This window comes from Peromyscus leucopus, chromosome 23 (assembly GCF_004664715.2).
Source record: "Peromyscus leucopus breed LL Stock chromosome 23, UCI_PerLeu_2.1, whole genome shotgun sequence".
Classification (NCBI taxonomy): domain Eukaryota; kingdom Metazoa; phylum Chordata; class Mammalia; order Rodentia; family Cricetidae; genus Peromyscus; species Peromyscus leucopus.
The window spans coordinates 17,062,387-17,134,194 of NC_051082.1; the positions used below are offsets into that span (position 1 = coordinate 17,062,387).

The window sequence follows — 71,808 nt, forward strand, 5'->3', positions numbered from 1 at the left end:
GTTATCTTCTTATTCAGAGAATGGTATGTGGAGCTTAAACTCTGGGCACTTGGTATGTTGATTGCTGAATGAGGAGTCTGATGTTTGCAACTAAGGCCTCTCAGAGAACTGAAGTGAGAAAAAGCCTCATGTCTACATACACTTACACACTCCCTCCTGTATACACATAAACACATACAGCCCAGCACATGAGTTCTCTCATTGGCTCTCCCCAATCTACTTTGTGCTCAGTGTTCCCATTGCATCTTCTTTCCATTTTAAGACTCGCTTTTCTAGTGGTCAGAACCGTGGCTTTCATTATGCAGCACACTGAAGTGGTTTCAGTGGCTAAACCACCTGTTTGACTATGGAAGACGAAACGTAACCAGGGCTCAGTGTGTGTGATTGCAGCAATTTTGAATCTTTACTTGGAGAGGTTGTAGTCAATGTGTCAGGAAGTTACTTGCAGCTACTGTTAATAGCTTTGTGCATTGGAGGTGCATCGCTCATGTCCAGAACAGAGCAGCTGTGGGACTCTTCTCTGTCCTTGCCCTAGGGAAAGTTCCTTTTCAATCATTTATTAATCATCTTTCTGTTTATCTATCAATGTCATCTATCTATCTATCTATCTACCTATCTATCTATCTATCTATCATCTATCTATCTATCTATCTATCTATCATCTATCTATCCATTCATCTATCCATCTATCTGTCTGTCTATCATCTATCACCTATCTATCTATATATCTTGTCTTAGGGTTTCTGTTGCTTTAAAGGAAAGCATTTAATTGGGGCTGGCTTACAGTTCAGAGGTTTAGTCCATTATCATCATGGCAGAATCATGGCGGAGTGCAGGCAGACATGGTCCTGGAGAGGAGCTGAGAGTTCGATGTCTAGATCCTCAGGCAGCAGGAAGGAAGAATGAGCCACTGGGCCTATGTTGAGCTTCTCAAAGCTCAAAGCCCACCCCTGGTGACACTTTCTCCAGCAGGACCACACCTCCCAATAGTGCCACTCCCCATGAGCTGATGGGGGGCCATTTTCATTCAAACCACCATATATCTGTTAATCATCTAATATATGAATTATCAATCATCTGTCTATCACCACTTTATCATTTGTCTGTCTTCTATTTATTCATTTATCACTGTCATCTATCTATCTATCTATCTATCTATCTATCTATCTATCTATCTATTAACTACCTATGTATCTCTCTGTCAATCTATCATGTTTATGTATGTATCTATTGGTCTATGTGTTTATCTCTGTGTCTGTGATATATCTATATTTCTATCACTCTACATGTTTATCATCTATTTATGTTTCTATTTATTATTCTATTGATGTATCAATCTACGTATCTGTCTGTGTGTATATCTATATGTCTATCATTCAGCTAATAAACTGTTGTCTATGTTTCTATTACTCTATCTATCTATCTATCTATCTATCTATCTATCATCAACTATTTATAGTCTCTCTATTTGCCTGTCACTTTTTCTGTCTGTCACTTCCCAGGAGTCAGTCATGGCCTTTCAAAAATTCTACAGTCATCTCATTCCCCATAAGATTTTTGATCAAAGTGTTGTCCATGGCCTCTAACAGCTCTGAAATTAAACAGTTGCCCATAGTTCTGTTTGACAAACATCTCTGAGTAGAAGGTTTTTCCCATTGGGTGAGCCCAGATTCAGGTCACACACAACTCAGTAACAATGACTTGAGGTTTGGGAAGGTCTCCAGCTCTGCCCTTCCCGTGGTGTCTACACTGATGGCTTTTTTTTATGTGTGTGAAGGCGAGATGTTTGTTTTCAGAACTGCAGCAGCTCCAGAGAGGAGGAGAGAAACTCAGGGTAAAATACCATTAAGTTCTCTAGTGAAGGCAGAAGTTTCTCTCTTGCCTGCCTGTTCCCAAATACCCAGCAGCTGCTTCTTAAATAATTGACTCCAAAGCTTAATATTACTACTCATAAATGCTCAGCTGGTAGCTCAGGCTTATTACTAACTTGCTCTTATACTTAAATTAATCTATAATTCTTATCTATGTTTAGCCATGTGGCTTGGTACCTTTTCTCAATACAACATTTTTATCACTTCCCCTGCATCTGGTTGGTGATTTCCTGACTCTACCTTTCTTCTTCCCAGCATTCTCAGTTTGGCTTTCCTGCCTAACTTCCTGCCCAGCTACTTGCTAATCAGTGTTCTATTAAACCAACTCAAGTGACAAATCTCGAGTACCATGTACAAGAGGATTATTCCACAGCATTCTGTTTTTTTCCTCTTTCTTAAAAGGCCAAGATTTTGTATTTCCTGAATAAATGCTGTCCCAGCCCCACATACATTTGAAATAGTTGTTTCTTGTTGCTTCACAGGGCAAAGAATCTTCTTCTCATCTTACCCTGCCATCTTCTGTGATACCACTCTGTTGAACACTAATGGAAATGCATTTCCGAAAGTCCATCCATCCACTTTAGTGTGGGGTCTAACCCTCCTGAAATAAGGAGCCAAGTCTCTGGACAGATGCTGACGTGCCTTTGGCAGTAGATGATGTTTCTGTGATGCTTAACACAGCAATTTCTTTTTCAGTGTTCTGAGGGCTGGGAGGGATCGCCTTTGGAAGTATTGGGAGGCTGTCCATGGATAATGGGGAGAGGGTGCAAAAATCTAAGCCACTCATGGAAGAGTTGAAATGCGGAAACACAGGCATCTAAACTGCTTATAACAGAGTTGTAACAGGTCAGGGTCAGCCATGATTCTCTGTAAGAAATCTGTGCCTGCCCTTGAAACTCAGTCTGGGAGACACAGCAGTGTCTCCTCTGAGGGCTTTCCCAGGGTGCAGACCAATGCATTAGCTGGCTTCTTTCTCTAGAGCCTACCCTGTTACCTGGTCTCATACAAGACTTTTCAGTTACAAGTGACAAAACACAGTTCATACTGGCTTTAGGGGCAGTTGAAATTTAGTAAAAGCACAGATTTATCTAAATTTCTGAAGACAGTGAGTGACCTTCAGGTAGGGCTGGATTGGGGAATCCAGAAATCTTGACGAGGAACCTGGTTTTGTGTTGTGAAATAATGATTTTGTACATTGGTTTAATAAAACACTGATTGGCCAGTAGCCAGGCATAAAATATAGGTGGAATAAGCAGACAAGAAAATTGTGGGAAGGCTGGAAGGCTGAGTGAGGACATCAGCCCACTGTCCAGTGAGCAGCATGTAATGGCACACAGGTAAAGCCATGGAACACATGGCAACATATAGATAAACAGAAATGGACTGAGTTTAAGTGTAAGAGCTAGTTAATAGTTAGCTGAGCAGTTTTAATTAATATAAGCCTATGTGTGTTTACTTGGGTCTGAGTGGCTGCGGGACTGGTAGGTGAGAGAGATTTGTCTTGACTGAGAGCCAGGTAGGACCAGGAAAACTTTTAGCTACAGTCTTGCTTCTGATTTTTTTCTGGCTTCACTGTGGACACAATGTTAGGATATTTTCACTGGCTGTTTTAAAGTCATGTGCCTTTTCACGAAGCCTAATGAAGTCAGGTGGGATCAACTCTAGCCAAACCAGTATGTCATGAGATTGACAGATTTAGCTAAATAAGGAAGACAGAACTTAGAGTCCCAACAGTTTTCCAGAGGGAGAGAGGAAAGCCCCACATACCTGGATTTGGAAGGAAGTCTCTGGGAGAACTGGAAAGTGAAGGGCAGGAAGGCCCTGGCGGCAGCTGGGGTGTGCAGGAGTTTTATGTGTGGCCGGTTCTCTCTGGTCCTTTGTGCCATTGTGTTCTTAATTTGCACCCTGTAGGAAATCTATGATCACTGTGTTGTGATGACCTCCAAAATGAGCAATTGCTTTCCAAATGAATCTCAAGCTAAGACTAAGATACTGAAGAGATAGGTTTGCTCAGTTGATAATGTGCCTGTAGGTGTGAGGTCCTGAGTTCCGTCTCCAGAGATCCTATTAAAAGCTCGCCAAGGTAGTGGTGTGTACTTGTAATATCAGTGCTGGGGAAGCAGAGACAGGAGTCTGTGGGATTCACTGGCCAGATAGCCTTGTCTATTCAGAGAGCCCTAGGTCCCAGTGAGTAATGCTGTCTAAATAAGCTTGGTGGGTGGGTGGTTTCTGAGGAATGATCATTGAAGTTGTCTTCTGGTCTCTACACACATACACACAATACGCTCCCTCCAAAAACTTTCCCAAAAATCCTCCAAAACCACATGACTGCAGATGTGCATGTACAAATTAATTAATTAATATTGAAGATAATTCTTGTGCCCAGTAACAGTCATGTCTGCAAGATGAGAAGGGAGGTAGAGCTCACTGTGTTGGACAGTATCCCTGCCCCTGGGGACTAAAGAGGGTCTAGTTGTTGCGCTTAATTATCTTCAGCTGTGAGGTGGAAACCTTCCAACTGTCTGAAACCTTCCATCCTCCAGGGACCCATCTCTTCTGGGTAACTCCACCTACAAAAGGCTCCACAATGTCCCATACAGTGCCAACTGCTGCCGCCTGTTAAATATAATAGAGTAGCTGTGGAGGGTTTAGGATAGGAGGGCCTCGAGACCATGATCAGACTGGAAGTAGGAGGGAGAGCAGACTGAACTAGTACAATATATGCGACAGACAAACCTGACAGGGGCCTTAGAGGGAAGGAGATGCTTCCCTTTAAAACCTGGAGAGGAAATTCAGAGAGACAGAGACGAGACAGAGACAGAGACAGACAGATGGAGACAGAGACAGAGAGACATCCAGAGAGATAGAGAGATATAGATACAGAGAGACAGAGAGACACAGAGACAGATGGAGACAGAGAGACACACAGAGAGACAGAGGCAGTGTCTTATTCTGTCCCTGAGAAGCACTCCAAGTAGGGATGTGGCTTCATCTTCATTGTAGGATTTGGCCTCTTAAGAGTGACTACTAGTTTTAATATAAATTAAAAATTACTTTATTTATATGTGCGTGAGTGTCTTATCTGTGTGTTTGTGTGTGCACCATGTGCATGCAGTGCCTTTGAAGGCCAGGGTGTCCGATCCTCTATAACTGGAGTTACAGCTGATTGTGAGACGCTATGTGGATGCTAGGAATCAAACCCCAGTCCTTTGGAAGATCAGCCAGTGACGTTAACTGCTGAGCCATCTCTCCAGCCCAAGAATGACCAAATGTTCAAGCATTTGAACCTGTCGGGGGATATTTCACATTTCTAACAGGAGTCCAGGTAGCGAGTAGCTCATTCAGTCGCCCCTCCCTCTTGGCTCACTCTTGGCCTGTTCGCTCACCTGTGCCCTCTTCTCTCTTGTTCAGGACACAGAAGTTTTGAACACCGCCATTCTCACAGGAAAGCCTGTCTCGGTTCCCGTCAAGGTCGTGGGGGTTCAAGAAGACGGATCCGTAGTGGACGTGTTGGAGGCTGTAGAATGCAGGTCGGCTGATGAAGATGTCGTGAAGGTACTGGAGACACATCCTCGTGTGTTTCATTCTCTCTCTCTCTCTTTCTCTCTCTCTCTCTCTCTCTCTTCCTCTCTTTTCATCTCCAGCATGTTCTGTCTGAATGACCTTCATTGTGAAGGAGGGCGAATGACCTCACTGAGGAAGAGATCAATGTCAGTAGAGAAGCTGCCGTTTCCATCTCTGGTTCTAGGTCTCAAGTGACGATCTGTTCCTCTTTCGCCCTCTTCTTCTTCTCCTTTCTCCTCTGTCTTTCCCATATGCATGCTGCTTCCTTTACTCCAGCAATCCATACATCATTTCATTTTACCAACTGTCTAATGCCCAATCGGGTTATTTACTGAGTATATTTTCTTCACATGCCCTGCTTTCCTGGAGCAGCTGTCTGCCTCAGCTGGCTGAGTCTGGTGTTGATAAGAGTCTCCTTTTCTCACGCTTAAAAACTAATTTAGGGCCATTATAAGATAATAAAACCCACGAGCTTGATGTGTTAAATTTTGTTAATATACATTAAAGTAAATGACTATTAAAATAATAATAAAAAACCTCATCATGCACCTCCTGACTTAATTTGAATACTACCAAAGGGACACGAAGCTTGCATTTGAGAAATCTGGACACGGGGTACTTCTGCTGGATTCTTTTCATTACTGAGCAGTGAATATTTTGGCTCCACATTCTTCCGGAGTCTGCTGGGAGTTTAATTGTCCTTGCTGTTTGTGAGGGAAACTTTAAGATTTAGTGTTTCTGTTGTTTTTTTTTTCCCCTCCCTCCTCAGCACACATTAGTTGCTTATTGCTTTTGCGGCAGAGATCACAGAGAGGCAGGATTCCATCTCTGAGTCTCCAAGAGAGCTCCAGTCCCAATCTGCTCAGATATTTTAGGCAAATCCAACATGCCCACAGAGTCCTGCCCTTCACATCCTGTCTGCTTCTGTTCAGAGGTGAAATGGGACCTGGCCTTAGTCTTTTCACACTTATATTAATTAATTTAATTTCTTCATGTGCACATGTGCAAGCAGATGCATACATGCATGCAGACGCTAGGGGATAGCTTTCTGGAGTCATTTCTCTCCATCTACCATGTGGGTCCCGGAACTTGAACTCAGGTCCTGAAGCTTAGAGGCAGGCAGGTACCTTTACCTGCTGAGTCACCTCACCAGCTCTCAGTGTCAGTCTTAGACACTTCCTGGTGGCTAGCGAAGAGAATGTCTACAAAAGGTTGATGCCTTCTCTGTGTGGCCTGCACGAGACTGTGTTTTGGTCCAGAGTATGTCTGATAAAGAAGGATGTTGAATCCATGAAGTCTCATCGAACAGTTGTGAATCTGCAGGAGCCTCCAGTGTGGCCTAGCTTGTTTCCTGGGCATGGGCCGTGAATTCACCCCAAAGACAAAAGCAGACTAGTTAAAAACCCACAACATGGCCTCATCCTAGGACTCCTGGCAATCCTGTGTTCTATGGCCAAGCCAGACTAAATAAACCCAAGGCCTTCCATATTAAGAGTCCAGAAAGACCTGAGTCTGGTTACAGGAGGTAAGTACACATGAGACATACTGACAATGCAAATGTACACACACACACACACACACACACACACACACACGCACGCACGCACGCACGCACGCACGCACGCACGCAGGAGTGCATGTGGAACTCCATCTTATTTTTGAGACAGGGTCTCTCATTGAACCAGATGCTGACTTGCTGACTGACTTGGCTAGACCAGTTGGCCAGTGAGCCTTAGGGAATCCTCCTGTCTCTATTTCCCGGAGTTTGAATCATAAGCACACACTACACGCTTGGTTATTCACATTGGTGTTGGGGGTCTGAACTCAAGTCCTCATACCTTGTAAGTACCTTACCAACTTAGCCATGTCCCCAGCCAGCACATCTATTTTTCTGTCTCCACATCACTCAAGAAAAAGGAGACATTGACAGCAGCTTAGAGAGGTGGTGTCTGAATGTTCATGCTGACATGGGCTCAAACAAATGACTTGCTCTGTTTCTCCTGAGCCTTTGGGTCTCTCCCAGGAGCCTTGTGGAGCCCTGTAGGATGGAATCCTTGTTCTCTTGCTCGGGAGAATTCTACAGCAGAGAAGTGTGTCCAAATTTGTGATTTCCATTGCTGTCTTGTTCCCATGCACGAAAGTGAGCTAAAGCCACTCTCTGCCCTTCTTGAAGGATGTGATATTTTGGAAGATGAAGTTCTTTCTTTTTTTCTTTCTTTTTTTTTTTTTTTTTTTTTTTTTTTTTTTTTTTTTTTTTTTTTTTTTTTTTTTTTTTTTTTTTTTTTTTTTTTTTTTTTTTTTTTTTTTTTTCTTTCTTTTCTTCTCTTTTCTTCTCTCTTCCTTCTCTTCTTTCTTGTTTCATAGCGTCTGCATCATAAAGAAGGGTCCACTCTTTAGTGGAGCCAAATAGAGTGAGTTGTCCAATCACCAAGCCCAGGGCTACATTCAGACAGGCTTTGCTGGTGACCCTGGGATTTAATTAAGTGACTCTGCTGTATCTGCTGGGGTTTCTCTGTCTGTATTTGTAATACATTCTGCTGCAGCTTGAGGATGGATGGGATTTTCTCTAGGGCTGTGCACCGGCCTCAGTGTCACCCAGGGGTTGCTGGGACACTGGCAAAGTCATTAGTGCCAGCACAGAGACCCATGAGTCTGTTACCTAGCCATTTCTACGCAGCGGGCCTGGGACTTCGAGGAGTGAGTCAAGTATTGAGTTTGGGAAGGTGGGAGTTGTGGAGACAAACAGGCTCACTCCCGTGACCTGGGGATCTTGTGACTTTCAGAGAATGGGTATCAACAGCTGAAAAAGGTCCAGATGCCCTCTGTATCTGGTGAGAGTGGAGAATCTAAAATAAACAGAAAACAGGTGACAAGCTTTATAATTGTGACTCTGTGTGTGTGTGTCCATATGTGTCTCTGTGTGTCTATATGTGTTTGTGTGACTATATAAATGTGTCTGTCTATGTCTGTCTATATGTGTCTTTGTGTGTGTGTGTGTGTGTGTGTCTGTCTATATGTGTCTCTGTGTATCTGTGAGTGTGTCTCTGTCTGTCTGTCTGTCTGTCTGTATCTGTAAGAAGCCTTGACCTTTATTATTAGTGGTGAGATCTAACATGTCTGCCAGCTGCCAGGGCTGCTGTCTATGGGTGGTTTCACTGGCATTCAAGAATGCAGCTATAGTTCACTGTAGAACAACAGAGAGGCAACCATAGGGCCAGATTTGGCCCAGAGTGATGTGTGTGTGTGTGTGTGTGTGTGTGTGTGTGTGTGTGTGTGCGCTCACGTACATGGAAGTTGTTTCTTTTCTTTCTTGTGTGTATACATTCATGCGTGTGAATGCAGGTGAGCGTGTGCCACAGTGGAGGTCATGCATGTGGAGGTCAGAGGGCAACCTTGGGGGGTCAGCCCTTACCTTCCTTTTTGTTTGAGACAGGGACTCTGTTGTTTTGCATTGCTTATTCCAGGCTAGCTGGCTGGCTAGCTTCTGAGGAGTCTCCTGTCTCCACCTCCCACCTCCTGGCAAGAACACTGGGGTTGCAGACACTCCTACCCATCCAGATTTTAGGTGGGTTCTGAAGATTGGACCTCAGGTCCTTACGCTTTTGTGGCAAACGGTGTTACTCACAGAGCCATCTCCCCAGCCCATGAGTTACTTATTGTTATTATTATTTAATTTATTGCCGTTTCTATTAGTCAGAGTTCTCTAGAGTAACAGAACTTATAGAATGAATCTCTGTATGTAGAAAGGGGATTTAACAGAAGGATTTATAGGCTGTGGTCTAGCTAATCCAACAATGGCTGCCTATGAATGGATAGTCCAAGAATCCAGTAGTTTAGTTCAGGAGGCTGGATGTCTCAGCTGGTCTTTAGCGTACACTGGAATCCCAAAGAAGCAGGCACTGATGCCAGTGAAGGAATGGACTTGCCAGTGAGGAGAGGGCAAACAGGCAGAGAAAGAACTTTTCCCCCACCCTGTCCTTTATGTAGGTTGCCAGCAGAAGGTGTGGCCCAGATTAAAGGTGGCTCTTCCTACCTCAAAAGGTTTGGATTAAAGATTTAATCTTCAAAGATCCAGATTTGGGGTAGGTCTTCCCATTTCAAATGATTTAATTAAGAAAAAAAAAACCCTCACATGTGTGCCCAATCATTTGAGTTTTAGGTAATTCTAGATGTAGTCAACTTGACAACTAAGAATAGCCATCACATCATTATGAAAAATTTGGCAAATTCATGTAGAAATGAATATTTTGAGCCTATGAAAACCCCCAAGGTTGAGTGGCCCCAGGCCCACATCACTTTCTGTGAGACCTTTCTGAAGTTGAGCAGAGGCTGTCCTTTCTGTGGAAGGTCCAGTCTGCTCACTGCAAGCTCTGCCACCCCCTTTCAGCTCCCTGTGAAGGCTGAGGGGATGTACCAGTTGGGTGCTGATTTTCTGCTTTTAGATTTTGGAGAAAAGTTGAGGGTTTTTTTTTTTGTACTCTGGTCCTTCTCTTAAAAAAATAATGTAACATATACTATAGTTCACTCCATCGCTCTGATGGCAAATTCTGTCTTTATAGAACCTGAAAGGGGGACATTGGGAAATCTGTGATCTGAGCAACAATGTGAGGGCATAGAGGGTTCTGGCAATCAAACCACAGCAGAAAAGGTTGGAGGAGGTGGTGGGAGGCCCTCTGGGCAGTGAGGTGGACAGGAGGAGGGTACTGTTGCATCCGTGGAGAGAGGGACAGTCATGGTGCTCTGTACCTCTGCCAAGGGCCACTGTGGGAAAGACGCAATGTGCCTTTTGCCTTTCAGGCCCTCAGAGTGGAAGTTAATGAGGCCATTCCTAGTGGAGAGGAAAAGATGGTGGTACAGCAAGTTCCTTGGTTAAGATTTTAGACGTTGGTTGTGAGTTCCCAGTCTGGCTCCACCCTTCCCTACGGTTTGACCTTGGATAGACTATGTAACCACCCTGAGCCGAGCTTCCTTACCTCTTAGGAGGGGAGGGACAGGATACAAGGGGACAATGAGGTAGTGGACAGGCTTCTTACAGAGAGCTTTCTTCTAATGCCATCCCGTGAGGCACACCGAAGATCGGTCAAAATAAAACTCAAAGCTCCTCCAGAGCAATGGGTACATTTAGAAGTTCAAAAGACAATTGTTTTAAAAAAAATGAGTGTGACTCTGTGTGTATCTGTGTGTGTCTCTTACTCCAGGCACAAGGCGGGGGGGGGGGTCTATCAGCTGCTTCTCAAGGGGCCAGGTGGGCTTCTCCTTATAGTTTAGGGTACCAATGCTTGAAGAGTGCTAATAGGAAATTAACATTCTCAGCAGTTTAGCAACACTAAACCCACAGCCACACCTGAAGGAGAGTTGGGATCCTCATATCTGTCTCTATGGTAACTGTAACAATTAGTGGCTTAAAAGACAAATTTGTTATCTTATCCTATAGGCACAAATCTAAAGGATGTTGGCAGGGCTGTGTTCCTTCTTGAAGATGTTGGTAGAATCCATCCCTGGCTCTCTTAGACTTAGAGGCCACCTATCTTCTTAGCTCAGGTCCCCTCTTCCATTTTGAAAGCCTACAGGTTAGCACCCTTCTCTCTCTCTCTCTCTCTCTCTCTCTCTCTCTCTCTCTCTCTCTCTCTCTCTCTCTCTCTACCCTCCCTCTCCTTTTGATTCCATCATTGCACCTGCTTCTCTGACTCTGACCCTTCCACCTCCCTTATAAAGGTCTTTAATACTGGCATGGGAAAACTCCTTAAGACAGGAAGTAAACAATTCAAAACAGCTTCAGGAAGTCCCTGAAACTGAGCAGATTCACTAGGCTCAGTAAAGATGGCCAGAGATCATCACAGACGAGTAGAGATGCTTAGAAGAGGCTCAGATCAACTGAGCCACCAGGAAAGGCACTCTTCAATCTACCAAGCTGCTTGCAGGCTATGCAGTGGGCTCCAGGTTCCCAGCTTTTGTGAGCTGTCACTTATGCTGGGGTGGGCTTTGGTGATTCAGCCATCTCTGAGTCATTTCTGCTACTGTTAAGTACCCTCTCACCCATATTCCTGTAAGTAACCTCAATGAAATTCATTGGTTCACCTAGTCGGGTTTTGGTCCATTGTTAGTTCCATATCTGGGGTGAGTAGACATTTGTTCTCACAGACACCCAGATAGGCCATCTTCAGGTTTCTCAGTGGATCTTCAATACCCTTGTCCAGTGCATTAATTTCAAGAGCTTATGTAGAAAGTTGTCATTAAACCAGGTAGCTGGAAGAAGTTGACGTTTCTTTTGGCCAAGTTATTGAGAACAGGATCTGCAATAATCATGTTGGGGTGGGCTCCTGCTTCCTCCAGAAGCACTGGGAGAGTTGGCTCCTGGCATTCCTTGGCCTATGAAGTTTCACTCACTGTTTTCATTGTTGTATGAGCTCACCACTGTTTTGCTGTATAACTCTTCTTATGCAGGGGTTTGTCATTGAACTTAAGGGCCATCCTAACTGGAGATGACCTTTGCTTGAGATTTTAAGCTTTTATCTGCAAAAAAATCTTTCTCTTCTAAACAAGCTCTGACTCATTGGCGGCTAAGATTTGGATATCTTTCTTGGGTGCCCTGGTTCCCTGCTGTACTGTGTTAATATAGTCACAGGTTCTGGAGATTAGGACTGGGTTACTTGAGAAGAGACCCTGCTTTTCAGGCTACCCTGTGTGCTTTGTTTTGCCTTTGTTAAAGAGATCTTTTAAAGGTCTTCGGAGCATGGACATAAAATGCAACTTCTGTATCTTAATTATGTTTTAATCATTGGGCATCTGTCTTTCTGAGTGATGGTTTTATATTTATTACCTGTCTGTAGTTGTAGAGTGTCATAGTTTCTTCCCTGTTGCTGTGATAAAACACCATGACCAACAAGCAAGCAAACAAAACACACCATGACAAAAGCAACCCAAGGGAGAAGGGGTTTTATTGGCTCACGGTTTCAATAATGGCGGGGAAGGCAGAGCAGCAGGAGCATGTGACTGGCTGGTCACATTGCATCAACCATCAGAAAGCAGAGAGAGACCAGGAAGTCGGGTGAGTCTATAAATTCTTAAAGCCCACCACCAGTGACATACTTCCTCCAGCAAGTCTCCACCTCCTAAAGGTTTCACAACCTCTTCAAACAGCGCCACCTGCTGGGGATAAACTGTTCAACTATGGGAACCCGTGGGGGACATTTCTCACTCAAACCACAATGTGTTCTATGCCAGTAGCTTCCAGAACCAACCAGAGAAACCATCACCATCCATGGTAGACAGATCCTCACACTCATGGAGAGATAAATATAAACTCATGCAGATCTTGAAGATGGCTCCTGTAACTTTTGGCTGCCATAATTATATTCACAGCCTTACAGGTACCAGGCAGATTCACAATAATGAGACCTTAAAAGGCCAATCAAAAGGCATTGACATTTTAAAGACCTCTCTACCCCAGGGAAGGATTCTGCTTCTGAAGAAGTTGGTCTGTGGGAGAGGAAGAGTCACGGAGGTGAATGGCAGGGAAAAGGATAAAATGTTCTGTGGCTTGCTGAGCTGCATGGGGAGCTGGCCACTGAAGCCCCATGGGAAATGACAGCGTGCCCTGCGGTAGCAGCTTTACCTGGGTCAGTGTGTGCCACCTACAGCAGGCTGTGTGTGATCAAAATCCCCCTAAGTAGCTGGGCTTACAGAGCGGTTTAATGGAAGGCAGGTGTGTTCTGAGCGGGCTCCTCAGGGAGACACACTTGAGTAGACATCACCCTTCAGGCAGTGGGAGCTGGCCAGGTGTGACAGACAGGAGAGTGGGGGGGGGATCTGACAGACCGAGGATGAATTCCGGCGCAAGCGACTATTATTTTCATTGTTATTTCAAGTGGTAGAAACCCAAATCCACCTGCCTCAGACTGATGTGAGTTTTACTTGAAAGGACATGGGGAGAGGAAAAAAAATCAAAAGAGATTTAAAGCCATTTTCTTTCCCTCTTGCAATGCACAATGCTTCACACACAAAAAAAAATTCCATATAAAAAATCCCCGCTGTTAGTCTATTTCTGGGCATGAATTTCCTTCCTTCCCCCCATTGCCAGGAGCCATGCAGCTAAGAATAAGTTGTCAGGCAGTTTGGCTGTGATTGCCTAATTCTGTCCTTCTTTATGCTAGTAATTTGGACTTTTATTGTTGCATTTCTGGTTGGAGATGTGTCATGTATTTCTTGTTGGCCGGGGATCCACACTGCTGCAGTCTCAACCTTTTGTTCCGTCAACTTCATTAAGCTTCCAATATCAATTAGAGCATTTGTTCCTTTCCATCTTTGGCATCTCTAATTAAGAACTAAGCATCCTGGAACCACTTCTGCATAATTCTGGGAGATCTTGGAGTGAGCCAGCTCGAACCTGCGTACCTTTCCGCTTCTCCCAGGAGCTGTGCACCTGCACTTCCTTCCCGCCTGTTCTAACGCACAAATACCTGCTGCTCTCCTTCCAGAGACAGAGACCTGGGCAGATATGGTTGTTGGTACCTGTGACCTCCGTGGATACATTTATTGTCTCCTAGATATGTGTTTTCTGGGCATTCGGTGGGAAGGAAGGAAACCGAATGCCTTTTGGTACTTGTCCTGAGTGTCATTAGATGGTAGGCAGAGCTGTCGGCTTTACCCTGGCATCCACTGGCATCCTCAAGACACTCAGATGATTGAAACAAACCTCTGAGTTCAACCAGGTCACACACATGGAAGATCCAGTCCCAGGTAGGGGTGGATTTAGGTATAAGGGTTATATGGCAAAGCTCACGTCAGCCTTTGCCATTTTTTTTTTTCCTAACGACGTTTCAGAGTCAATCACTGATTGACTTACATGAAAGGTACACCTTTAAATGAAAATCTGATAGGTTTTATGTTATGTCATAGGTCTCATATTATACCAGTGTATCGATGTTATCTAAGTTAGTAGCCATCACTGTCACGGTTAGCTTTCACTGCCAACCCGACACAGCTTAGAGGCAACTGATAAAAGCGCCCCATCAGGCTGGTCTGTAAGCATGTCTGTGAGGGATTGTCTAGACTGTTAGTCAAGCTCAGTCCACTGTGGGTGGCATCACTCCTTTGGCTAGTGGTCCTGGGCTGTGTATGAAAGCCGTCTGAGGGCCAGGCTGCAAGAAAGTCAGCAAGTGGTATCCACTGTGCTTCCTGCTGCAGGGCTGCTGATATCTTAAAGAAATGACTTAAACGGTGCATGCAGATTGGTTTTGTATTGCCGTCAACAGTCAAGGGAGTGTCCAATGTAAAAGTATGCGCTTTGGTATAGCAGGGAGGCAGGTGTGTGGCTCTTCACCATGGGGCTGTCCTGCTGTCAGTACAAAGTCTGTTGGGGACGTTACAGTGGAAAGAGCCAAGGCATTTTTCCTCGGTCATGTCTCTTTGCTGACTGAATTTTGTTCAATCCACGCGAGTTTTTGATCTGGTCTTGGAGTGTGCACGTCTCATCCTTCATCTGTCCTAATGTCACAGACAGTCACTAAGTTCAAACAGGGAAGAGTCAGAATTTGGACACTGGTGTCAGTGGCCAGCCTGTTTGTAAATCTGCTGCAGTGGCCCCTGTGGCAGGGTAGGATATCGATTTCACTCAGCGATGGTTTTTCTCCCACTTAAGCAGACCTGGTGGATGGTAGACTCTTCTTAGTATTTTTTTTTTGAAGGCTCAAACTTCAAAAACATCTAGGAGCAATACCCTCAAGAGACAGAGGCAGGTTGCTGCTCTCCTCAATCTTCTTGTTCTTCTCAGGGGAGAACTCTCTAGAATGTAGGTGGTGTCTAGAATAGCATGGCCAAGCACACTTCATCAAAGGATTTCAAACTTTGAAGTGCTAGTAGATGTTGTGTGCAGGACACTGTAGGGTTAGCTCCAGTACTCAAGGGAATTCTTAGGGAGCCAGGGGTTACCGGCCATCTCAGATGTCAGATTCTCACCAGCACCATCAATGAGGCAGGTGGTTTTTGTGCATCAGCTGCAGCCGAGATCTGTTCTGACTCGGATGATTTCACAGTATCTAGGACAAAATGTTCCATCTGACATCTCCTTTGGAATGATGGATGAGTTCCCTGAGGACCACAGACACGTCTCAATTGTCGCCTCCCAGCCCCAGCACCTCCCATGGTGCCTGGCAAACTCAGGGCTCTCGGTAAATGCTAGGGGGAAGAATGAGGTTTTGACATCACCACAGACAGCAGAGAGACCCTGAGGGACTGCAGCACGGCTGGGCCTTTCCTTAGATCTGCTGTCTTCCTCTCTGCTTCTCTCCCACAAGTGGCAGACAAGCAAATGTGACCACAGGTCTGTTATTGCTTATTGCTTATTGCTCTCGTGAGCACTTTCCCCTTAGATGGAAGGCTCTGTGATGAGGCGTGGACCTCTCTAACCTTTCTTCTCAATGTATCTGGGTCACCCGTCACCCCGGCTGACACTGTGCAAGTGTTCTGTGGACAGATCCCTAGTGGTCTGGGGGAAGGGGAAGCTACAGGCGCTGGAGGATGATATCATGCTTTGGGGAACACAGAGACTCTTTGGAGTCCATTGAGTGAGGGTTCTGAGATGACCCCAGCCATCATTCTCTGGGGGATTGTGGTGCATCTGCTTTTTGAACTGATCCTGAGGCCCTGTTTTTTTTTTTTTCTTTTTCATTTTGTGTGTGGTGTGTATGTGTGTACGCATGTTTTTGCCTGTGTGTGGGTTCACGAGGATGTGTGTGCACTCGCACTTAGAGGCAGAGAGACCGATGTTGGGAATCCAGCTTGGTCATTCTCCCACCTCATTCATTGAAGCAGAGTTCCTCAGTCAAACACATCCCGAGACAGCGTGGTTAGCCTCTCTAGCCAGCACACCCAAGTTGATGTGGGTTTCTGGGGGGATCAGACCTGCAGTGCTCACACCTGCAGAGCAAGCACTTTTACCCAGTCAGTCGTCTCCCCAGCCTCTTAGGCACCAACTTGGCATGAGAGAAGACATAGCATTTATTGTGCGCCCCCGGGCTCTTTATGCCTATCAATCCCCACAGTATTTCAAATCCCCGTGGGGCTTGTCTGTTAAATTCCACTCCCTACTGATGAGAAGCCATGCAGGGCAGCTGTGAGGTAGGTTCGGGTCTGGGATTTGAGCCTCGGAGCTCTGACCACTGTATTAAGAAGAGTGCCCCAGTTTCTCAGGGAATGCAGCCCCTTGCAAAGGCTTGTGACACTGATTCCAGGCCTTTAATCCCCTTCTCGCTCTTAGACTGTCCTCAAACTGACTCCTGCCAAGCTTACCCTGAGAGGTTACACTGTCTTTTACAGATGGAAATGTGTCCCTTTTCCTTAAGTATCTCGGGTGTCTACAGGGAAACCAAAGACATTAGGAACCAATGCCTGACAAGCTCTCTTCCCGCATGGGAGAGGTGATGACTTAAACAGGAGTCAGCGAGACTCTCACGTCTCCCCCAGACACTCAGGGGATTCACTGCCAGCAACTCAGTGCCTTGGTTGATGCATATCAGCAGCCTGATATGGATTTTAGAAATGAATGCTGCCTTGTGCAGCGGGTGGGAAATATAAATTCTGTCTCAGCTGAGAGCGTCGGGATGAGGGTCTTCGGGGAGCGGAGGGGTGGGTTCCACAGCCTCCCTTTGGACAGGCGATGCTTCTTATTCCGATCACACGGTCAAGATGATAAGGGTCCAGCAGGGAAAGCTCCAGCTTATATGTCCTGGTGTGTGTGTGTGTGTGTGTGTGTGTGTGTGTGTGTGTGTGTGTGTGTGCAGGAGATAGGTGTATGTACGTGTAGGATTGTACTTGCAGATGCCTGCATGTGTGATATGGTGGCCAGAGGTCAACTTCAGGGGTCATTTCTCAGATGTCATCCACCTTTGGCTCTCTCTCTCTCTCTCTCTCTCTCTCTCTCTCTCTCTCTCTCTCTCTCTCTCTCTCTCTCTCACACACACACACACACACACAAATATCTTTGAAAATAAAGCGACCAAGCCCAGTTGATAAATGTTGGTACCGTTACGGTTTCTCTTTAACCATGAACTGTCTTCTGAACATTCATCACGTTTCCAACAGAAGGTCAAAAAGAAAAAGTGAAGCAGAGCCCAAACCTGTGCATTTCTCCCGAAGGCTGCTCCAGGCCCTGCCTCGCTCTTTCATGTTGTTCAAAAGGTGTCGAGAATATTGCAAGTCTGGCTTGGGGCCGTTTGTCTCTCAGAGACGTGTGAGGGATGGGGGCGGGCCGGCCTTCTGTTATTCATGATTTCTGGCTGTCTTAGGAGAACAAGGAGGTGTCCTCTCCAAGCCTGTGAATCATGTAACAACCCCTCAGTGTCACCAAGCAGGCACTGGGCACACCCTCCTGTTTCAGAAATAAATTAAATCCATGAATACTTTCCTTATTTTTTTTTAAAACAGTCTTATCTAGTTCTACAGATAGTTAATTTTTTTTATCCTTTCAATAACTTCATAAAAGGCAGGAATGGAGAATTCACATCTGTCTATCACTCTCCATCTGGGTCCTTTGCACTGACTACTTCACCTAAGGTTCCCACTGTCCCTTTAGACAGCAGCAGGGTCACCCCACTGCAGAGAGGAAGAGACTGAGGTTCAGAGAGCTGCTGTGCTCACTGTCCTGGAGGGGTCAAATGACCCAGGAAGCTTGAGCTACAGGTTTACCACGGTGTGCTGCCCCTGTAAATGTGACCTGTGTCGCAGTTTAGGGGATGTTGATAGGTCCTGAGGATTTATAATTGGGCTTGGGTATTTGTGGTATGCAGGGCATGAGAGGGTGGTAGGAACCGAGGGTACCATCACACGTGAGGCCAGATGACCGTTGTGATGAGGAATGCTGGGGTTAATTTGAGCCGTAGAAGGAAACTCTGGCCTTCTAGAAACATCTCTGGCAATGAGCATACTGAACAGATGTGAGCAGAGTGAGCAGAATGGCGTCACCATCGGGCTGTCGTCACATGCTCTTCTTCTGTGGAAGATGAGGCGAGCACACAGAACAATATGGTTGAAGGACTAGAGATGTAGATCAGTTGGTAGTCTGCTTCCTGTGTGTGCATGGGGCCCTGGATTCCATTCTAAGCACCACATAGATCAGGCATGGCAGTGCACACCTGGAATCCCAGAACTCAGGAGGTAGAGGCAGGAGGACCAGAAATTTAAGGTCTTCCTCAGCTACATAGCGAGTTTGAGGCCAGCCTGGAGTCTGTGAGACCTTGTCTCATACACAAAAAAACAAAACAAAACAAAACGAACAAACAAACAAACAAAAAACCCAAAAAACCAAATCCAAACACAACCTGGAGAGATAGGACAGAATATATTTTCTTGCCAACAAGAGTGTCTGTCCCTTAGTTGATGCCCAAGGTGAAGGCACATGTTCGTTGAAACACAGGCTGTGGATTTGTTGAAGAATCAGTGAACCAACTTCTATCCACAAAATCTCAGGGACCAGGCCTGTCAGGTGACAGAGACAGCTAGCTGCAGCAATGAAGGCTCCTAGGACCTGTGAAGATGCTTTCAGGCCCACGTCTGCAGCATTAACTTTTTGTGGAGATGCTGCAGTGAGTAAGGGCTGCTGGACCCTGAGGGAGCCCAGAGCAACCCAGACAGGCGACTCCTCAGTGTATACCCAAGGGCATCTACATCAGCATCGCACAGAGACACTTGCTCATCCATGCTCATTGTGACTTAGTTAGTAGAGCACTTGCCTGGTATGAATGGAGCCTTGGGATCCATCTTCAGCACCACATTAACCAGGTATGGCGGTCCACACCTGAGTCTCAGTGCTCAGGAGGTGGGCATTGAGTTAGCCTTGGTGTCCATCAACAAACAGAAGGGTAAAGAAATGTAATGTAGGCACATGGAGATGTCTGGGTGTTGGAAATTCAACTCAAGACACTGCACAGGTCAGGCGAGTGCTGTACCACTGAGCCACACATCCCTAGACACCACACAAGGAGGCTTTGTTCATCCATAATGGATATCACTCAGGGTTGGCTTGACCCATTTCCTGTGAGCCTATACCCTCAGAAACCTGAGGTAGAGCAGTGCCCTCCAGGTCTCATGGTTAGGGTTAGGGAGACTGAACCCTCAAATCCTCCCTGGATACAAGGGACATGTGGTTTTCATAAACCAACTGTACGAAGGCTGGGGTGGCGGGATGCCAGAGCTGGAGGACAGATCTGTGCCAGGATGCTGTCATCTTCTTGTTTTTCCTGCATCCACTTCCTTCTGTCTTCTTCCAGCTGTGACATCTCCTCAGCATGACTAGGTGTCCTTGTGGGGATGGAAGAGAGGGATCTTTTCCATTTTCTTTATTAAAAAAAATCTCCGGAGGAAGAGCCCAGAACTGATTGGCATGGTTTAACTCTGGGCTTAGTTTGTGCCGGGCCTCAGAGATGGGTTAGGCAGGGGAGGGTGAGTGATTTGGTGCATGCTGTGGAAAGCAGAGGTCATATGTGGCTATAGCCTTTTCTTCTAGGTCAGGATTTAGGATGAAGAAAGTGTCGAAGCCCAATGGACAAATCAATGCAACAGAATCCTCCTTGGGAAGGTTTCTACCTCAGGTGTTAGAGATGTTAACAAGTTTTCAGGTTAACCACTGAGTCTTGGAGGACTGGAAAGAGAGGCCCTGTTTGTGTGCTATCTAGACTAGCATGGCTGTGAGCCCAGAGCAGCCCAGATAGGCAGCTCCTCGGTGTATACCCAAGGGAATCTATATCAGCATCGCACAGAGACACTTGCTCATCCATCCTCATTGTGATTTAGTTGGTAGAGGACTTGCCTGGTATGAATGGAGCCTTGGGATCATCTTCAGCACCAAATAAACCAGGTATGGTGGTCTACACCTGAGTCTCAATGCTCAGGAGGTAGGCACTGAGTTAGTCTCACCTGGCCTCACACACACATCTTCTCTCTAGTTCCTTATCTTCATTTGTATCCTTTGCCACCATCTGATAATACCACAAGTATCTGACGACCTGTTGCTGTTCGTTTGTATTTGTGTTTCTCACATTAGAATGAGCTCAGTACAGATGGAGACCCTGTTTCCATCACCGACATGTGCACCGACAGCGTCTCATCCTGGGTGTGTTAACTGGATGAATGAATGAACAGGAATCCCCTTGCCTGTCTGCTACTCATTGATTCAGTTTTTAATGCAGCACCAAGTGAATGGCCATTATGTTCAATGTAGGGAAAAAGGAATAATTAAGTGTTTGGTGTTTGAGAATTTCCCCTCCATGATCCACTTTGTCATATTGAAGGGACACTGTGTGAACCCACAAGGAAGCATTTGGGCAGGTGCTTGTGGGGCAGGAGGCCAGGAGTCCCTGTGGTGTGCTGGGATACACCCTCTCATCACAGGACTCTATCCTATTAGCAGGCATCCAAAGGAGAAACGCTTCAGAGATGATCTCTGGAGGACAGGAAAGGGAACTTCAATATGTGTCAGCTAGGACTTCACAGGGCCGGTTCTGCCCCCACATTGTGGCTGCTGAAGTTAGCATGACATACGTCCACAGCCAGAATCTATTACAGGGGTGGCTTTAGCAGATGACCCATCTAGTCACAGCCTGTCTGACCCCCTCCGCTCCATCAAGAGGGAGGGTTTGTGCATAGAAGACTTTGGGCGAGAGACGTGGTGATTATTAACTGAGAAGGGAAAGGAAGACGTGTGGACGATGGGAACCAAAACGAGGAAATGCCGTGTGGTGACTCTTGGCTCCCAGGGAACGTGGTATCCGTCCCCACTAATGAGAAAGCAGCTGGTTTGAAATTCTCACTCACTTAATTATATCAACATGGTGGACACCTTGTGGGCTGCCTTCCCAGGTTGGGATAATTATCCTTCCTTTTCTGATTTTTCTTTCTTTCCGATAATTACCTCCTCCTACCTCTCCTCACACACGAGAGTGGGCTGCTGGCAGCCATGTTTACACTTGGAGCCAGCTAAGTTGGCCAATCTGATTCTCAGAGGATCTGAGGTCAGTTAGTACCGGTTGCAACTGTTAATGGGTAACGTGCCCATTGTAGGGCACGTGTCCCGGAGCATGGGAGGTAGGATTCACCATTGTTCAAAGTGAGAAGAGGAAAGTGGAGGGGTCAGAGCTGAGGCAGGGGGACAGAGCCCGTGCCCTTCTGTTTCCAGGCTCCAGTTGAGGCCTGCGGATTGAGCAGAATCCAGTAAGCATGAAAAAGCTCCCCTGTCCTTGCAGAAGTTCGGTCCTTTGTAAGGAAAGAGCCCTAAGTGGGCTGAGGAGATCTAGTTTAATCCCCAGAGCCCATGTATGGAAGTCAGCAGGGTTGCACACACCTATAATCCTACAGCTTGGAAGATGAAGACAGGTGGTTCCCTGGGGGCTCACAAACACACACACACACACACACACACACACACACACACACACACACACACACAGATGGACAGACAGACAGAGGCAGATACAGAGACACAACACAGAGGCGGTGGGGGCAATAAAACGGTGTTAATATTTAGGAACAGAGCAAATATGCAGCAGAATGAGGGCCCGGCAATGGGAAGTTAAGCCAAGGAGTGCTTTGGAAACCTTCCCCCGTGAGCCTGGGCATCTAGCCTCCCCCTGGCAGCGGTGGGCAAACTTGGTCCTCTGGGGTCTTTGAGCCGAGGCCTTTCTGCAGATGCCCTGAAGCAGGTGGCAGGCAGGTTACTGTTTGTCGTGGACGTTCCCCCCTGGAGATAAAAACTCCCGGGCCGTGGAGGCCAACTTCCTCACCTTCACGGTTCATGGCAGTTTTTGGTGCAAGTTTCTTTTTCCTTCTCTGTGTGTGCTCATGTGCGTGCAAGGTGCCACGCGCATGTGCGTAAGAGTGTACAGAGGCCAGAGGCCAACCTCGGGTGCCAGTCCTCCTCAGCGGCCACAGACCTTGCGTTTTACTTGTCTGCTTTTTGAGACAAGGTCTCGTACAGAACCTGGGGCTCCTGGATTCACCTAGGTTGACTGACCAGGGAGGCCCAAGGCTTTGCCCGTCTCTACCTCTCCAGTCCTGTGATTGTGGGTGGATGCCGCTTCATGGGGCTTTTTAAAAAAAGTGGTGGCTAGGGATTTCACTCACATCCTCATGCCTTTATGCAAGCGGACTGCCAGTCTAGGCGTCTATCTGGCCTAGAAGTTTCCTTTCCTAAAACCAAACGATAACAAAAACCGTAAGTAGTTTTTAAATGTAAAGATACAGACCTGGATAAGAGTGCTACCTCCTTCCCTTCTCCCTTCCTCCCTCCTCCCTCCCTCCCTCCTTTCTCTTTCCTCTCTTTTCTTTTCCTCTCTATCCCTCTCTCCTTCCTTCCCTCCTCTCCCTTCTCCCCTCTATTCATCCCCTCTCCAATGTTGTAGCTCATCAGATGCCCTCGAACTTGTGACAATCCTCCTCCCTCAGTTTCCTAAATGTGGGGGATTATAGGCATGTGCTACATGCCTGATCCGGTTCTCTATTGATCCCTCAACACGAACCTACAGGAATAAGGGTCCCTGAATGGTGAGGTGTCAAGGGGAGGATCCGGGATGAGAAACAAGGAAGACAAAAGCAATAACTGGGACCAGGAAGTCTTGAATAAGCTGATGACTCAGGCCGAGTAAGTTAAGAAGCACAGCATCTTATATACTATTGCAAGGGTTGGGATGACCAAGGTCAGCAGGAAGCTAAGTTAGACAGTGTTGGAAAGAGAACATGGGGTCCCTCAGAAACAGCTGCCTAAGGACTGATGACCACAGCCCCGGGGGAAGAGTTGGAATCCAAAAAACCACAACCTTGACTGTTCATCTTCAGACCGGCCTTGCCATATATTCTCCTGGACAAGGACACAGAACTGTCCTTTCATCAGGGCCTCTGGGAAAAGTCTTGGGTTGGCCTGGCTCCCCACAATCCCGCTAGAAGATGCTGAATTTACTCAGATGCTTTTATGTGACTAGTTTATGCACATACCCCAAGCACTTTCGTCTCCTGATCCGGCGCTTGTGCTGTGGGAACCTGCTCAGCAAGCCTCTCCCAGCAGGCTCAGAACTGAGAAAAACTGGAACAGGAAGCTGGGCAGGACCCCATGCTGGGCCCTCACCAGGGAGACACTTCCCCATTCCTCTGGGCATCCTTTGATGAGTAGCAAGTGCTTGGGTCTCATCCTTAGTTCTTAAGTGCTGGTGCTTTTGAAATCTCCTTATTGTCTGGATCTCCTTGGGACGGAATGCATAAATGAAAAAGTCACACAGACAAGCACTTTGCACGAGATGACAGGCCTGGCCTCATGGAGTCCTCATTAAGGGGCAGAAGTGTTTGGATTGTGCTTGTGTGTAGGGTGCGGTTGGACCTTGCTGAGCGTGATGGGGACAGGGCTTTTCCTAGTGATGGAAATAACTTTCTTTCCTCTATGGTGGGGGCAGGAGCAGTGAGTCCTCTTGGGAAGGTTTCTTGAACATCTCACGTCACTATGAGCCGCAATCCCATCTTGTCCTTGACTTGGAATAGACACAACCAGTGTGGTCCAAGCTCATGAGCACCATGTGTCACTATTGTTACACTAGTCACTTTCACGGCTCAGGTGGACCTCCTCAACACAGGCTCCTGGACTTGCTCTGTCTCTAGAGGCTTGCTCAGAGCCCACTGATAGCAGCACTGACCCTGAGGTGGCCCTGGATTTTAGCTTCAGATATGTTGTAAACTCTCCATGTCTCTAAAATGGTGTGATGGTCAACTGTCAATTTGTCAAAGCTAGAATCACCTATGAAGAGAGTCTCAAGGAGGGGTTGTCCAGATCAGTTTGGCGTGTGTGTGTGTGTGTGTGTGTGTGTGTGTGTGTGTGTGTGTGTGTGTGGCGGGGCGGGGGGATTATCTTAATTGAAGTGGTTAGACCACCCTCAAATGTGAGCTGAGTGGCACTATTTCATGGTTTGGCCCCTGGACTATATATGAATGAAGCAAGCAAGTGAACACAGGCACATTCGTTTCTCTGTCCTCCTGTGGCTGTGATATGATTAGTTGTCTCAAGCTCCAGCCACTGTGACCTACCAACAGTGATGGTCTGTGGCCTGGAATTGTGAGCCAAAATAAATGCTTTCTCCCCTACATTGCTTTTTCTCAGCGTATTTAATCACAACAGTGGATATGGACTCATCCTCTCCAGGCACATTCTCTACATTGTGGGTACCAACCTGAGTCTGATGCCTGGAACACCAGAGAACGCAGCCCTAGGTTTCCACTAGACAAAAAAAAAAGCACAAGGAAGAAACAGTGGTGATTGTAGCTGGGAGAGGCACAAGGCAGCTACTCTGTGGACAAAAATGGAAATATCCAAAGCCATGAAGGAGAAGACTTGAGAAAATAAACCCTAAATTTGAGGGAGGGGAGAGTACTCTGAAGCCCTTGGTGCTCTAAGCATGACCACAATGCCTCAGACCAAGTCCAGTAAACCTCATCACCAAAGCCTTGAGGGACAGTTATGCCCATTGCTGATTAAAAAAAAAAGAATTTATTTCAGCACCCTTTGTATGAGTTTGAACATATCTATCCTTAAATGAAAAAGTCTAAAACTCATGAAAAATTGATGCAAAGGCATACCCCTGAGGAGGATATTAACAGTTCATAATTAGACTAGCTCTGACTCAGATTATGGAACTTTCAGGCTAGAATTTAGGATAACTATAACTGGCATGTTAAAGGTTAGAATGGAGATGATGGACAATGTAAATGAATAGATGGGTAATTTTAGCAGAGTTTAAGGGCGTGCAAAAAAGAATACAGGAATACTAGAAATAAAAGTGCACAGCAGCAATGATCTTGATTTTTAAAAAGATATATTTCCCTTTTTATTTGTGTATGTGTGCACATGCACACATGAGTGTAATGCCTATGGAGGCCAGAAGAGGTCATCGGGTTCCATGTAGCTAGAGTTATAGGTGGTTGTGAGCCACCTAGCATGGGTGCTGAGAACTGAATGCAGATCATCTGGAAGAGCAGCCCATTCTCCTAAACATGGAGCCATCTCTCTAGAGCCAGATTTCAATGTTTGGATGGATGAACTTCTCACCAGGATAGTCAGAGCGAAGGGAAGAATCCATGAAGTGGAATGTGTCGAGAGAAATTACCCAAACAGAATCACCAAGGGAGTGATAGTGTAAGAGAAACCCTCCAGCAAGAGGGAGGGAGGAGGGAGGGGGAAGCATTTGCTGTGAGGTGGTATTAAATGATCATGCGCGCGTGTGTGTGTGTGTGTGTGTGTGTGTGTGTGTGTGTGTGTGTGTGTGTGTAAAGCCAAATAACGGAGCTACAGAAATGTTTGAAAACAAAATAGCCAAAATAATCAAGGTACCAAACTTTAAACCTGAGAAAGTCACACACCACAGAGATGAAAAACACAAGCAAAGCTTACGCTAGGCATATGACGTTCAAAGCTGGGAAACAAAGAGAAAATCCTGTAGGTGCCTGAGCACGGTGGGAGTGACAGCTGGCTAGCTGTGGGGATCGGTGGCCTTGATTTCCTGACCTAGCATTGAAAATCAAGGCTCCCTTGGTGAACTCTTGACCTGTGGTCAGTGAAGTAGTGTGTAATCTACTCCTCTGCCTGGGCTGCTGAGTTCACATGGGTTGATGTGCTGTTCGGGTCATCTCTGTCTGCTGCTTTACATTACTGAGAAACGTGTGTTAAATGTCAGAGTCAGTGGTGTGACTGTGGTTGTACTGATTTTCTCTATTAGCTTTCGTATACGATACGCTGGAGCTCTCCCCATATATCCCTATGTATTTGGAAAAAGTTTAACCACGTTTCTTGTGTGTGTTGTTTATATGTTTCGTGTGGCTGTGTACACATATGCACATGAGTATATGTGCGTGCATGTGGAGACAAGAGGTCAGTATCAGGTGTCTTCCTCAGTAATTCTCTGCTGTGTTTCTGTATGTCTTGGAGCTTTTGGTTTTTTGGCGTTACCAGCAGGTCCGCATAGACCTGGGCCTGATGCAGGTGTCTGAGATGTCTGCACTTGCTGTGCTGGGGGATGGTCTGTATGTCAGTTGTTTGAGATAATAAATAAAACTGATCGCTTCTAGCAGAAGATACGGACTAACAAAGGAAAATAAAAGAACAAACAAGAACACTGCAGCGCCGCCATGACCAGCAGCATGTAAATCGTAACCACCAGCACGTGCAAGTAAGATTTATGAAATGACTAATTTAAGCTATAACACATTAGCAAGAAGCCTGCACGGCCATACAGTTGTAAGCAATATAAGTCTCTGTGTTTACTTGGTTGGTCTGAGCGGCTGGGATGGCGGGTGACAAAGATTGTCCTGACTGTGGCAAGGCGGAAAACTCTAGCAACCATTCTCCACTGTGTTTTTTGAGGCAGGGTCTCTCACTGAACCTGGAGCTCATTTATTCAGCTTCACTGGATAGCCAGCAAGTCTCTCGCCCTGTCTGTTATTCCTCAGTGCTGGCATCATGAATGTGCCACACTTCTGGGGCCTGGGGATCTGAACTCAGGTCCTCATGCTTCTGTGGCGGGGACTTTACTAACTGAGCCATCTCGTAGGCCCCTTGTCCTTTATGTGGCTTCTCTCTTTATCTCTAGCCATTCTTTCTGTGATAGGGATTCATACAGACTCTGCAGTTCCCCTTCATTAGGTCTTCATGGTGGATCTTTCTTTCCTCATCTATCTCTAGTGTCTCCATTTTTTATTGTTGTTTGTTTTTCTATTGTGTCCTTTAAATTATCTGTCAGATAAAAAGCACTGTTACAGTGATTTTTTTTTTTTTTTTTTTTTTTTTTTTTTTTTTTTTTTTTTTTTTTTTTTTTTTTTTTTTTTTTTTTTTTTTTTTTTTTTTTTTTTTTTTTTTTTTTTTTTTTTTTTTTTTTTTTTTTTTTTTACTTTATTCAATGAGTTTTTTGTACTAGAACTGTATTATGATTCTGCTACATTTATTCTTATAATGAGTTTCTTGTACAGAGTATATGCTTGCACCCAGGACTTTAGAAAACAACTTGGTGATCTGTGTATTCATTTATACATGTAACTCATTCCTATCTCATATTATTATCTGCAGGACAAGATTGGAAGGTAATATCCTGCTCTTATCTATTTTCCCATCTGCTCTCTGATTTTTCTCCCTCATTTCTGCTGCCCATCTGGCCAATTGAATATTTTGTCTCGGTTTATTAGCTTATTGTTTTTATTGTTTCATAAATATAATATTTAGGCTGAGGACGTCATAGCTCAGTGACAGGATGCGTGCTCAGCACATGTGAAAATCTGGGTTCCAGTCCTCAGCATCAAGATGTGTTTAAAAAAAAAGAAATTAAAACACTTGTTGTTTTTATGTGTTCCCACCACAGCTGCTATTTGCAGTATGTGTCAAAGAATCCGAATTCACCTTTAGGTAAATACTGCTTTAGATGTATTAATATATAGCCCATGAAATCTTACATTCCCAATTACTCCTCCCCATCTGCTCTAGTTTGCCATCTATTTTCTATTTGCTTCAGATGAGAACACATATTACTATTATTTTATGTTAAAGAGCAATTAGGACTCTGAAAAAAATGGTAATTTTAGTCTTGTTTAAATCACCCCATTCCTCATGCTCTGATGTCTGTGTGTAGATATGAGTGTCTGACTCATTATTTCTTCTCCTTAAATGTTTCTTCTTTAACATTCTTTTTCAAAGTTTTCTACTTTTTAATTTTTTAATTATCTCTGTGTGTGTGTGTGTGTGTGTGTGTGTGTCCATGTGTGTCCACACAGGCATATAAATGCAGTGCCCAAGGAAACCAGAGGGGGGCGACAGATTCCTCTGCAGCTGGAGTAATAGGTGGTTGGGAGCCACAGGACAGGGGAGCTTGGATCCAAATTCAGATCTTCTCTAAAAGCAGTATGCATTCTTAATCACTGTGCCATCTCTGTGCCCCGCTTAGCATTTCTTCAGTTACTTCAGTTAGTTAGCAATTCCATTAGTTTTTGTCTGAAAAAATTTTTTGAAGAAGTTTTATCTTTGATACAGATTTTTATCATAGAATTATAACTTAACATTTATTTCAGAAGTAAACTGATGCCATCCTGTCATTTTACAGCATGTGTGATTTCCAGTCTAACCACCTAGCACTCTCTCTTTTCATTTTCTGTTCTTTTCCTTGTTTTATTTTTTCTCTAAAGCCTTTTCCACGATAGAGTTCTTTATTATATAACTATACGATTCTTTTAATTAAGCATCTCTCCCAGGCCAGCTTTTAAATCCCGTGAGGGTGGGGACTATGCATGGCCTTGCTCTGTGTTCAGCACCGAGGATAGCTCCTGGGTCTCAGCAACCATGGTTAAAAAGGGGGTGGGGGGGAGGCTTTTTATTCTTATTTTACAGATGAGATGCTCAGGCAGAGAAAGGTTGTATGGTAGCAGAACATGCTGGGGTTCCTAACTTGGTTTCTGAGAGACTGCATGAGTGTACTGGAGATCCTAGGCTCCTCAGGGTCCTTCTTGAAGGGTCTTAGCCCCAGAGACTCAGAGGTAACATGTTCAGCATTGTCAGAGAAAGAACAGATAAGATCTAGGTAGCTGGGCCCCAGACTGTGGTACTGATTTGCTCACAGCAGCCCCTCCCTGGACACGAGGGTTTCCTGAAAGAGTGCTAAAGTGATAAATTATACATTGAGTCCTGGTCTGATGTGGAAGAATAAACGTGAAGGATACATAATCTTTCTACAGGTATAGCTTAGGACGATTTTTATTTTTGAGAAAAGGTCTTACAACCATAGCTTTTGCTGGCCTGGAACTTGCCGGAGCGCAGGCTGGTTAGAACGGAATCTTTAAAAAGCTTTCTTGGGGGGAAGCAAATGCTAGAATAGCTTCGAGGAAGTGAGGAGCCCTGGTTATTGTCCTGCTTGGATGGACCTTGCCCTGGGAACCCATATGATTACAGTAATGCATGGGAGAAGCTGATCAATTGTCATCAATGTTCCTCTATGGCTCTGGCTGGAAGGAGCCAAAAGAAAGCCTGGGGCCACCATGCAGCCAGGCAGAAGCAAGGACCGAACTTGAAATCGTGATAGAAGAACGTAGGGGCAGGAGCATGCATCCCGACGCCATCCGTATAGTCTAGAAAGTAAAAGCTACTCTATAGTGGTGAAGGCTCCTGCTGCCAAGCCTGACAACCTGAGTTTGAGTCCCCAGGACCCATGTGGTAGAAGGAGAGGGCTGACCCTCTCAAGCTGTCCTTTGCCTTCCATGTGTATGTATGTGTGTGGTGTGTGTGTGTGTGAGCACACACTAAAAGTAACTTGAAAATAAAATAAATAAATAAATAAATAAACACCATCTGCCTCCCTGCTGCATCTTAGTGGATTTTGCGACATGCAGTAAGACCCACAAAGTGTTTGGTCCTATGTCAACGGGTCCTCTGCCTGTTTACATCTGGAATCTCTGGATTTTTTTTTCCTGTGAATATCTGTAAGAGGTGCTCTCTCTGACTCTGTAGTGTAGGCACAGCCTTTGGGCTGGGAAAGGTCACAGCAGACCGCCTATCGCCCCTTTCCTGTTCACAGCCTGAGGGGCCAATAGCAGGCTTGATGCAGGACGGTAGATTTAGCCCGCATCCTTCCCGCTGTTCTGAGTGGAGAATGAAGTGAGCGACTCCCAAGATCCCCCGAGGAGCCATTCCCATATCTCAAGGCTCCCTCTTGTGTCTTTTATCCTGAGATAATGGAGTTGCAGACGTGTAATAACTCGACAGTAACATATTAACCTCTAAAGGCAGCTTTCCCAAGATGACATTTTATAAGCTGTTTTAACACACTGGAAGATGAACGTGACGTAGCTCAGTCTTTTTTCAGATCTCCATGCTCCTGGCCTCTGCTCTTCTTATATGAGGATAGATAGCACTTGGTTTTCTATGCTCCTCTTGGGGCTTGGAGGGCCCTGAAGGTGTCGTTTAGATGAATGATGGGGGCCGGAGAGTCGGCTGAGCAGTTAGGAGCACTGACTGCTCCTGCAGAGGACCTGAGTTCACTCCCAGCACCCACATGGCAGCTCACAACCATCTGTAACTCCAGTTCCAGGGGATCTGATGCCCTCACCTGGCCTCTGCAGGCACTGCACCCACATGGTGCACCCCTATACATGCAGTCAAAACACCCATACACATAATACTTTTTTTTTTTTAAAAGATAGATGAATGATGGGAGTGGGAACTTGGATTTTACACTGCCGTATCTTTTCTACCTAACAGGTACTTATTCCACGTTGTAATCTCAGTTCCTAGTCAGAGGGTCATACTGAGTACTGGAATCCCAAGGTCATACGTGTTCATCAGCTTCGAGTCCCCATGCTTCAAGCCCTGTGTCCTTTCCTGATCTGTTTCCACCCACGATATATGGAATGAATGTCATTTATTTTTATAATATCGTGTGTGTGTGTGTGTGTGTGTGTGTGTATGAGGTTGAGTATAGGTGTGTGCAGGTGCATATCCATCATTCCTCAGGTGCTGTCCAACTTGTTTTTGAGACAAGGTCTCTCATTGGCCTGGAACTTGACAAGGAGGCTAGACTTGGCTCTCAGATCCCCCTGTCTCCACCTTCTCCATACTGGGGTTACCGGCATGTGCCACAATGCTTCTATTATTTTATTCTATATTTTTAAGTGTGGATTCTGTGTTAAACTCACTTCCTCACACTTGTGTAACAAGCACTGTAGGCCTGAGCTGACTGCCCAGCCTGACTTTCACATTTCCTTATGCCTTAGCCGGAGAGCCTTGCTGACTCACCCGCCCATCCCTTCTTAGGTAGGCACGCATTATGACATTCTGGATGGAAGGGATGCCAGGAGCAACAGCTGTGACATAATGACACCTTAGGAATCCTCCGCATCCTGTGCTGTGCTGGGGACAGAGTAGTGAGTATGTGTCCCAGCAAAACCACCAAGGGCATTTTGAGAGTGTTTGGCATTGCAAGGTGAATGCGGGTGCTCAGCGTGGCAGCAGTTACCTTTTCCTGGCTGAGCCATCCTGTTCTTCCCCCACCCTATTCGGAGACAGAATCTCTCACTGGCCTGGAACTTGCCAAGTAGGCTAGTCTGGCTGGCCAGCAAGCCCCAGGAATTCACCTTTCTCTCTCTCCACAGCTCTGGGATTAGGAGTATATGCTATCACACTTATTTATATTTAATTTAATATGTATATTTTGCCCTCATGCACATATATGTGCACCATGTGTGTGCAGTGCCCGTGGAGGCCAGAAGAAGGTGTCAGATTTCCTGTACTTGGATTACAGATGGTTATGAGCCTCCACATGGGTGCTTTGAACTTAACCTGAGCCTCTGGAAGAACAGCCAGAGCTCTTAACCATGGAGCCATCTCTCTAGCCTATCTTTTTTTTTCCCTCCATGTTGTAAACTGTAAATTCTGGGCATAGATCTTGGGTCTTCGTCTTTGAAAGACAAATGCTTTCCTGACTGACCCATCTCCTTAGCCAAGTGATTTATGTTCTTTGTTTGTTTGTTTTGTTTTCCGAGTCAGGGTTTCTCTGTGTAGTTTTGTGCCTTTCCTGGAACTCACTCTGTAGCCCAGGCTGGCCTCGAACTCACAGAGATCCACTTGGCTCTGCCTCCGGAGTGCTGGGATTAAAGGCATGCACCACTGCCACCTGGCTGTGATTTACATTCTTAAGATGGAAGTTCCTAGAGCCAACATGTCCCTGACTTTTGCATGCAGTCAGAGTGATTAGAGGTGGGATTTGGTGTGGGCCGACAAGGAAGGTCAGTGATCACAAGCACAGGAGAGCTGAATTCTAGGAAGGCATATTGAGAAAGTTCTGGAAATGGGTGACCATTCTTTGAGGCAGGAGGAAGGTGACAGTTGAAATCTCTGTGTTGGCTTTGCCTTGGCTTCAGGCCCTGTTCTCTAGGGGTAGAGTGAGCAGAGTCCAGGGCAGGTCATGACCTCTTGGAACTCAGCTTCTCCCAGCTCAGTGCTCATACAGAAGGGGAGGGCTTTTCGTGACAGGCTTTAATTCCTCCCTGAGAATCTAATGAATGAGAGTCAGGTTAGCACCATGGGTACTATGGAATATAAGAGCTCAGCCTTCTGTCCTATGTCCTGCCCTGAGTAGGAGCTGCGTTCCAATTGTTCTTTTCATGATTCTGGGCGTAACAGCACATGCTTAAGTCCCTCCCACATGCCTTGAAAGACGGACAGCTTTCTTGGCTCATTGTTGCATTTCTCCCTTAAAAAAGCAAGGCTGGAAAGAGTATTCTTCTTTCTAAAGTTGGGAAATTAGGAGAACAGGCCCCGTTTTAACCCCTCACTGGGACTGTAATGTCAAGAGAGACATCAGCCACCACTGTCATTGCTGTCTTTTAAGAATATCGTTCTTTTAATTGTATAGATTTGTGGGCAAGTGTATGGTAATTCCACACTTGTGTGCAGTGTGCAATGGTCAGACGAGAGCTTCCAACATTTCCACCTCCTTAGACGTTTAAAAAATTAATTCACACCAAGCAGTGGTGGCACACGTCTTTCATCCCAGCACTCAGGAGGCAGAGGCTGGAGGATCTCTGTGAGTTTGAGGCCAGCCTGGGCTACAGAGCAAATTCTAGAACAGCCAAAGCTACACTGAGAAACTCTGTCTCAAAACAAACAAACAAACAAAAAAACAAAACCAACCAACCAAATAAATAAATAACTCACACATAATGGTCGTGTGTGTGTGTGTGTGTGTGTGTGTGTGTGTGTGTGTGTGTGTGTAGGATACCCCAATATAAATCCAATAACTCCATTTGTATCTTCTATAATTGCCCTGTGGTTGGAGCCTGCAAGTTCCCTTCTTTTAAATACTCATAAAATATACAATAGGTTATTTGAACTACAGTACTTTAGCTCTTCTGCGTAAGAGTGGGGTTTAGTGTTCATATTCAGGTGTGTTCTGCTGCACAACGTCTAACCTCCCATCATCTCCGTCTCTGAGTAACTGGAGCCAGGTCGGAGGCCCCTTTTCTTCTCCCCGCCAGCCCTTAGCCATCTGATGTCCCCTTCTCTCCATGACCTCCCACTCTGAACAGCAAATCTATCCCAAGCTGATTGGGAGGGGGATTTGGGGGCAGATTTTATTATAGTTGAGTTTTAAAGTTCCTAGATATCATTCCTTTGACAGATTCATAATTTGCACATAGAGGGGCTGGGGAGACGGTTGAGTTGGTGAAGAGCTCACCCCCTAAAACCAAGGACCTGAGTTCAGTCCTCAGCATCCATATAGAAAAACAGACGTGGCGTTATGCTTGTGAGCCAAACTCTGGGGAGGCAGAGATGGGAAGATGCCAGGGGCTCCATGGATAGACAGCCTTGCCAAGCCAGTGAGTTTCTCTAGTGTAATGAGACACCCTGCCACAGAACACAAGGTGAGTGAATGGTCCCCGAGGAATGGAATGGCACTTCAAGTTGACCTTTGACCTCACTCCTCAGTCCCTTCCCTTGAACTCCGCACAAAGACCCTTTCCTGATGGAGAACGAGACCGCGGCGTTTTATTTGCTCTTGCCCAGGAGATGGGAAAGAAAGCAGGGGACTGATGTGTCTAGCCAAGACCCCCCCAGCAGTGGGCAAAGTAGAGCGCCTCCAAGTGCTGCGAAAGGGACCACTGTGAGATGCCACCTCCCTCTCTCCAGTGTCTGAAATTGCGGTTTAGTGTTTGCAGGATTAATCCCATCCGTGTTTCTAGTGCATTCCACGAGCACTTAGCCTACCAGGATTTTAATTTAGGGCAGAACCCTCTTGATTTTTTTTTTCTTCAGTGGCTTCGCTTTATGGCCAGAACAAAACATTTTCTTTATAACATGAACACCTTTTATGCATCTTCAAATGTGGTATAAGAGTGGAATAAGATACACCTGGGGCTTGATTAGTGGTGGTTTGCGCCCATAAGAAAAGGTAAGATAAAGAAAACAGCGCACTCCCAAAAGGCAGCTGAGGTTTCACAACCCCGTTAAATTATGTTTATGGTTTAACTTGTCAGTATTTTGTAACACAAAACGGCTTTCCTGGAGTCTATCTATCAGCTATTTGTCACTAATTAGTGCCTACAAATTACTCTTTGTACCCGTCCTGCTCTTTGGGTGCCTTATAAATCAGAGCTGTCGAGGCCCATGAACTTCTGCTGGCGTGGCGTGTCTCTTGCTGATGTGTCTCCATGTTCTCGCTCTCCCTCCCCCCTCTCACCCCCCAGGTCTCCAACACCTGTGATTCTATCTTTGTGAATGGGAAGGAGATGAAGAGTAAAGTGGGCACCATCGTGAACTTCACCCACCAGCACTTCACCTCCCAGGTGGAGATCACCGTCTGGGTGCCCCGCCTGCCGCTGCAGATAGAGATCTCAGACACGGAGCTGAGCCAGATCAAGGGCTGGAGGATCCCGGTGGCCGCCAACAGGAGGTGAGGAACAGGAGGCGGGCTGTGGGTGAGAGGCTGCTGGGGCCCAGGTGTCTGTGGGAGGCAACATCTGAGGTGTGTTGCCGTGGGCTGGGTTTGGCTTCCAGCAGTGCATGGCAGTGCTCTGGACTCGGGTTGCTGTGGCTTTGACTTGGAGGATTACTAGCCATTGGACATGAGGAAATTACATCAAAGACAATAGTAGCAATACCAGCGATGCTATGGGTAGCTTCACGGAGCAGTTTCTAGGATGCAGGAGAAGGTGATGTGAGATTCTAAGAGGCACCTACACAAAGCCTGGCATTGGGAATATAACTACTTCCCACTGCCTGTCATTCCTACGTCACTCATTCTCCCTTTCCTCACTGTCAGTCATCACACATGGAGTGAGGTGTCATGTGGTGAAGTCCGCATGGCTGGAGATGAGACTGCCTGAGTTTTAACCTTGGTTCCTCCCAGGTACAGCCCTGTGACCTGGCAACTTCCACTATATATTCTCCAGTTTCCTCAACTCTAAGTTGGGAACAGCAGTATTATAAGAAATCGAAGAGTCCAGTGAAATGATGTGTGCTGCAGGGGGAGGCCCTAAAGTCAACCTCCTCTCGAGGATCCCCCATCTGCTGCTCATTCAGGTGTAGCGGTTTGAACAAGACTGTCCTCCACAGGCTCATGTGTTTGAACACTAGGTCTCCAGAAGGTGGCGCTGTTTGGAAGTTTATGGAACCTTTAGGAGGCAGAGTCTTTCTGAAGGAAAGTATCTCACTGGAGGCAGGGCTTTGAGAATGCACCTTACTTTCTATTCTTACTCTTGTCTGCTTCCTGAGTATGTGTACAACCTGGTCAGCCATTTTCCTTTTTAGCTCTTGCGGCCATGTCTTCCTCACCATGATGGACTGGATCCCTCTGGAACCATGAGACAAAAATCAACCCTTTCTCCCAAAAGTTGCTTTTCCTCAGGGTATTTTATCACAGCAACAGAGAAGAAACAAAGCAATCCAGTCAAGTGTCGATCTGGTGCCGTGCCAAGGAGACTTCACAGATGCAGTGACAGCCAACCACCCATCTATCTTAGGATGTGGAGATGATCCAGGAGGGTCAGACCCATCAGATGGGGCCCTCAAAACCAGAGCGTCCCTTCCAGCTGGTGGTAGGAGGGCGTTGGAGAAGTCTGAGGGTGAGGACCACTTGACAGAGCAATGCTGGCTTTGAAGATGGGTCGACTCATGCACCACGGAAAGCGGATGGCGCCTTTAGGATCCAGGAACCCTTCATGATGAACAGAGGCCACTGGGCACCCAGTCTAACTGTAGAAACTGATCACTCCCAACCCCTTAACCAACCGGACTGTCTGGATGTCAGTTCTTCCCCCAACGGCTTCAGGCGAGGGCCCGGCTGACATCTTGATTTCAGCTTCCTCGTCTCTATGCAGAACTCCCCGTGGGAGCCTGGTTGGACCATGACTCACAGAACGGCAAGCAAGCCAATGAACGGTGTTTTTTTAAACTGTGAGGTTTGTGGACATTTTGTTACACCACAAAGGGAAAGAAGTAACCCAGATCTTGTTACCCACTTTTGGAGTACAGCTGTAACACCTCAGGGAAGGGAGTCTTTGGAAGCCGACAGTGGGCGGAGAGTGGAAGTATCTGGAGGAGCACAGTGGCCTTTGGCAGACTTTTTGTAGACTCATGGGTGGTGAAGGTGTTGACAGTGAGCCTGACTGCATGGAGCATTGTGGGAAAGCTCCCATCACCTGGTTGGAAATAGAAATCACCCTGAATAAGAGGGAACTTGGAAAATACCACTGGTGAGAGTGTGTGAGAGAGTGTGGGTGACACGGATCCTCATTTGACCGCTGCAGAATGCCAGCGTGCCCTGCCCTGCAGTTATATGGAAAGCTGGCTGTGGAGCTGAGATTTCCAGGCAAAGTGTTGAACGTGTGCCTCGGATTCTTTTTGATTTTACAGTTAAATTCGAGAGGAGAGGTAAACAGAGTCAAGGGCTGTTAAACCAACAGTGTTGAAACAAATCGACTTTTCCAGATGATGAGTGATGAGAAAACTCAGACGTGCTTTGACACATAGACTCAGGATACCACAAAGGCCCAGCACTGGACTCCCAAGTTCCTCTGAGACACGAAGCACAGCAAAGTGACACCGCCTGTGTGATTGACACCTTCCTCCTGTCCCCTTGAACAAGGAGGTACACATTACCCCTGGAGAAAAATCAGCAGGGCTGGAATGGGAGCCAGGATATCAGGGGAGCACCACTGAGACCAGAACACCATTGATGGCCTCTAAACTCCAAAACACTGTTGAAACCAGAGCCTGTGTGCCAAACCAGAGCAGATTTAACTGAAGTAGAACCTGGTAGCATCAGCATATTTTTTTTGTCTTTTTTTTTTTTAAATCATAATATACAAAATGCGTGGATTGTAATATTGAAATCGCTTGTTACCTGGAGGGGGGTATTTGCCACAGAATCGTAAGTAGTCTAAGCAACATTGAGAATATAGGTAGTCTCAGCAAGGAGAAGAAACTGGAGAGAACCCCCAGTGGGTAGGCACAGGAAGGATAGCAGAATAAGGCCCATGGGCTGAGGGATGGAAGATACAAATTGGTCTAAATAACACCCAAACTCAGCTAGGCAGACTATGAGGGACGTGTGGGACAGTGACAGGATGTCTGAAATGCCTGGACCCAGAATCTAGGGAAAGGACAACGAATGTGGGGCTGAGAGCGCATGATGAAAACGGACCGAATCTGGCAAAATACGTAAGTCTACAGAAGCAAACATCCGTGGAAACCACCAATGGGACAGACTTAAGAAATCTGCATGACAGCATATCACCGTGACAATTCTGAGATTTAAAGACAGAAGAGAGATCTGAAACATGTCAGAGATTTAAAGACAAAAGAGAGATCTTAAACATGTCAGCTGATTAACACAGACCATCGTAGTGTGCCTCTGACTTGTTTAAGATATCCTTTCCATTCTGTCTATTTAGTTAATTCATATCACTAGCACAGATTACTGAGCACTATCATTTGTGATAAAACACATCTAATCTAAAAGGCAGTCCAAAGAAAGTGTGGACATGTTACTGAACGCTGCTGATGTTGTTTGGGGGGCTGTGTGGGTTTCTTCTCTAAGGGAGAGCAGCATGTGTCTGGAAATCCTGGGTAGCATGCGTGTACCAAACAGATACTGTCTCTGGGATGTATTCTGAAAGACTGAAAATAAAAAGATAAGTTTTTTTTAAATCACTTGTTAGTTTCTTTCTTTCTTTCTTTCTTTCTTTCTTTCTTTCTTTCTTTCTTTCTTTCTTTCTTTCTTTCTTTCTTTCTTTCTTTCTTTCTTTCCTTCCTTCCTTCCTTCCTTCCTTCCTTCCTTCCTTCCTTCCTTCTTTCTTTCTTTCTTTCTTTTTTTTGAGACGGTCTCTCTGTGTAGCTTTGCACCTTTCCTGGAACTCACTCTGTAGCCCAGGCTGGCCTCAAACTCACAGAGATCTGCCTGGCCCTGTATCCCGAGTGCTGGGATTAAAGGTGTGCGTCACCACTGCCCCAGTGTTAGTTCCTTTTTTTGTTGCTATACCAACTATATGATGGAAGCAACCTGGAGAGGAAAGGGTTGTTTTCATTCACGCTGTGGAAGGCATGACAGCGGCAGCAGGGGGCTGCTTGTTCACAGCAAGGGAAATCAGGAAGCAGTGGGGACGGACAGTGAGGATGTGCTGGAAACGTTAAGGCTTGTCCTCTGGGACCTTGCTTCCTCCAGCTAGGTTCTGGGGCTCCACTACCTCCCACATCTGCTCAGGACAAAGTATTCAGACACACATTTCACATTCCATCATAGCAAGTATGCCTCTCTGTGTTTTAATGCTACATCCTTTTGTCCCCCCAAAACCATCTTTTTTCTTATCAGTAAAGGTAACTTGCCACATATTTGGGGGACCTAGAATTGCTCTAACACAATTCTGGAGAGTTTTTTTTTTTTTAATATATACTTTCCTATATTGTTCTCAGACCTTAAGGGGACAGCAAATTGTTTCAGAAATCAAAGGCAATTGGGTTCAGATCTGTAGTTAGCAGTTGCCTGGGCCCACTTGGTGAGAGCTGTGAAGCTTGGCTTGTCCACAGCCACTGTGAGGAGGGATGGAATGGACCTAGAAAAGGAGAGGGCACGCGTAGGAGAAGGTCGCTTGGCCTTAGCCTTGCCTCTGCAGATGACCAGTTTCTGGCCGTGATTAAGAGCCTCTGATCTCCCCACCTTGGTTTCCTTATCAGTAAGATTAGGACAAGAGTTAACCCTCAGTCTCCAGGTTCTGGGAAGGTTGAAGGAGCTAAGTATGTGTGGACACTGTGATGTCTGTCTGTCCGTCTGTCATGGGAGGCAGAGCCCATGGTAGTCTAACTCAACGCACAGGGATGTCAGCGGTCACTCTGGGAGAACAGGCTGTGGTCTGCCTGAACTCTGCATGTCAGGGGTTGTGGTTGCTGCTCTGCGCTTCCTGGCAAAGTCTCCATCCACAGAGCAGCCAGCAGCCAGCACAACCCTCCCCTGGGAGGTCACAGGGCAAGTGCTTCTCAAAGGGAAGGCTCTAGAATTGAAGAGACAGAGAAGACTTCTCTGGGCAAGCTTTCGAGAATTAGGGGTCAGGAGAAAATGGAAGGAGGGGAGGAGGAAGAGAGAGAGAGATAAATGAATGGATGAATTCATTTGTTCGATGGATGAGTGGATGGATGAGTGGATGGATCAATGGATGAGGAGACCTTGGCCGAGTCAAGGGCAGGCAAGGTGTCCCCGCTAAGGTGGAGGCTTGATTTCGTTTTGCTCTGTTTGTGCTCCAGGCCCACCCGGGAGAGTGATGATGAGGAAGATGAGGAGAAGAAAGGGCGAGGGTGCACTCTGCAGTACCAGCATGCCCTGGTGCGGGTTCTCACTCAGTTTGTAACCGAGTCACCTGACCTGGGTCAGCTGACCTACATGCTGGGTCCCGACTGGCAGTTTGACATCACCGACCTTGTGACCGAGTTTGTGAAGGTGGAGGAACCAAAAATTGCCGAGTTACAGGATGGCAGGATCCTGGCAGGGCGGGAGCCGGGCATCACTACTGTGCAGGTATGGTGGCGTGGTGTGTGTGTGTGTGTGTGTGTGGGGGGGGGGGTCTTTGTCACTTTCTCCCTAACATCCGTGGTTCCCCAGTTAACTGAAGTCATACAGTTCTGTGCATGCATCGTGTGTGTGTGCACGTCACACACCAGCGTGCATCAACTTATACATGTTTAACCTGTGTGCAGGTGAGTCGGTTCACCAGTTTTATAGCCCCAAGCTCAGAGAGCATGGGCAAGGAAGCAGTATTTCCCCAACATGACAGGGCTAATGCACGTATGACCTCACAGTGGTTAGAGAGCATGCACAAGACCTGTGCAAACTCAAGCCAGACAGAATCCCAGCGTGGAGCAGGTGGGCAGGCTTGAGGTCCAAGCCCTAGCTGAGAAGCTATGGGCCCTTGATAGCTGCCGGAAGGAGAGAGAGTCTATTTTCTCTAAGCGTGTGGCCCCTGGTAGCTCAGTCACACTCCAGTGGAGATCACCTACCCAGCGATTTACAGCCACTACAAATCAAACTTAGATTTTTTTTTTTTAAACCAATAAAGCGGACATAAAGTTGGATTGAGTGGGGAAGGGGGTGGATCTGGGAGGATGGGGAGAGAGTGAATCTGATCAAAATATATTGCCTGAAATGATCAAGAAGTTATTTTAAATTAAAAAAAATTCTCTTGCGTTTTAGAGCATAGAAAAATATCTCCTTCATTAGAGAAAGCTAAATTAAAGATACAGTATCAGAAATTACCTTCTTCGAGATGAGAGCTTTTAGTTTTTTTAAAAAAAATTAATTTTCTTATTAATATTGGGATTTTGTGTATATGGGGGTGTGTGCCACAGAGTGTGGGTCTTTGGAGGTCAGAGGACACCTTGTGTGGAGTTGGTTCTCCTGTCCCACCTTTATATGGGTTCTGAGAATTGGACCCGGGTCACCAGGTTGGCAGAGCAAGTGCCCTCACCCACTGCACCATCTTGCTAACCACAACACTTTACTTTTTTGCATAGTGGAGTAGACAGTAGTAAACCTCCTAAAAGCTGAACCCCGCCCCGCCCCCAGCCTTACCGTTTAACTATTGTCCATGTTACACCCAGAACAGGAGACAAAGTGAAACTGAAAAAGTACAGTTTTCATAAGATGAAGAGGGGACCATAGTTGAGTGGTCTCTATTACCTCGTAACAAAACATTTTTATTGCCAATTTTGCTAAGATCATTATGCAGCTTTTTTTTTAACTGATTTAAAATATCAATCATAATTAAGCCATGTTTTAGGTGCTTCTAAGGTTTAACTTTTGGTGCAGTTGGCCAAAGCATGTTATATTCTGCATTTGTTTTCTATTTCTTCTTCTTTTTCTTTTTTTCTTTTTGTTTTGTTTTGTTTTCGTTTTTTTTTGAGGCAGGGTTTCTCTGTGTAGCTTTGCGCCTTTCCTGGAACTCACTCTGTAGCCCGGGTTGGCCTCGAACTCACAAAGATCCAACTTTTTCTGCTGGGATTAAAGGTGTGCACCACCACCACCGCCCAGCTTGTTTTCTATTTCTGCCTTACAAGACACCACACGTTTACAACTTATATAGACACCACAGATTCATACCTTGCCTGGCGCTCATGTACTCAGTGATGTCTCTAAAGGCTGGGACACGAGGTGGGCTTGCCTGGGCTCTCTACGACATCCCAAGGCTGGCGTCGGTCAGGTCTCACTCACCTTCTTGGGAGAGCTTCACTCTCCTGCTTCTAGGCCCTGTCTCCTGGCTGCTGTCATCCAGGGGCCCCCTGTGCTCCTTCTCATGGAGTTCCCCCATTGTCAGTAGGGACTCTGAGGGTCCCTGACTTCTTCCTGTCACTAGCTGGGAGCACAGCCTCCCCCGCCCCACTCCAAAGAGCTCTGGTGACCACACTGGATTCCCTGTGTGATTCAACCCCATCTGGCTTTCAGGTGGCTACGTTGTGTGGCACTGAAGAATGAGTTTTCATCTCCCCACCCCCACACACCACAAGTGTCAGGGGTGAGTGAAGGCAGGAAGTCTTCGGGGGAATATTCTAGAAACAATTCCACCTGCCAGGCATTAGCTCTGGGATTTAGCCCCCACCCCCAGCTGCACACCGGAAGGTGTATTAGGAGGGATAACTGCATAGGAAATGCCACTGGAACTCGTTTATCCAGTGATGACCCAGTGGCCCATATGGTAATCTTTGGTGCTCAGTGATAAACATCTGCCTACTAGAAGAGATGTGCAGAGAGAGCCTGGCTGAATGCCACTTCCTCAGAGACCGTATCACCAATCCAGCATGCTTAGAAACCGCTGAACAGCTGTTGAAAAAGCCTCACTTCTTTCATACCTATCACCAAGGTGGAAAAGTTCAGTGTGGATTCTTAACCTCAACCCTCTTTTTCCTTAGAATATAAATATATTCTAGTCATTGTCATGTAGGATTCAAGAGATGTGAACCAAGGCCACCCCTTTCAATCACCTTCAGCCTGTGCTATTGAACAACCACAGACCCGCTTAAACACCTGTCACTGTGTCCCTTTACCAGGACACTCTATCTGCTTGGGAGTTAAGGGGGGGGTCCCACGGGGGCAAAGTCACAAGCTTTCTACCTTGCCTTCTCAGGTCCTCTCACCTCTTTCTGACTCCATCCTGGCTGAGAAGACAGTTATTGTCCTGGATGACCGTGTCACCATCACAGAGCTGGGTGTGCAACTGGTGGCTGGCCTGTCCCTTTCCCTGCAGCCTCACAAGGCAGACAAGAGGGCCATCGTCTCTACAGTGGCTGCTCAGGATGTGCTCCAAGCCCCACAGCAGGTGAGACTCCCAGGGCCTCGTGATCTGGGCCTGAAGTTAGCCCTGCCCTCAGTTAATGACTCCTTGCATGGGAGGCTAGAAGAAAGAGTGTCACAGCCAGGCCTGGCAGCTCTTGAGTTTCCTTTCTTCTTCTTCTTCTTCTTCTTCTTCTTCTTCTTCTTCTTCTTCTTCTTCTTCTTCTTCTTCTTCTTCTTCTTCTTCTTCTTCTTCTTCTTCTTCTTCTTCCTCCTCCCTCTTCCTCCTCCTCCTCCTCCTCCTCCTCCTCCTCCTCCTCCTCCTGTTTTTCGAGACAGGGTCTCTCTGTGTAGTTTTGGTGCCCGTTCTGGATCTCGCTCTGTAGACTAGGCTGGCCTCAAACTCACAGAGATCCGCCTGCCTCTGCCTTCGAGTGCTGGGATTAAAGGCTTGTGCCACCACCACCCGGCTTCTCTTTGCTTCTTATCCAGTTTCTCTCTGCTGAGGATGGCACTCAGGGCTTAGCTATATCTTCCGGTGTTCTTTGCTTTCCTGTGGGTTGATCTAGGCGAGGCATGGATTGCTACTAGACCATAATCAAGGGATCCCCTGTTCTCACTCCTGCCAAACAGAAGGTGATTTTTTTGAGGCGTGGAGACTCCATTTCAGCTTCTTGAATAAGAGTGGCTAATTTGTACCAGATTGTCCTATTGATAGCAGGGGTTGCCAATGCTAAAGCTCTCCCGTGTTTTTAAACATGCACAAAACATTTATAAAGGAGACAGGGGCATGGTTCCATTTAAATCAGCCAGCCTCACACCACCTCATTTACCAAGAACTTCCTCCAAGTGAGGTTTTGCTGTGTCAGCACTGACTTCCTGGTAAAGGTGTTCAAGGTGACATCATCTTGAACGGTAACCTGATTAGTTACTTTTGGAATTGGTTCAGATAAATCTCCTGATCTTCCCGAGTATCTACACAAAGGTCAAAGTCACACTCCATGGGAAGGCATGCAGTCAATTAATTTACACTTTAATGTATCCATCAAAGTACATACCTCATGTCAATGGGACTATAGTACATTAATGATACAAGGTTAGGACATAACAAGAGCTGAGGCCGTCACATACAGAAATTCACCTCTACCTGCAGATGCCAGTAATGTCCAAAGGAAATCGTGTTTGTAAGTTTGAAGGAACTTAGTTATAATACTGTGCTCTGGTTTCATTTTCCTTAGGAGGCCATCGTCAGTTCCTGGATTTTGTTCAGCGATGGCTCAGTGACACCTTTAGACATTTACGATCCCAAGGATTTCTCAATGACCGTTTCCTCCTTGGACGAAATGGTGGTATCCGTCCAGCCAAACCTTCAGACCAGATGGCCAATCGTCGTTGCTGAGGGTGAAGGACAGGGTCCCCTAATCAAGCTAGAAATGTCGATCAGTGAATCTTGTCAGAAGAACAAGAGGAAGAGTACTCTCGCCGTGGGTAAAGGAAACGTCAAGGTCAGATTTGAACCTGGGATGCACGGGCACCAAGGAGGTGGCAATGATATCGAAGGCGTAAACCGGGAATACAAAGGCCACCTCAGCAACTCCATAGAGCGCGAGGGAAGCCAGGAGCGAGCAGCCCAGGAGTGGTCCCAACACGGCGCCCCAGTTGGCCACGAGGACAGGACCAACAAAAGCACAACCCCACAGTCTCCTATGGGAGGAAAGCTACTCAAAGGTGGGGCAGATGCCTTCACAAGCTTCCCCACTCAAGGGAAGTTACCAGAACCCAATAACCCTGGTGACCTCACGATGACCTCCAGGGGGTTAACGGATTTGGAGATTGGCATGTATGCCCTGCTCTGTGTCTTCTGTCTGGCCATCTTGGTCTTCCTGATCAACTGCGTGGCCTTTGCTTGGAAGTATAGACACAAAAGGTTTGCAGTAAGTGAGCAAGGCAACATCCCCCATTCCCACGACTGGGTGTGGCTTGGGAATGAGGTAGAACTTCTGGAGAACCCCGTGGACATCACTCTCCCCTCGGAGGAGTGCACAACCATGATTGACAGGGGCCTGCAGTTCGAGGAGAGGAACTTCCTGCTGAATGGCAATTCCCAGAAGACTTTTCATAGTCAGCTGCTTAGGCCTCCTGACTATGTGTACGAGAAAGAGCTGAAAAACGAACCTATGGGTTCCTCCGGCCCAAAGAGGAAGAGAGTCAAGTTTACTTCCTACACCACCATCCTCCCTGAGGATGGGGGCCCGTACACCAACTCCATCCTGTTTGACAGCGATGACAGCATCAAGTGGGTCTGCCAGGATATGGGGCTGGGGGACTCACAGGACTTCAGAGACTATATGGAAAGACTGCAGGACCAGATGTAAAGTCCTTTCTTAAGTTCGTATTCACCTTTATGCCTTCTGTTTTCTGAACGGTGGAGCAGTGAGTCTGATCAGCAATAGGGGGTGACTCAACAAAGTGTCAGGGTAGGGGTCTGGAGGGATCCCTCTCTAAGTGGGTATCAGCCGTCTGGAGAGCTGGGTGATGTCTGCAAAACAGTAGCTCCCAGGGATGGGAGGCATTCAGAGGCAGCAGCCTAGCAGTAGACACGACCCCACAGACACTGTTGGTCACCTCATGACCAATGGCCGTGTGTAATTAGGGATGTTCCGGATGGTGATTTTTCTATTCCTAGCCCTTTTAAAGCACAGTGGACACTCATTGCGCGTGGCCTGAGTTCGGATCTCCATGGCGGAAGATGACTGAATGTAGCTTCCTTAGTTGTCAGGAGTGAGGCTCATTATTTTTATATACATTTGGACTCGCACCTGTTCTTTTGACCTTACATTTTTTGAGGGAGAGGGGTTGTTTCAGAAACACATAAAGAAGAATTATGTTTGTTGTTCCTATGAGTTTTGTTCACTGGGGCTCATCACGTCCTGACATTGCTGGGTCTCGACGCAGGATGTCATTTTTTTTTTTTTAAAACTTTGTTGCTGGGGATGGTGTTTAAGCAACATATTCTTATGCTTTGTCTCCTTCTTCTTGCCATTGGACTTTGTTATCTATCTCGGCGACAGGGATCTCACTGGAGACCCAGAAGAGAGATTTTTTTTTCTTTTTAAAATCATTTTCCACATGAAGTTTAACCAATTTGGAGAAGAGTTGTGTCACAAGCATCTGTTTTCATTGTCTGCTTGTTGTTATTTGCAGAGCTCCTGGGGGTAGAGGGCAGAGAGACTGCAACATCACAGTATGGATATAAGTCCTTTATGCTCAACACAGTGTATTATTCAAAGTAAAATAAAAAGCAGGATTGAAGGGCTGGAGAGATGGCTTGGTGGTTAAGAGCACTTTCTACTCTTGTATAGGACCTGGAGGTCAGATCACAGCAACCCACGTGGTGGCTCACAAACCTTCTGTAACTCCAGGGCCATGGGATCGGATACCCTCTTCTGGCCTCTGTGGGTACTGCACTCATGTGCACATACACGACACACATACACATAACTAGAAAAAACAAATCTTTTAAAAAGCAGGATTGATCTACACAGAAAAGGAATGAAGAAACAGCTTCATATTCAACTTTCCACTTTGCATATTTAAAAAAAACACCGATGTTTCAAGTTAGCAATATATAGAAGTCATCCATACAATGACTGAAAAAAAAAAAAAAAAACAAACAGAACCCTCAATTGTCACTTGGACAGAGAAGAAACCATCTCAGGCATCTTTTGGTAGAGAAAGCAATGGTTTTTCCAAATCCATAACTATAAATGAATGTTCTAGAGCCCTGGAGTTGGCTGTTACAAAAAAACTATGGTATTTAGTCAAAGTTGCAAGAGAAAAAAGATTTTTTGCATAATTTTAAATAAAAGTGCTCTTTATAAGCATCATGAACAGCCTCAAGGAAGGCAGAGATCTTTGGATTGGCAAAATGTGACATTTTTATTTATCACGATGATGTAACTAGAAACCCAGGCATTTGACTAGTATGCCACATTGTGAACTAACGGAGTCATTGTCAGCTCCCCCAAAATGGGATTTTAAAAGGTCCAAAGCAGGAAGCACATGCAGGGGGTCACTGATGTCCAAGGGCTGATATCTGAGCCTCTCAGCGGAGACGTTTTCTTATTCCTCTGCTCTCATTTTGTGTATGTCCAGGCTGGAAACAAGGCAGCTGGCCCTCCTGTAGCCATGACAGGACAGCTAAGACACTCTCCCTGCCTCTCCCATGCCCAGCATTGCAATGTGTTTACAAACAGGGTTGGGCATGTAGGTCACGGGCTTCAGCCTCCAGAACTAGGATTCACTTGCTTCTGTGTTTAGAATGACTTCTAAGAACCGGAGCTCCTGGGGTTCTCAAAACCTTCCACCAGAGACTGAAGCCAGGAGATGAAGGCGTTGCATAACCTTGGCTGACATCTGCTGCTGCTAAGAGGTCTCTAGTTAGCTGGCTGCTTCTGGAAAGGTTGGACTGGGTGGGGGCAGGTAGACCCACACCACCTGCACAGGGCAGCAGAGTTGCAGATAAGTGTGTCTCCTTTCATGAGCCATTTAAAATCCTATCTCCCATCACAGAAATAACGGGAATCGATGGTGAGGCACCCGTCTGGAGACAAGGACACACAAAGCAGGCTGCCTCCTATTGGTTAGGTGAGGCCCCAGGCTTGCCTATAGCTTAGCAGGAAACTCCCAAGGGCAGCCTAAGTAAGGATTTCCTGTGATTGACAGGCTTGGAGTGGGCGGGGAGGAGCTGGCCATGGTGCTGAAGATGCCTCCAGGGGCCTCTTAGACACACACAGTAAATTCGCCTCAGTGCACATTTTACCATGTCTTTGTGTTAGGACACTGTCTGTTCAAAACAAAGTCAAGTGGCAGGTTCTGAGGGAAATGACCTTTATTACATGTGACACACAGTTATATACATACATACATACATACATACATACATACATACATACGCACGAGTATCCGCATCTCTATGTGTGTGTGTGTGAATATCAAAGAGCTACAGACTCAGTCATTTGGTAGGAATCAAAAGAGCCTGCCAGTCATTCTTAGATTTGGTTTGGACAGGTTTCAGCATCACAGTGTCATGGGAGCATCTTATGCTCTAAATATATCATGCAGATCATAAACTGTGGCTATCTCACCTGATTTTTCCATCAAGTCAGCTATGATGTTTGTGCTAGCTCCTAAAACACCTGAACTAGAAAGGGGGAGATGGCATAAACCGTCAAGCCTTAAAATCCATGCACTTGCCTGGACTTCAGTTTTCATGGCTGAGAGATCCAAATTATAACTTGACATATTTATTTTATATATATCTATGATTATTTAACCTGATCCAGACACACATTATCAAGTCCCTTGCTCTGCCACAAGAGTGATGTTTATGCTCAGATTCATCCTGGGGGAGTCACGAGAGAGTGGCAGGCTATAAGCTCTCTGGCCACACAGAGGTTGAGACATGAGATGGACACCTGGTAGTGTGACCACCCAGGACATTCAAAGACCATGATGCCACTGCCTTCAGAATTTGCATGTGGTACTTTTGGGCTCAAGGCATAGGGACTCATGAGGCAGGTGGCCACACCAAAGAACTGGAGCTGAACGGTAGGTGTGCTAGATCTGAGAGACTCATAAGTACAATTGGGAGCTTTGGCCAGAGAGCAACATCTAACTAATGTTAGAAAACTGTCTGCTTGGTACACTGGCCAGGGCACATTCCCAGACTATGGCAAGTGTTAGCTGTCTAGGCAGAACATTTCTATTTATAGACACCAATACGGCCAAGACACACACTGATTATATTTTACCCCTTGGCCACACCTATGGGTGGAAGTATTTTGTAACTCACTTATTTAAGGTTTAGGAAGCCACATTTGGTATTCTGATCAACATTTTTTTGTTTACTCTTATCAGGGCTGGAGAGAGAGAGAGAGAGAGAGAGAGAGAAAGACAGAGAGAGCTCAGTTGGTAAAGTTTGCTGCACAAGCCTGAGGGCTGGAATTCGACCCTCCAGCACCCACATAAAAATCCAGGCATGTTGGTATATGCTTATAATCCCAGCATGGGGGAGGTGGGGACAGACAAGCACCTGAGACTTCCTTTCCAGCCAGCCTTGCCTAATAGGCAAGTTCCAGATCCCAGTCAGAGACCCTGTCTCAACATGAAGGTAGATGATGCCTGAGGGATGTCATCTGAGGAATGTCATCTGAGGTTGACTTCTGGTCTACATACATGCTTCCATGCATTCATACACACACACACACACACACACACACACACACACACACACAGAGAGAGAGAGAGAGAGAGAGAGAGAGAGAGAGAGAGAGAGAGAGAGAGGAGAGGAGGGAGGAGACAGGGAGGGTGTTGAGACCACAATGAAGCTGTGTCCATCAGTGAGGAATCCCCCGGTCCCCAAACAGTGACCACAGGCAGTGATTCCAAGTCCTATCTTCAGCCCATTGGGTTTTCTACTCTGGTCATCTAAAGAGAGTCACATTTCTCCATTCAGGTCTTTGTAAATGACACCATAGATGGTTTATGAATCGCACCTTTCTTCTCCATCAAAACCGTATCCGTATAATGTAATGCATCTCATCTGTCATGTAGAGGGTGGATGGTGGGACAAAGTTTTGCTGAAATACAGACAGCAGATATTTTTGTATGTAATATAGGCAATATAATGAAACTGTGAATGGTGTACTGGAATAAATACATTTAAAAATAAAAGCATGTGAAACAGCTTTTAAGTGTACAGACATCCAGCTCAACCATATTTAAATGGATGATGGGAAAAGCATTGGGGCCTGACATTGAAAAACACACCCAATTAGGAATTCTGACCTGGAAAGGACATTGTGGCTCATGCTGGGATTGTTGGTGAAATCTTCCAGAACATTTTGATCTTACTCTTCGTTACATTCTGAATTTTTTCCTCCCTCCCCAACTGGAAATATTTCAGAAATAAAATGACTTCATTTTTCAGCATAAAGGTATATTCTAACCACAGGGTAACTCATCATTTTTAACATGGAAATAAACATTTGAACATTCTCCAATGGTTGTGTTATTTTGATTGTGTGCTTTCTATTGAGTTTTAGTACTCATGCCATGGGTTATATTTATAGATTTTTTTTTTAAATTTATTCTTTTCAGTCAGGGAGTTTAACAGTCTTGATACAGCACTACATGGACATGAAAAGAAAATGTTGCCTAGGAGTTATAGAAAGCTTTTACTTAAAAATGTTTTTAAAAGTATGTGTGTGTGTGTGTGTGTGTGTGTGTGTGTGTGTGTGTGTGTGTGTGTGTGTGTATTATGCACATGAGTATTGTACCTATAGAGGCCGAATGAGGGCATCAGATACCCTGGAGCTAGCATTACAGGCAGTTGTGAACCACTCAAAGTAGACGTCAGCAAGGGCTGAATGTGCTCTTAACTGCCAGGCCATCTCTCTCTAAACCTTTATCTAAAAAACAAAACAAAACTCCAAACCTAAAAAACGTTCTAGGACTTGAGAGATGTGCTGGTTTCTCTGTATTGGTGGGGATCGTTCCTTCAGACTACACCCAGCTCTTCCAAAGTGAGCTATTTGTTGTCTGAGGGCCATGAGAATCTTGAAACTACCCCCATTTCCTTCAGGATGAATGAGGACGTCTCCTGGTAATGCCTTGGCAATGTCTCATGCTGCATCTGATCTTTTATCGGGCCCTGAAGACATCAGTTAAGAAACTAGGTACAGACGCTGGCTTCTGGAGAGTCAGAGTTGCTTCCTTGCTTCTAAAATACTGGCAGCAAATGAGCCCCAGAGCTCTCTCAGGTACACAGGTCCATTTGGGGTAATTGCTTCCCACTAACAGCTTTCCAGAATCACAGAACAATGTGCTACTCAGACCTCAGAGTAGACATACTCCGTTTGGTAAAAGTCTTCCTCAAAATGAAAAGGAAGAAAGCAGGAAATGTTTGAGGGCAAAATACAAATACTATTTTTCTGATTCTTTTGGTGTCGGAGTCTTTGGTGGCTGCTCATTTCTTGATGGCTTTGTCCAATTATGACAGGTGATGCAGCATTCTTGCTTTGCTTTTTAGATATTTCTAGAAGGAAAAACGGGAGCACAGGGATATTCTACCTGGTCTCTGGCATTTATAGACTCCTCTGTGGCTCCAGCAGACAGGAAACTACCACTTATAGGCAGAAAATAATGATTCCCTTAGGGAAGTCATCTTCTCCAGTTCAAAGAAGCAGTCATGGTATCAACTTCCAGCACCGGGTAGTTTTCATGTTTGATGAAATATCTCTAATATGTCTTGGGCTTTCGCTGTGGTTCTTGGTGGGTTGTGAGATACAACTTCATCACTTCCTGTTGAGGACTGAACTATCCTTAGACACAGGGCAAATTTTCAGATACCATAATAAAGTGCTTTGTAAGCACACGGGTGGATATTGTGTCAGAATAGTGGGGTTGGCTAATGGTGATTTTCTGCCCATTTGGCAATACTACATTTGCAGCTCATTATCTTTGGGATGTTTGGCTACAGTGCCTCGGAGGAGATGGACAAGATCCCAGGAGGATTTGCATATAATTTACACATACCCTTCTGCGTGTTTGTGACCGCCTCTGTGTTACTTACTCTATCTGATAGAATGTCTGTGCGCTATCAATAGTTGCTGTACTGTCTTGTTTGGTGTGAAAAAAAGTCTATGTTCTTTGTACAGACATCTTCTTTTTGACTATGTCTAATCTGTGCCTGGTTGAGTACATGGATCTAGACTCTGGATGCCGAGGACCCATGGTCCTTGTGATGGCTTAACTTGTCTTTTGATCTGATATTTCTCCTTCACTCTTCCAATTTCCTCTGGCTGGCAGAACCCATGGTACTTTGTCTTTTCCACTCAGAAATTACCTGTTCCTTTAATGTGGCTTTCTCCAGCGGAAAGCTGACCCTCAGAATGCAGTGACATGGCCAGTAGAGATCCAGAGCTCAGGCTGTGTGCTTCCCTTTAGGGTACTTCCCTGGGCATGTGTTTTCCTTCCCCATCACAGCCACCTGTGGGTCTCCATCATATCCATGTGAATTCCAATGCAGTTGTCATAGCCTCATTCTGTTGCTGTGATAAGACATCCTGACCACCGCCACCACCACTACCACCACCACCACCACCACCACCACCACACCAACAACAACAACAACAACAACAACAACAAAACAAAAAACCAATGTAGGGAAGAAAAGGGTTTGGTTTTAGCTTACCAGCCCAGGTTATAGTCTGTCGTTGTGGGGAAGTCAAGGCAGGAACCTGAAGAAGCTGTTACATCCACAATCAAAAGCAGAGAGAAGTTGAATGCATGCGTGGCTTAGTACCCAGCTCACCCTTTCCACTCTTAGAGTCCAAGACCTCAACCCAGGGAATGACATCACTCACAGTAGCTTAGGTCTTCCCACATTCTTTATATAGGCTGCCAGCAGAAGGTGTGGCCCAGATTAAAGGTGGATCCTCCCACCTCCAAAGATCTGAATTAAAGGTGTATCTTCCCACCTTAAAGATAGGGATTCAAGGTGGGTCTTCACACTTTAAATGATGTAATTAAGAAAAAAATAATCCCTCACAGGTGTACCCAGCCACTTGGGTCTCAGATAATTCTAGATGTAGTCAAGTTGGCAACCAAGAATAGCCATGACAGCAGGTAATAGTCTGGACATTACACACACACACACACACACACACACACACCACACACACACACAATTGTGAGGTTAAAGGGATGTCAAAGCTATGGAGCAGGAATGAGAGCTGAGGAGGTCACTCAGTTGGTCCAATGCCTGTCACACAAGCACGAAGACTTGAGTTCAGACCCCCAGCACTCACATAAAGAGCCAAGAGTCTTAGTGCTCACCTCAAACCCTAGTGCTGGGGAGGCAGAGTGTATTAGTCAGGGTTCTCTAGAGTAACATAACTTATAGAATGAATCTCTCTCTATAGATGTTGGAATGACTTACAAACTGCAGTCCAGCTAATCCAACAATGGCTGGCTGTGAATGCAAAGTTCAGGAATCCCATAGTTGCTCAGTCCACAAGGCTGGATGTCTGTCTCAGTTAGTCTTCCATAGTATATGCTGTGTTGTGTTTCTCTCCCACACGGAGCAGGCTTCGAGGCAGGAACACATTATATCACCTCTCTCTCCATAAAAGGATACTCAGTTCTGGTTCTGAAGTCAAACCAACGGGCATGTGTGCCATGGGAGAGACAATAAGGACAGATTCTTTACACATGCAAATGTATTCCGAGTGATACTTTAGATTTATAATTGTAAGATTATTACCAGGAGGTAATGAAATTAAGATTTAAATATCGTGCTCCATTTAAATGGCAGTTAAGCTTTTGGCTGGATCAGGAATCAGCACGTTGTTGGGTAAATACTAATCGGGCTGTGATGACATTCCATAATTAGTTAGGGCTTGGGGGAAAAATAAGATTTCCTTTGCTACCTGCCGTGGTAGCTCATGGTAACCTTGAGGCTGCTGGGTAACTCACTCAGATTCAGGATGCTTTCCTTGAAAAGGAGGTAGATTGTTGGAGCAGATCTCCCAGCTCAGGGTGAGAATCTAATTCTAGACCTGGGTAATTAGTTCAGCAGATCTAACTGAGGACAAACAATGGAATACAGTTCAGGCTGATTAGCCACAGAAAGCCATTATGTGGATCAATGAAAAGGAAGCATTTCTCCTCCTAAGCAGAAACCCCACTCTGGAGCTATGTGTGGGTGGGTGCAGGCATGCATGTGTCTCTACAGGGCTAAGCAATTCTTGCCCCAAGCCTACGGGTTAGAGGTACTTGGTCTTAGTTAGGGTTCTATTGCTGTGAAGAGACACCATGACCATCACAACTCTTATATAGGAAAGCATTTAGTTGGGGCTGGCTAACAGTTCAGACACTTAGTCCAATATCATCATGGCAGGAAGTATGGTGGCATGCAAGGCAGTCATGGTGCTGGAGAAGTAGCTGAGAGTTCTACAACCAGATTGGCAGAAAGAAGGGAGGGAGGAGACACTGGGGACTGGCTTGAGCACCTGAGACCTCAAAGTCCAGAGCCGGTGACACACTTCCTCTAGCAAGACCACACCTACTCCAACAGTAACACACTCCCAAATAGTGCCAGTCCCTGTGAGCCATGTTCATTCAAACCACCACAGTATTCATCCCATCTTAGGGCTAGAGGGAACTGAACTTCCGAGATTTCTTCCCTTGTTCGAGCCCACACAGCAAAGGGCAAATCAGAGATTCACCATCGGGGATGTCTGACTCTTAAGACATCCTCAGAGATGCAAATCTCCACTTCTAGCTACAAATTTTTGAAGCAAAATTTACCATTAAGGTCTCTAAGACTTGACTTGGCTTCCACTGTGCACGGAGAAAAACTTCCTGTAAGAGTTGTGGTCTCTTCCAGGGTGCAGAAGGAAGACTGTCCTCCAGCCTCTCCTGTAAGCTCTGGGGTGGGAGGGGAGGGAGCAGGCAGGGTCCCAGTCACCTTGACAGGTTGCAAGGCTGATCATTCCAGGCTCAGCACTCATCTTAGCTGCAGGGAGGGGTCCCCTGCCTGGACCAGCAGAGAATGCCAAATTCAAGGAAGGGCTCCGGGCCACGTGCGCCCTCTAGCGCCGGCCAGAGGGAAGGTGCCTTGGTGAGTCCACACCTGTGGGAGCTGCACCCACCCGTCACCTGGGCACATATGTCTCTCCAATTTGAGAGGACCACCTGCCCTTTTATAGGCCAGTGAGCTCTCAATAGGGATTCAGGGAGAATGATTAGCTGCACAAGGCTCTGGGTTTGGTTTCCAGTGTCACTTAAAAATAAATCAGAGCATTTGGGAACACCCATTTCTCTTTACTTAATGTAAATGGATAAGTAAAGCCTAATTGCAATTTCTACTTATGTATTTTATTTTTCCATTTTTTTTGTGTGTGGCATGTATGTGGACTCCTGTGTTTGAATGTATGTTGTTGTTGTTGTGTGCGTGTGTGATGTCAGGGATTTTTCATTGCTTTTCCACCAGATCCTTTGAAGCAAAGATCTTTCAATCAAACCCAGAGCTCACCGATATGACTAGTTAGGCTTGCCACTTTGTGATCTGGATTCCCTGCCTTTGCCTTCCCGGGCTTTAATTATAGGTAGCCTCTATATCCTCCCCACATTTATGTGAGTTTCTGGGGATTTGAACCTCGTTCTTCACACTTCTGCGGAAAGTGCTTTAACTGCTGAGCTGCCTCCCTGGCCTCTGTAGTGTATTTCAAACACTCCTGTTTGACTGAGTGTATGTTTTTAAGATTGCAAAGGGGTGGTACCTAAGCCATTTCAGGCCTGGGGAACACAGCTCTTGGTACAGTTTGGAATGGGGTCAGTGGTCCTCGGCCTCCTCGGTGTGTCTCTAAATCTGGAGCTGTAGCCTTTTTTTCCTCTTCCATTTTCATCTGTGTCTATTCACTATCCACAGTACTGGGTTGCGTAAAGATGCCTTCAAATATATCACCTGCTTCGACCCTGTCGACCCCACCTGTTCTGTCTCCCTCTCCAGTCTCCTTCCTTCTCCAAGCCCCTATCTGTCTTCCCAACATAATGGATGTGATAGTTTTATGGATCTGTAAAGAATCCATTAAGATTCTGTAAAGAATTCGTAGGACCCACACATGAGATAGAAATGCAGTGTTTGCCTCTCTGTGTCTGGTTTATTTTGTTTAATATGGTGGTCTCTACTTATATCCATTTTCCTACCTGTGGCATAATTCCATTCTTTTTATGGTTGAATATAACTCCATTGTGTGTGTGTGTGTGTGTGTGTGTGTGTGTGTGTGTGTGTGTATACACACGTATGTACCACATCCTATTTATTCACTGGTCTGTTGAGTTGATGGATGCCCAGGCTGATTCCACATCATGGCTACTGTGAATGGTGCTGCAGTAAACAAGGGGGCAGGTGTCCTCTGATGTATTGTCTCTGAGCCCTCTGGACACAGTGTCCAAACACTCAGGCTGACTGCTGTCCACTGTGTGGCTCTGAACCCAAGGTGCCTGCTCTCTCTTCTGATGGGGCTTTGCATGGGATGAGACTCTGTGTGTGTGTGTGTGAATGTGTGCATGCACACTTGTGCGGGTCTCTGTGTGTTTGTTTATGTTGTCTCTGTGTGTATCCATGTGTGTCTTTGTGTGTGTATATGTGTGTAGCAGGAATCTTAAAAGTTCTTATTAATAAAATCAAACCCGAGGCAAGTTATTGGGGTCCATGCTGGTAGATCAGAGAGACAGAACAAGCCACAGCTATCTCACCTTGCCGGATCCTCAGCTGGTCTTGTCTCCTGGAGGCTTCTGAGTCCTCATCCCAATGGCTTTCAGCTGAACTGCTGCTAGAAGCCTGAATGCTTAACCAGCCCAAATCTTAACCAGCCAAATGCTTAACCAGGCCAAAATGCTTCTAGTTTCGTGCCCTCACGCCTTATATATCTTCCTGCTTTCTACCACCACTCCCTGGGATTAAAGGCTGGCTTTCTGGGATTAAAGGCGTGAGTCACCATGCTTGGCTATTTCCAATGTGGCCTTGAACTCACAGAGATCCAGAGGGATTTCTATCTCTGGAATGCTAGGATTAAAGGTGTGAGTGCCACCATTTTCTAGCCTTTGTATCTAGTGGCTGTCTGTTCTCTGACCCCAGATAAATTTATTAGAGTACACAATATTTTGGTGAACACAATACCACCACATTTCCTCTCTTTTTGTCTAAAATTAAAAAAGCTTATAACTAATACAAGAAAAACTATCTTCAATAAGTATATGCAATATATACAGCCAAAAATTACATTAATGATGTCTAGTCCATTAACATTTGACATATTCAGATAAAAACTCCATTATATATATTAACAATGTCCAGTCCAGGAACATCTGATAAACTCAGACCAAAAAATTTTCATTACTTATCTTATTTAAAACAAGTAGTTCCTTTTTAAAAGTAGATTCCATAATCTCCCTTTTTATCTTATCATATCCATATTTTCTCTTTTTTCTTTTCATAATAGATTCATTAGTCTACCTTTTGTCATTTTTATATCTTCTCCTTTTTCTTCAGTGTAGATTCAATGATCTACCTATTTATCCTATTATTTCTTTATCTTTTTTCTCAGAGTAGATTCAATGATCTATCTCATATCTATATTCTCTTTTTCTTTTTGCTTTCTAGGGGTGAAGATATCTTTAGGGAATCTTGAAAAGAAAATTTTTGGGTTAATCATTAAGTCCTGTATCATTTGTCCAGTCTCTGCATAATAGGAAAGTTCAGGGCTTGTTTCAAGTCCTTGTTCAAGTAGTCTGTCAGGCTGGATCATCTCAACTAGTCCTCTCGAAATTGTCCTGACCAGTTTGTAGTCCAAAGTCGATTTTTCCATGGTGTTAATTGGCTTAATGGCTTTATCATAGTCCTTTTGAAGATTTCAAAGTTGCTGTTAGGTGTGGTCATGGTTCCATGCAGACTTTTTTTTTTTTTGCCTCCTCTGTGGTTTGGAGCAATCATAGTCTGATAAATGTCTCTCTCTCTCGGAACCATGAACATTCTTCCCTAGTACAGGAAATCTTCACTGCAATTTCTCCCCACCAAAATTTGTCTTGCCAAAATTTTCCAAACTGACCTTTGCTGATGCTTTCTTGTAACACGATGGTCCTGGCAATTCTTCTCTGAACCAGCAGCAGTAAACCCTTCGTCCCTGGTAGCAGCAGCATCGCAGTCACCAACACGATGAGAAGGAGCTGGCAACGTGGAGCAGTAGCCACTGCTTCCATGGTCCCACCACTGTTTGTGGTTCATTCCGGGCCAAAGCTTCTCCCAAGCCTCCTAGGCCGGCCTCAAACTCGGGATCCTCCTGCCTCTGTCTCCTTCAGCAAATCCTACCGGCGTGTGCCACCACCACCGGCTGAGTGTAGCTTGGGCCTGAACTGGGGCTCACAAGGCCACAGGCAAACAGCTTTTTCATGAATTCGTAACACGAACGTTGGGCGCCAGATGTAGCAGGAATCTTAAAAGTTCTTATTAATAAAATCAAACCTGAGGCGAGTTATTGGGGTCCATGCTGGTAGATCAGAGAGACAGAACAAGCCACAACTATCTCACCTTGCTAGATCCTCAGCTGGTCTTGTCTCCTGGAGGCTTCTGAGTCCTCATCCCGAATGGGTCTCAGCTGAATTACTGCTCAAAAGCCTGAATGCTTAACCAGCCAAAATGTTTAACCAGCAAAATGCTTCTAGTTTCGTGCCCTCACGCCTTATATATCTTCCTGCTTTCTACCACCACTCCCTGGGATTAAAGGCTGGCTTTCTGGGATTAAAGGCGTGTGTCACCATGCTTGGCTATTTCCAATGTGGCCTTGAACTCACAGAGATCCAGAGGGATTTCTATCTCTGGAATGCTAGGATTAAAGGTGTGAGTGCCACCATTTTCTAGCCTTTGTATCTAGTGGCTGTCTGTTCTCTGACCCCAGATAAATTTATTAGAGTACACAATATTTTGGTGAACACAATACCACCACATATGTGTTCATGTGTTGGGTCACAGCAAGAAAGAGGGACAGAGCAGGACAACATCAAGCAAACAGACAAACTACATTAAGCTGTCAAAACTTGGGGAAACCACGGTGAGTCTAGGATGAAGAGTGTCTTCCCTGTTCCAGAATATCCCAGGGCCTCTGGGCCATCTCAGATACTCACTAACACAGTAATAAATGTCAGAGCTAAGATCCACATCCCAAACTAGAGACATTGCTCAGTTGCCCCATGGAGGAAACAGACCAATGACTGACTGTCCTTGGAATATGTGGCGGGGCAGGGCCAGCTTAGGCATAGCCTTCACCCCAGCTGCCTTTTCCAGTACCACCGTCAGTCTCATTAGTGCAAGTGATCCAGTGCTGATGAGCGGGCTGTGTTCCTGGGTTACGGTTACTCTAATGCAATCACTGCAGGAAACATCTGTTGTTGGACGTAGCACCGTAGGCATGGCCACGCCTGGCTGGTTCCTATTAATTTCATTCATGAATCACAGGCTAAAGTGGACGGAAGAGTGAAAAGGATTGTGGCAGGGAGACCACTTCCCTCCTGGGGAATTGTCAGGACTCTCTTCATCCCGATGACTGCCTTCTCCTGAGCCCTCCCGTTATGTCCTGTCCAGTTAAGGTGTTAAATCAGAGAGAATGGATCCAGGTGTGCAGTCCTGGAGGCCATGGCTCTGACATCATGGGAGCAGGGTGTGATTAGCCCAGATCTGCACACACCCTGTGTTCTCATGTTCTCCTTCAAGCCAGTGGCCTCTGCACTGAGCTTCATGGCTGTTGATTAGTAATGGAATGAAAGACTGAAAGGAAGCAGGGACTGCATTATTGCCCTTTATGGGGGCAGGGGCTGCATTATGGCCTTGTATGGAGACAGGGGCTGCATTATTGCCTTGTACAGAGGCAGGGGCTGTATAAGGCCTTGTATGAAGGCAAGGGCTGTATTATTGTCCTGTATAGAGGTAGGGGCTGCATTATTGCTCTGTACGGGGCGACTGAAAGATGCAGAGAATGGAAGCCTTCCTGTTAGCAGAACCCACATTGGAAGGACTGAGGCTCCCAGGCACAGGTCCTGCCAGTGTGCTGGGGATTTAAATTCTGGTCTTTGAGTTCCTAACATGATGAGCCCTCTCCTCAGCCCCTCGTGTCTCATTTGCTGGACCTGCAAGTTGCATGTTTAATATGTAAACGATGGGGGGGGGCTGGGAGAGGAAGATGGTGGTTGTCTCCTCTGCCCTCCCTCCTTGCTCCCAGTGAGGCTGTAACAGAGTCAGGGGGCCCTCTTCTCTGTGGACTGGAGGTCATAGACATTCCCAGGACCCTGAGGAGGGCCATAGAGGATGTCTCACTCTGCAGGATGCTTGGACTGTCCACCGTGCCCACCCTGTCTTCTTTCAGGTCCTTTGTAGCAGATGAATGGGTACCTCCTCTCTACCTTACAGGTAGAGAAATCAAGAGCTTGGATTGTTGGACCAGCAATTCCAGTCTGTGGGAGCCCGGGGGGGGGAGGGCGGGGGGACTCTACCCTTCTGTCATCAGTGGAGACCAAACAGAACATTGTAGCCAGAGCCTGAGAAGTTCCCTTCCTACTCAGGGACCACCACTCAGGAAAAAAAATCAGCAAGAATCAGAGTGAAGTAAAGTCAGTGAGTTTATTACATAGAGGAGGTGACAGCCTATGTTTCTGGTGTGATTGTGGGCATTTAGAGAGAATTTTATACATAATTCTGTGGCTTTTCAGGCACCATTATTCAAAAGGTATAATTTACAGCAAGGCTGGAGGGTGAAGCAAAGTTTAAAAATTAGGTAGAAATATAATTATCTAATTTACTTGTTTCTCTTTTTTATTTTTTTAGGTTTATTTTAGTATTTTATATGTATGAGTGCTTTGCCTGCATGTATGTCTGTGTACTGTATGCATAGAGTACCCTTAGAGATCAGAAGAGGGTGTCTGATCCCTTGGAACTGGAGTTACAGATGGTTGTGAGCTGCCATGTGGATGCTGGGAATCAAACCTGGGTCTTCTGCAAGAGCAGCTGGTGCTATTAATGACTGAGCCGTCTCTCCAGCCCCTACTTGTTTTTCTTAAGGGATTTTATTTTTGTAAATAAAGTTCTAAGATTGTTTCATGAGTTACATTGTTTGGCTGAGAGAGGATCAATAATAGTGTGAAACTCAAGGCCATGTATTTCCTGACTCTCAGTAAATACAGTTTCATTTGTGTGTGTGTGTGCGTGTGTGTGTGTGTGTGTGTGTGTGTGTGTGTGTGTGTGTGTGTGTGTGTTTGTGTCTGTGTTGAGTGCAGGGCTCTTGGAGGCCAGAAGAGGGCATCAGGTCCCTGGGAGCTGGAGTTGCATACAGCAGTGAGCTGCCTAAAGTGGGTCCTAGGAATAGAACCTGGGTTCCCTGCAAGATTGGAACATGTTCTTAACTGATGAGCTATCTCTTCAGCCCTGTGTTTCTTTCCTCATCCTCGATTGAGTTGTCTTAGGAAAACATGCTCCGTCTCTGTAGGCAATGTTAGCGGCTCAGTTGCATCGATGTTTCTGATGCTCAGCCACCAGGAGATGTGGGCTAGACCCCAGAGGACAGGCTTCTTCCCATTCCAGTCTCACCCTTCCCTTTCCCATCTTTCCACCCTGCCTTGCTCAGACCCCAGGCATGATGTTGCTCCCTCCAGGACTCAGGAGTGTGTGTCTTCTCTTTGTCCTTGGTTCTAGAGAGCAAGGCCGAGAGGCTAGGGATAAAGGACAGGGGTAACTCAATGTCTCTTGTGTTTGGGCTGGAATAAGGGCTGGGGTTGGTTCAAGTATGTAAATTAGAGACAGCCTCAAAGTCCCTTGAGTGGAGCCTCTTCTGTAACCCTGGAAGCCATCTGAGGAGCAAGCCACCAACTCCACTAACTTTACCCCTGAAAGGACGGTGGAATACAGGGGTTGAGATACTCCAGCAAGCTGTGAAACCACAGAGTCAGACCACAGTGTGGCCCTCACAACATTTCATCTCTGTTACAGGCAGCCTTTTCAGCTTCACATCCCAAGCTGGAGGGAGGTAAGCTGGGGGCTCATTACCATGGGCGTCTTGGAAAGTTTGGGGGCGAGTTCTGCATTAATTAAGCCTCATTTGAATAATGAGCACATGCTATTTATTTTCTTGGAGAGCTACTCTGAGGGAAGCAGAAAGGCTCTTCCTACAGGAAGCCTGGTGGCCTGTGGGCCTGCCACCCATCACTCGGAGGAGGGAGAGGAAGGTACGGGTGCTATTTTAAACTCCCTGTTATTGCAGGAAACACCCATAGCTGGAACACTGTGGGGTGGTTGCCAGCTGTTTCTGTGAGAAAAGGCCTGGGGTCAGCCAGCATCTTCTCCAGCCCTCTCTCAACACTGTTCTTTGCTGTGCATATGAGATGGTCCAAAAATCTGCCCATCTCATCTCCCCAAATTATGTGTCCTTGGCCTGTCGTGGTGCCAAGCATAACGGTGAACTTGTGATCATGTGGCCACCTCAGTGGTCATGAGGGGACTCCACAAGAAGAGAGGTGCTCTGATCCCGAACATCAGGTCTGCCTGATGTCATCCTGGGTGCTTAGAAAGAATGGGCGTCTCTGAACTGGAAAGTAATTACTGCTACTCTCCAGTAACTATGAGTATTTGAATCTGACCAGGGCTCACAATCTAGGCTGGGGAAAATGAGTGTCCCAAGTTCTTTTCCCCTGTGAGTTTCTACAAGTGGCTGTGTAGAGAGACTGTGTCTCTCACACAGAGTGGAAAGAAATGAGCCAGATTCCTACAGCTCTGTAATTAAATCACATACCTCCATGCTTTTGGCTGCATCTTTCTTCTCAAAACTGCTTGCCCATCCATCCAGGCCAGAGTTCAGAGCCACAAGTAAGAGCACTGGAGACTCAGGCCTGGTTCTATGAGTGTGCATCTGAAGAACACACACACCAGCACTCACGAGACAGCACCCTGAGCTGCACACCGTAGCATTAGGGTGTTGCAGAGAGCATGTGGGGCTGTGCACACAATGCCAATTTCATACTTCAGGAAGATACACAGCATTCAGGACTTGATATTCTTGGGAGCTTGGGGGCTGCCCAGTCCCAACTAGTGTTCTTCAAGCAACCATCGTGGGTCTTTAAGCAAGACTTTAAGACAATGTTGAAATTATCCTATAGATGAAGAATCCCCAAACTGGATAGTTCATGAGATTGTTCACATGTCTTCAGCACCATCATACCTCTACCTGCTGCCAGAGCCCAACCTGTGTCTTATCCAGTTTAGGCTGCTTCTCCAATCTTGCTCTCCACAGGACCCTCTGTCCACAGCATCACCAGCCCTGGCATCCTCTCAATTGATAGTTTGGAGTCTATCCTTGAGGATCAGCATCAAGGCCCCCATGGAGCTTTGTAGAATAACTAAGCATCTTCAAGGATAGCATATAGATTTTGGGGCCTAGAGAGATGAGATGGCTCAACCTTTAAGAGCACTTGTTACTCTCACAGAATAGAATTGGGTTCTATTACCAGTGTCCACATGATGGCTCACATTCATCTATTAACCAATTTCAGGAGATCTACTGTCCTCTTTTGGCCCCGTCAGACATCAGGCATGCACATGGTACACATACATAGTGTGACCAAAGCACTCACACATTAGATAATATAAATAAATCAAATTAAAAAAAAACTATCCAGGCTTTGGCTTCTCAGCATGGGTGATGCTGGGTGTGGATCCCAACAACTCTTTTTAGGGAAGGGAAGGACACCAGGGCCCTGGGGACAGGGTGGCTGCAGGGGAGGGAGCCCTGCAGGATTGTGTCAGTACAACGCCTCCCCAGTTGAGAGTGCTCATTTCACGGATCTGATGGTGTACAGGTAAATGTGGGTGAAGGTCTCAGCACCGAGCTTGGGCACAGTCAGCTCTGGGGGAAGGCAGCAGATGAATATGTCTTTCTTCAGATATAATGAAAAAGATTCTTTTTTCCCCCCTGTGTTTTCTGTCAGCATAGAATTCCGAAAACCCCAGTAGTCCAGATGAACTTAATCTGAAAGTCGTTACTATTGAGAGGGGGTGAGCTGACAGTTCATTAGGGAAATACTTGATGAGCCAAGGAAAAAGTGCCAAAGTTAACATTATAAACACGATTAATGAGCAGGGTTACTGCAAATTCATAAAAGAAAATAACAACATGACTCTCAGGCCCTCGTCTATGTTGGCCCGACAAGCTGCTGACAGTTCGTCCTGATTTGTCTGTGTTAAATGGTGGAGGTCCAGGTTTGCCCACATGGCTGATGTTATCTCTGATCCAAATTTGACAGGAATGACTTTATACTTGTGTACACACATTCCTAATGCTTTAATCAGCTTTGCTGGTATGAGCTTAGAGTTTGCCATCCAGTCAGGGATGAAGAGGTTTAATGTGTTTCTACTCTTAAAACAAAGAACAAAAAAACCAACAGAAAACAAAACAAAACAAAACCAACAAATCATTGAAAAAAAAAAAACCCAACAAACATTCACTAGAAAAGCAAATGGGGATTTGTGTTGACTGGTGGGTACTTGTTACTCTTTCAAGGGGATCCAGAGGAACAGAACTGGTAGAATTTATTCCATTGGTTTACAGGACACTGTCTGGGAAATCTAACAATGGCTGTCTCACATGGGGGGCTGAGAATATTGTGCCTGTTTGGCTTGATGGCTGGATACTTGATGGCTCAGCAGTTCCAGTCTAGTGCTGAAGATCGGTGAGTTTCCTGGAGGTGTTGGTCTTCATTCTACAGTGGGATTTCAAAGAAGGTGGTTCTAATATCAGCAAAGGAATGCAGCAGCCACAGGGTAGATGGACTTGCCAGAGAGTGAAGGCAAACAGGCAAAAAGCAAAACAAAGCTTCTTCCTTTCTTCCAAATCCTTTAATCTTGACGGCCACCAAAGGTACCACCCACGTTTAGGGCAAGTCTTCTCGATTTAAATAATCTCAAGAAAAATCCTTTAAAGTTTGAGCTCAAGATGAACAAAGCCATGTCATATTGCTTAGTCTGAGAGGCGTTCTTCCAAGTTCTGTTCTGATTACAAAACAGAAGCAAGTTACATGTCTACACCATTCCTAGCCTTGCCCTGTCTCACCCAGGAACCAGCCAGCCTGCTGTCACTGAAATCTCAGAGACTGGATGGCTGATAAGGAGGCTGAGAGTCCGATCAAGGCCTGGCAGATTTGCTGAAGTCTTGTAAGTGGAGCATCTTCTGTGGTAGGAAGGTTTAGCAAGCTCTCTGGGGGCTTCTTTGATATAAGGGCACTAATCGTATTTAGGAGAACTCTATATTCAGGACTGCTGAAGTCATCCTCATCCCCTCCAAAGATCTGCCTTCCAATGCATCATCGTAGGTATCAGGACCTTAGCATCTTCCCTGGCTGCTGGTGTGTGTGCAGTGGTGGGTGGTGACAACCAACATTTAGACCATAGCAATCTCTATGGATGGAAATGGTTCTCCTCCAGCTTGCATGGGCATGCCAGGCTTCTGTGTGGAGGCAGAACAGGCAACATAAATCCTCAGCATGGCCCACTTATGTCTCCTTGGCCCTGATGTCCCCAGGAGCATGACCTTCATCCTGTACTAGCTGCCCTGGTATGCACCAGAGGTCAGCTTCCCTGATGTCAGCCACCCAGAAACCACCTCCACATCCTTTTAAGTCCATTTGTTAGCCAGAGGAGATGGCTGACTGCTGTATAAGCCTGGGGACCCGAGTTTGGTCCCCAGAGCCCACTTAACAGCCTGGAGTGGCAGCATGCACTTCTCATCCCAGCAGAAGGGAGTCAGAGACCCAGGGATCTCTGGGTTCATGGCCAGCCCATAATCAGCAAGCCCTAGGTCCCAGTGAGAGACCCTACCTCAACAAACAAAACAGGTGCTGGCAAGATGGCTTGGTGTGCAAGGGCGCTTGCCACCAAGCCTGACGTCTTGAATTCAGTCCCCAAGATGCAGCAGGTAGAAGAGAACCAACTTCTGCAAGTTGTCCTCTGACCTCTACATCTGTGCTGTGGCATGTGTGTACCCCCCAAAAATAAGTAAATAGAATTATTTAAAAAATTTATTAAACAAAATGAATGTCTTCAGAGGAATGATGTCCAAGGTTGTCCTCTGACCTCTACATGCATGCACACATATGAGTAAATGTACCTACACACACACACACACACACACACACACACACACACACACACACACACACACTCCCCACTTGTTTTGGAATTCAGTGTCATATGGATGTTTTACAAAATAACATTTGTCTTTAGCTCAGTTCTTACTTTTACTCTCTAAAGAGAGACACATCACTGACTGATCCATGTCAGCACATGGCTTTCCCCATCATCATGGTTCTAAATTTCAGGATGGAAATCAATATATTCTGACCTTTGCGAATTCCCACTTATCTTCAAAAGACGATAGTCTTGACTATGGTGGTCAATAGGACCCACTGATGTGACGCTGGTAGGTCATAGAAAACCTGGTACCCGGCTACACACAAACCTGCAGCTGTGGGGAGCCATTGGCAACTTTATTTGGAGTGGTAGGGACAGCTTCAGAGGGGAAAAAAAAGCTTAGGATGTTTTGTAGGAAATAAGCTGACATAAGCTTTGGGTTTCTGTTGATTTTGCCTTGAATTAGTGGAGACACAGTTTTCAGCTTTCCCTAATAGGTTCTGGGTTGTCCCGAAGGTTTTAAAAGCTGTCAAATGTTCTTTTTTTAAACTTTCTCTTCTCAAAGCTCCAAATTCCCACTCTGTGTCTAACACCCTTATGATGTTTAAGTCACACGGCCAGGCCATTCGTCTTCTTAATTAATTGATGTTTCTTTTAAAACACACTGCTTGGGATGGGAGAGGTAGCTCAGTGTTTGAGCTGAGGACTTGACTCTGAGCTTGGAAACCATGTCAAAAACTGAGCATAGATGTGTGTGCTTGTAATCTCAGAGCTGGGGAGGTGGAGACAGGAGAATCCTGGGGTTTACTGCCACCAGTCTAGCCTAACTGCTGAGATCCAGACCACTGAGAGACTATGTGTCAAAATCGAGATGGTCCTCTGGCCTCCATGTCACACACATGAGCACGTACATGCACACATCGATATACATATATACACACACAAGTGGGTAAAACACGTTATTAAACATCCGTGCATGTAGCCGATTTTCTTCATTAAAAACCCAAAGTATTTCCTTTAAATAGAAGGTAGTTGCGAAAACAGATGCAATAGAACAGCAGTTGTCGTGGAACGAGCCTGGCACCTCTTCATTGAGCAGGGACACCAGATACCAGAGTGTGAGGAATGAGTGGGGAGACACTGAGACACACAGAGCAAACAAGGACGTCCCCTGGAAGCGTAGCGTGTCCCCAAATGACTGGGAAGGGAAGATACTTCTTTGCTGAGCTGCTAAGCTCCATTCAAATAAACTCCATTGGCATCCAACGGGCCCGTCACCTAAAACTGTCTCTCCTGTTAATAGATGCATAAGCCCTCTATTTTGTGGCTGATGGTAAACTGTCAATCCTTAGCGAGTTTTGTTTGACTATTAGGTGTGAACCATCTACCTATCCCTTAATCCAGGGTGGGCACCCTGGTTAGTTCAAATCAGTCATGGTAGCTTCATTCCTCTGTCACTGGTGTTAGGACGTATCACGCAACTCACTGAGACACACAAAAACTTGAGATGAAAGATTTTTTCTGTCTGTCAAAAGTGGAAGCTATGCAAGACAGTCCCATCTCTGTCCCCTCTCCTCTCACCCAGCGTTTGGAGTTCTGTCCTGGGAGGGTGTGCTGTGCTGTTTGGGTATGCAGCAGCTATCTTGTGACTGTGAGGTAGAAGCCTGCACGCTATAGCCAATCTGCTGAGGGTATAGGGTGAGAAAGATGGATGAGCCGAGAGCCCTGTGGCATTACGAGACTGTTGAACAATGTATGTGTACTTCAGTGTTTCCTCTCAAGTAAATCATTGCCTCAGGATTAAGGGATCCTGATCGGTTTTATGTGACCGTGACCAAACACATTCCCAGCAGATATATTTATCCTGTTGGCCCTTCTAAGGCCAGAATTATTGCCAGCCTCTCCTTTGAACTCACCTGTGCCCTGCCATCCTGTGTCCCCTTTCCCCTTGACTTATGCATAGTCCCAGCCGTTCTCCAGGCCCTCCTTCATGACTGGCTACCACACACTTTAATTGGGGTCCGTTTCTGAGTGCATCAATGTCCCAACAATTAACGATATACAACAATTAAAGCACACAACAGTAAGGATGATGTCTGGACATCGTTATTTAGAATGTGTCTGGACACAGAAGAGGGAAATCAATATAATTTCAAAGTTACATTCCTTTATACTCCCCTATCTGGTCAGTGTTTGATAATTACCTGCTAAATCCCTGACTATTTTCAGGACCACTCAACATGGATACTTGCCCCTTCCTATGCTGTGGATTAGGCTCATTGTTAATTATGAGGCTGATTGGCTGATAGCTGGGCAAGAAGAGACTGAGCGTGAGAGCCAGACAAGGAGAATTCTGGGAAGAGGAAGGGCAGAGTCAGGAGTCGCCAGCCAGATGCAGAGGAAGCAAGATGAAAATGCTGTACTGAGAAAAGGTACTAAGCCATGTGGCTAAACATAGGTAAGAATTATGGGTTAATTTAATTGTAAGAGCTAGTTAGCAATAAGCCTGAACTGTCAGCCGAGCATTTATAAGTAATATTAAGCATCTGGGTGGTTATTTGGGAACTGGCAGGCGGAAGACAAGTGTCTGCCCATTTACACCCCTATTTTCATGATTACTATAGGTGTTGGACCACACAAAATAATAATCCCCTCCATCTTCATGATTACTATGGGTGTTAAATTACACTCCTCAGCCTAACAGTACTTTCTTTCTTTTGGGAGCATAAGACAAATAAGGTTTCTGATAGCAGCTTTGTACTCTACAATGCAAAAGGCTGCCCAATTGAGAAACAATGGAAAATGAGCTAAAATGCACATATTTCCCCTTCATATTATGTAGCTCAATGTGGCTTCCTGTCTCCTGATTAGAAATTTAACCTACATGGCATCAACATGGAAGGGACATGTACTATAAGGAGGGGGCGTGGTCTGATGAAGAAATGGCTTTCCAAGGTTCTTATGTGAGGAAATTCATGGGCTAAGGGGGTGACTCAGCCAATAAAGTGTTTGGCATGCAAGTTTGAGGGTCTAAGTTCGACCCCCTAGAACCCACATTAAAAAAAAAGTCAGGCATGGTGGCCTGGAATCGTGGTGCTGGTAGGGTTTCCAGGAGGATCTCTGGGGTTCTCTGGCCAACTAGCTGGATTGGTGTGTTTGAGGTAAAAGTGAGGGACCTTGTCTCAGGAAAACAAAATAAGGCAGCAAGGGAGCTGAGTTAGTTGCTTCCCTTTGCTGTGATAAAATTCTGGCCAGAACCAACTCCAGGGAGGAAAGGGTTTATTTCAGCTTACATGTCTTGATCACTCTCCATCACTGAGGGAAGTCAAGGCAGGAACCTGGAGGCAGGAACCGAAATGAAGACCATGGAGGAGCACTGCTTATTGGCTTGCTCCTCATGGCTTGCTCAGCCTGCTTTCTTATAGAACCCAGGGCCACCAGCCCGGAGGTGACACCATCCACAGTGGGCTGGGCCCTCCCACATCAATCATTAATTCTAAAGATCCCCATAGATTTGCCCACACACTAACCCGATGGAGGCAAATCCTCAATGGAGGGTCCCTCTTCCCAGGTGTATCAACATGACAACAGAAGCCAGTGACTGAGGAAGATGCCCGTGACTGACCTCTGACCTCCCATGCCCATGCACCCCACACACAAACTCAGGCATACACATGCACACACGTATATATTTATTTATTTAACTCCAGAGCAGGCTAGCTGTGTACGAGGCAGAAAGAGTGGAAATTGGGGTGAACATGTTAAAAAAGAGCAGGTATTTGCAAGCACCCGAGAGAGCTCCCTTCTTTCCTCTCAGAATGAGACAACAGCCCGAGTGTCCTCTGCCTAACTCCACAGGGCTCCCAAGAGCAAACTCCAAAACAGCAGCGTTTTCCCTAAGCCTTTGTTCCCTGGGACGCAGTGATGAGCATCAAGTAGAAAAACAGGACTAAAGTCCAGGAGAAAGATGAAAGCCATCTTGTTCTAATGAGAGATGCCCGTTTATTCCTGTTTGCTAAATGTGCATTCATCCAATAGATGGGATTAAAAAAAAATTAGAAATAAAATAAGGAAGGAATTGAATGAAACCAGAAATGGCTGCTGGTCCTCTGGGAAAACGATAGAATCAGGCGAAATTTAGTTCATGGGAAAGTCGTGTTTGGTGGCTTGAACTGTGTGTTATTTTCTGGTTTCTCGGGAACTTCTTTGAATTTTGATTCTGCACATGTGCAGCCAGGCACCCAGGCTGCCCTTCGGTCTTGCAAATGCATTGCAGTTCACACACCCAGACTGCTCTTCATTCCTCTGACAGGTGCACATTCAGCCTCTCTTTAGGTGCTAAGCACATGTTGGGGATGGGGTCACACATGGGGCCCTTCTCTGGCGAGCCTGTGTGAGAGAAGGCGACATGAGTGAGCCAATAATGTAAACCCTTTCCTTCAAGTGACAGCTTTATAATGTTTTATTTATTAGGAAAGAATATTTTACATTTGTTTTAGTGTGTGTGTGTGTGCCACAGCACACGTGTAGAGGTCAGCCAAAAAATTTTGGGGAGTTGATTCACTCCTTCGACAACATGGGACTCAGGATAATTCAGGTCCTCAGGCCTGGGAACAAGGGCCTTGACCTGCGAAGCCATCTTACCAGTCGGTAACAAAAACATTTACTAAAGGAGGCATTTTTTTAAAAATCTCTTTTATTATTGTTTGAGAATTTTATCCACGCATATAACGTGCATTGGTCAAATCCAGCTCTGAATTCCCTCCCCTCCAATTCCCGTTTTTTGAAAAGTCTGAGTGTTAGGGTTTGGAGGTGGGAGAACCCCCGCAGATGGGGGCCAAGGAATGCCGAAAAGATCACACCATGCAACAGACCTCACGCAGAGAGGTTTATTGGTGGGGGTTGCCTCTGAGTGGGGACGAGGGATCTGTGACGGTGGGGACTTTATAAAGGGTACTCGACTGGTGGTGACTGAGACAATGTGTCACATTTGGCTGCTGGTAATGACGTGGTGGCTGCTGGCACTGAGTCACTGAAGGCAAGCCGGGGGAGCACCTGGTCCCTAACACTGAGTTACAGGAAATGTCTACAGAAGTATGGATTTGGAAGCCCCAAGTCCAGTCTGAGTTGCTGACACCAGTCATTAACAAAACGCTTCCAAGGAGACCTGGTGATTAGCGGGACCATTAGCCACTTAGTGGGTGGAAAATGTCCCATTATTTCCTTTTTTTTTTTTTTTTAAATGTCTAAATAAGCCCCACGGGATGCAGAGGGACAATCTGATCATTTCAGAAATGCTTTCAGTCCCCTTGACACCTGTCCTCTGCCCAATGCTTAGCCTAGAGGGCTCTTAGCTTTGGTGAGGACCATTTCCAGTGAGGCCAGGCATTTCTGTATTCGAGTGAAGATGCAGGTGTGGTGGTGGTGGTGGTGGTGGGGCTGCCGGGGTGGTGGTGGTGGCTGTGATTCAGAGTACGGCTCCTGGCTTTTCTGGATTTCACAGTGAGATAACTCTCATCTTTCTCTCTGCAGACTTGTTCGACAGGATGTCAGAGAGGCTATTGGCGTTCCCATTAGTGGCTGATTACTGCTCCTGGCTCATTACTTTCTCCCGGTCTAGGAGTCTGGCCTCCAAGGTCTGCCCTTCAGACTCTTTTGTCTTTAGTCCAGGGTTGGGGCAGAGAACGGGTCTTAATAAAAAGAAAACGGGAGGAAGCTGCTCTCCTGAGTTGAGGGAGGGTTGTGAACCTGGGGCAACCAAGGGCTACCCCACATTTGATATCTGGATTTACCTTCTCTGAGAGTGTTTTTCTCCCCTTTCCTCCCTTCCTTACCCCTCCCTTCCTGCCCTCCCTCCTTCCCCACTTCTTCTCCGTGATGAAGATGATTGCTTCATCGCATCTTAGTACTAAATATAATGGAGGCAAAGACATATGTGAGTCAATGGAAGCTTGTGGCCACCTTGCATCCCGGACACAAAGACACTCAACACTCCGGACAGCAGAGGCAGGTCTCCCCCTTCCGTTGGGTGTCTGCCTAGTGTTTGTTACAGTTTGAATGTGAAGTGCCCCCTAGAGGCTGTAACCACAAAAACAGGGACTAGAGAGAGAATTTATTCTGGAGCCATTTTGAATGAACATGGCTCCGGGAATACATCTAGATGCAGGTTACCCCAGATTCCATGTTCTAATGAGTCAGCCATTTTGTGAAGTTTTTAATAGTTTGACAGAAGAAAGTCATACATCAAGGTCAGTTTAAAATACATTAGTGGCTACATCAG

The 71,808-nt window shown here is 46.0% G+C and overlaps 1 protein-coding gene across 1 annotated transcript; it reads left to right on the forward strand.

Annotated features, from left to right (window-relative positions):
* Positions 1–5,244: 5,244 nt before the first annotated feature.
* Tmem132b (transmembrane protein 132B) lies at positions 5,245–45,909 on the forward strand. The gene is made up of 5 exons (XM_028894305.2): positions 5,245–5,426; positions 34,674–34,879; positions 39,724–39,994; positions 42,594–42,785; positions 43,978–45,909. The coding sequence occupies exons 2-5, from the start codon at positions 34,716–34,718 to the stop codon at positions 45,112–45,114; spliced, it is 1,764 nt and encodes a 587-aa protein (XP_028750138.1). The 5' UTR covers positions 5,245–5,426; positions 34,674–34,715; the 3' UTR covers positions 45,115–45,909.
* Positions 45,910–71,808: the final 25,899 nt, after the last annotated feature.

What these genes read in the sequence shown, in the direction of transcription:
- Tmem132b (XM_028894305.2), top strand. Translation starts at nt 34,716, where the DNA reads ATGAAGAGTAAAGTGGGCACCATCGTGAACTTCACCCACCAGCACTTC. An exon ending in CCGGTGGCCGCCAACAGGAG is followed by an intron (nt 34,880 to 39,723) that starts GTGAGGAACAGG and finishes TTTGTGCTCCAG; the next exon opens with GCCCACCCGGGAGAGTGATG. An exon ending in TGCTCCAAGCCCCACAGCAG is followed by an intron (nt 42,786 to 43,977) that starts GTGAGACTCCCA and finishes CATTTTCCTTAG; the next exon opens with GAGGCCATCGTCAGTTCCTG.